The sequence below is a fragment of the Perca fluviatilis genome, chromosome 11 (assembly GCF_010015445.1).
Source record: "Perca fluviatilis chromosome 11, GENO_Pfluv_1.0, whole genome shotgun sequence".
Lineage (NCBI taxonomy): Eukaryota > Metazoa > Chordata > Actinopteri > Perciformes > Percidae > Perca > Perca fluviatilis.
The window spans coordinates 21,600,965-21,664,846 of record NC_053122.1 but is presented as its reverse complement, the minus strand read 5'-3'; the positions used below and the strand labels follow the sequence as shown (position 1 = coordinate 21,664,846).

The window sequence follows — 63,882 nt, the reverse complement described above, 5'->3', positions numbered from 1 at the left end:
AAGCTGACACAGAAATACTAGCCGAGTGTCGGGGGGTGTGGTCTCACAGGGCCCGGCCCATGGGCCCGGCCTAGCAGTTTGTGAACAGTTCAATGCAATGTGCTAAATAATGATGTCATTGTTGGTTACCTACCTCCAAGCGTTATGTCGGCGTAGGTAGCCTATAGGTTGCATCTACCTTAATTAATCACTGGTTTAATCATAGACTGTAATATACAGTTTATGGGTTTAATGCAACACCCCGGCGAGCATTTAAGTGACGCAAATCAAACAAACCCATGTGTTGCGTCACCAACAGGTGCACGTTTTATCTGGCTAATAGTGGCTAAATGCTCAAATGTCCATGATGGATCCTCCGGGAGCTTTCCTAAATTTAAATGTACTCAGGAACTTTGACCATGAGGTGTGTGCGACCTTTCTGCTGTTTGAGACTGTTGATAGGCCTACCTATGGCTGATAGTGATACCATGTCTCAGTTGTGTTGATGTTTTGAAAACTTTAAGGAGCGCAATGAGAAGGAGAGGCTGAGTGGACTGGTTATATTCTGCATGAAGAATGAACGAGCAGAGAAGTTGTGCAAGACTTCGAACAGGTGAGTACAATAACACTCGTGATGGTTTCTCCAGCGGAGGACATCAACGTTGCTAGGCAACATAGCGCGGTGTACGTGCGTGTGTGCACTAGCTACACGTTGTGTTAACTGTGCAGCTTTTTTTTGCTTATAAATGTGTGTTTGTGGCTGCTGTCGCTGTGGAGGTTATGTTGTTGATACATGTTTCTGTTGTCTGCTTTGTTGATGTTTTATTCTGCTGTAATTATATATGAAGTGTCAGGTTATGGAATTTATGTGGCTTAATATTGCTTTTTACACCCGCCGCGGTGTTCGGCCTACTCTCTTTGTGGTTGTCATGTTTATCTGAGTTTTGTCCTCTGTGCTGCTATGATAATCAGTTGTGTGCACATCATGCTGCAAAGTGCTGCTGTGGACAGGGCTGGGTACCGAATTCAATACTTTAAAAAAAAGTATTTTTAATGGATAAAAAGTCGCGTTCAGGAACCGGCATCAAAGTCACGATATTGGTATCAGTACCGGTATCAAAATTATTGCAACCATATATGGGATATGGGACATAGGCCTATTGTTGATTTGGACAGAGGGGCTTTGTGGTGTGATGTGTATATAGCATTATGCACTCTATTTTGTAGCTAAAATAAGTTTATTTTTTAATTTTTGTTTAATAGGTCTATTTGATATAACATTATATAGGCTATGTTTTACTTGAGTAAAATGTTTTTGGCTGTTCTATACTCTTTCCATTTCAATATATTGTACCCTACTATACATTTTCTACCCTACTAATCTAATCGTTAATACCATTCACTGGATAATATAATAAATAATACTTAACACAAAAATTGCACCAAATCTAAAAATGGCCGGGTGTCGTCGGGGTTCTTAGCCTGGGTTTAAGATTTAAATCCAATGCATCCAATGAAAGATGTATTATAAGAATAGTAGTCTATATCCACGTTGTTCCACCTCTGGGATTGCTCGGTTGCCGCCAGAAATTCCGCCAGATTTCACTCTTAGCCCCGGATGTCCGTTACCTTCCGCTTTCTTGGTGTTGGAATTCTAAACTCTGGTCGATTTATGAGGACTATAGTTAACTGCTCCTCAGATCTCTGCAGGGTAAATCCAGACAGCTATCTAGACTATCTGTCCAATCTGAGTTTTCTGTTGATGACTAAAACAACTTTTGAATGTACACGTTCTACCAAAACAAGTTCCTTTCCGAGGCTATTTTACAGCGGCACCGTGGCTCTGCCCGGTGCTTAATACCGCCCATGACGATTGTGCTTGGTTTAAAGAAATGGCAATAAACCATAGCACTTTTTTCTCCCATCCCAGAATGCTGTGTGGACTAGCCAGACCCTTCTTTGCAGCACTGTGGAGGAAGGTCTGGCAAAGCGAGACTATAAGAATAGCAGGATCAGCAGCATGTTACCTCTGTGTTTCGTGCAGTCAAAGGAAGGGATGTTCAGTCAGACAGCAAGTATACTTTAAATTTGTAATGCATAGTATTGGGTTTTATGTGCAGATTAGGGCCTGTTTACTTGTTTTCCATGATGTGAGGAAACGTGGGAACTCTTTTTGTGTTATCAATTAAATGTAGCAGTGACAAAAACGGATCATCAAAAGCTTGCCAAGGATGCCAGATTGGCACATTGACTAGTGTTCTAGTATGCTTCCTATGTGCTTGCAATGAAGACTCATTTGACTCCTTGTCCACACCTTGACACACTAGGGGAAGAAAACCTCTAAATCTAACAAATAAAAAGAGCAGTTACAATGATTAGAAGAGGCATAATGTGATTGTGACCTTTTATTTTTTGCCAAACATTTACAGAGAAACACATTTTTAAAATTAACTGCACACACTATAAAATCAACCTAGGCCTGAAAAACAGTAACAGAACTGTTTTGTCTCTTAACAAATTAGCTTAATATAAAAGCATAGAACGGATTAGGGCTTAGTCTTTACTGGGTGCCATTTTTGTAGTCGAATCTCGTCCACATTAAACGGAATCGCAGCAGTCCCATTCACTTTGGTGCAAGGCGTGACCTGAGTGTCGAGGTTGTAGGTCCCCTGCTTTCAATACTTAATGTGCTCTCTAATTACATTTTAGATAATGGTATATAAACTGTTGCATGCCTGTAATTGGTCATGAGAATTTTAATGGATACAACGTAAATCAAATGGGACTATGTTGTTATTGGTAATTATAAGCTGAGAAATGAATCCATTATTGCTTATTTGCAAAGCTTTCCGATGAATGTAAAAAAAAAAAAAAAAAAAAAACTTACGGAAAATAAATGTCACCTCTTCACACAAAAAACTACTAATAGAATAATCACTCCCGTTTTCAAACCAAATATTTTTCATTACACTGGAACAAAATGAAGACCTATAGCACTAATCTTATCTATTTAACAGACAGCAGTGGAGTTTTGATCTACAGAATTCCCAGTGTCAAGATACAGTACAGCAAGAGGGTGCTACAACAAATCAAATGCAAATTAAACTGTATGCAGAATTATAACAATACATACATATCACTTTTATATTGAATATAATTATATCAACAACATTCAACTCAGCTTTTGGAATACTAAATGATGCATTCAAAGTAAGATGAACAAAATCTCCAAAGTCTGTGACCGTAAAGCATGAAGAAAAAGTGTGACATCTATCAGTGATGTGCTGTTTTCTTTTCTTTTTTTCCACCGTGGAATGATTTTTGTAGAAATATACCATCGCTTGGGTAAATTTATTGTGCCAGAAAAACTCACAGAAGTCCTAATGTGATGGGGTATGTTGGCACTTAAAAGCCACCACTATCAGGCAAGTTCTGCAAGCAAATTGTACTTTTGATTAAAGAGGATTTACATTACAACATGTCCAGTCCACAATACAAATTGATTTTTTGAGGACTGCAGACGAAGGTGCTTTGTTGGACACTTCTACAGTCCAGGATATAAAAGGCTTTAAAATCCAAAGCGATTCTATTTTTCATTTGTATAAAAAATGCATTACTATTTGAGATTTGTCTCAAGGCCATTAAAATTATAAATATTCTTAAAATCCTTATTTTTTTTCTCCTTTTGTCAAAACATTTTCAGACTTGATCACTTGGGACATCAACTCCAGTGACCAAGCATAAGATGTGAAGTAAAGTCAGGAACACCCAGCACATATACAGTATATTCATGCATTATTGACATCTCCCCTTTACCAGTCCCCTCTAAAACAAAGCTGAAAATGTGAACCACCACTGAACACCCGTAATCAGTTATATCATTATTCCAAACCTCTGATATAATTAAACTAATAATTCTATTTGCATCAACAATAGGGGGGAAACCATGGAGATGGTCTACAACATCTTATATCAAGTAGGATGTCAAGTATGCTATTCATATGCAAACTGAGGAAACACATTACCACCCTGTAGAAAAAGTTACATCAAAAAGGTGCCCTGTAGAAAAAAATGAACCAATCTAGTCTCTCAATGATTTCTTGTAATAGGAAGGTACAAAACACACTGACCGAAAACAAAATATCAAGAAGAGTAATGACGTAATTTATGATTATGCAAGGATGTCTCTTTAACTCAAAATGGGAGGACATCTGGCCTTATTTGTCTTTTGCTTCTTTTCTGGTGATCACTAAATCTCCAGACGCTGATAGTAAGTTAAAGCTTCTTAAAAAAAAAAGAAAAAAAAAAAAGTTTTCATCTTTGAATGATCATATTTTAACAAAAAAAGAACTTTGTTTATTTTTTTTTTTTTTTTTATCTGCACATTTCTGCAGAAGTCCTGAAATTGTGAAATCTGAATCTCAAAATGGGCTTCTGAAACTATGTCCTTTAGGTATACTTTTTACATTTTATTTAATTTTTTTATTTATTTTTTTACATACAACTCAAAAGAAAATTGTCGACAAAAACTAACAACTCGTGACAATCATAACATTATTATCCAATATTATCTGACGTATCTTTCCATTACAGTTTTGCCATCAAGATTTAATGGAAATAATGCTACATTTGTACAGAAAAGAGGAAAAAGCATTTCAGCAGGCCCTGCACCCATTAAGAGTGGACATCGAGTTCATCAGTCATTTCTCTCTGTAATACAGCAAAAATGCTTTAAGTGACTCAGGCAGCGGTAAAGCCATTATTTGGTCTCTCAACACGCTCACTTGCTTGAGGATTTCAATGTCGCCAAGGTCTCTTTCCTCCTCTTCCTCCTCCTCCACTTCCTTGTGTTCTTCCTCAGCGTGCTCCTCCTCCTCGCTCTCCACCATTTGAGGGATCAGCTGGTTGCCTACAAAAACGTAGGTGTTGATGCGTCGCCGTCGGCAGCGCCTGCGTTTGCGCTTCTGGGGAACTCTTTGCACCATCCCCTTCCCTTGACTATCCTCATTGGCCAGGTTTCTGAGAGTGCGGCGTATGTAGATCCGAGACAGATCCTGAAGGCTGCGGACAGTCACTGGGGCTGAGGACAAAGAGAGATGACACAGTCCTTCAGGGCAATGCGCCACGAAAATAAGAATAATCCATAAAACTGCACCAGTCTTTCAACTAGGTCGGCATTCACAAGTGAGGCCGTCAAAGAGAGAACCGTGTCTCAGTATTTCAAGGAAAGGGAACAACTGGCTCTATAGAGCAGCTGCAGGGCGGGCTTTATATGTCAAAGCAAATATTGCTGACGGAATCGTCTCGTCACATCACTTTGAATGTACTGTCTGACTTTGAAATATTTCCTGCTTTAAACTTCAAGACCAGTTAGGCATAATAAAACACAAAGAGTTGTTTCCTTTTGTTTAGTTGAGGCTGGAGAACTTACGCAGCTGGACAGCGTCAGGCTTCTCTCCATCAGCTCTGCTCTGCTGGACCAAGGGGGCAAAGGACACCGCCAAGATGTTTTTACTCTCCCATGTGCACTGACCAGTCCTGGTTATCTGGGTCAGCTGCATGAAGAGACGAAACCTGAACTCAACACTTATAAAATATGAAATACTGTGTGACACTCGGGAGCAAGAATTGAGGGCCTATACCGGCAGTTCCTTCAAAATATAATTACGTCTTGCTTATTGTGCATTTAGTAAATTTGCCACCTGAATACAGAGGATTCTTATGGGGACATGGTTGGTTTGCTTCTCTGTATAAATACGGTGTTTGCTTATTTAATAACAATCGCATCTAATGATCTTACTCCAATTCAAAGTGTTCATTATGGTTGGCAAATGTACATACACTGTGTGACCAAAGATAAACCTTGCCAGTGGAGATGGAAAAAAAGCCCCTTTTACGTTTGCATACTTGATGCTACATCAAATAGGTGCATGAAAAATGACACACTTGCTTTGTATGTGACCAAATTACTGCCAACAGGCTTAAAGAACTATCTAACAGACTGAGAAAGGTCTGAGCATCAACAAGACAGTGTGGTAGCTTTTTAAAGGAAACAATCTCAAAAAGGTGTACAAATGAATGGACCAGACGCTAAGGGTGAGCGATATAGATAAAATAATAATAAAGGTTTTAAGTTTATATCGTAACACAGATGTATGAATTTATTTTTCAGAAAATCAATTGAGAAATTGTTACTGGATAAACAGATTTAAATACCTGACAAATTAAAATTCTTTATTATAATAATGCAAAAATCATAAAAAATAAATATATAACCTTAATCTTTAATCTAAAAAATAGGCCCAAAATGAATTAAGTATGTATATGTATGTATATATATATATATATATATATATATATATATATATATATATAATATATATATATAGTAGCAAATTCTGACACAGCTGGAGCCGTCAAATGTGTCGTTGCAGTTATGGTGTATATCATCATCATCATATGACCCACCCTATCGGCCACATCATCAAAATGTCTGCTGGTATGAGAAGTTAGATATGTGAGGCATGGCCCTAAGTTGCTCAGGCCATAACAAGTAATTACCAGTCCACAGGCAATAATCAAAACACAATTTAACCACATGAGGCTATGGACTCATCATGCATGATAATAAAGTGAGTGCATATCTTGGTAGGGAGTGGTGAAATGGTTTCGGGGGAGCATTCAAGTGGCACAAAACAGGTCTATTAATACCAGCAGACACTGAAGATGCCTTAAAGGCAAATGTATGGTTCATGCATCCATAGCCATCATGTTTAATGTACTTCATTCAACACAAAAATGCTCACTGTCAGAATGCAAGGTCTCAATTGTGATTGCTTATTTTTCTTTTAAAATAGCCACAATACAGATTACATTTATATTGCATCTGTTTAAGCTGGGCAGGTTTAAAATTGTGTTTTATTTAAGGGTCGTAAATGACCGATGCTAACAGTAATTCCTGAGCGTTTGCATTGAAATCCTTTTTATGTTTTTGAGAGTGCCTACCAACACAAAGCACAGAACATACACATGTGATTCATTACTATATATAATATACAAGATGAGTTCAAAGCTTGTTCCTTAAAGTTGCTTCTTCACATAGCACTCTACCCAGCCAAATCTTTGAAGATACTCAATCATACAGTAGCGCCCCAGCATTTTCAAAAATCTTTGCCCTCCTCATGCTAAATGTTTCATATTTGTCCACTCTGTAGAGTGATAATAAAAAGCAAGAAAAACAATATGTTTGAAAAAGTAGTCACACTAGTGTGGACATGGCCTGAGTGGGTATGATTTGAAGCGCTTTGATGCTGTTTAGATTTTACATCTCTGTAGATCTGTAAATCTCTGTGGATTTTAGATCTCTGATCAAAATTATGCGAATTTCTCCATTAATTATAAGTGCACACAGGACGTTTTTGTTCTTACTAAAGCCTTCTACCTTCTTTAAAAACACAGCAAAACATCTGATTGTTTTCTTCTCTGAACTCATTTCAGAGTGCACTGACAACCTAATCCAAATATCCAATCTTAGTCAGGCTTTGCTTCTTTTTCCTTTTTAAAATTCCTTGACCATTAATTTGTCGATAATTACCCTCCTTACTGGAAAAAGTTCCTGCCAACCATTTTCTCCAACACCTTCCCAAAAAATTCTAAATGCCCTCTAACATGCCCCACAGTCTGTCCACACTCAAACATCCAACGTTCTAAATAAAACCTGTATTTATACAGCCCTGTTTGGGCTCCTTAGGCAGCTTCTCAAATCCAGGGGCAGTTGTGGCTCAATAATGCATGTGAAAGTTGCATAACCAGTCTTGTAGGTCAAAGCTATTTTACCGTTTTCCCCCATGTTAGCATTTTGAATAGCAATCATGATGTGTTGATTATGTATCATTCTGATAGCTTGAAGCACTTACCTGATCCTCTATAGGCATCACCAGAATGCCTCCAATTTTGAGCAGTACTTTCATGTAATTTTCATGGTCTTTCTGCACTCCTGCGCCACAATAGATGCGATCGTATTGGTGACTGTCTGCTGAGATTTCAAGGCAATTCCCCACCACAAAGACGGGTTCACAGAACTCAAACCTGTGAAAAAAGTATAGTGAATAAAATCCAACAACGGAAAAGTTATTTTTTGGGTTTTTTTCAGGCTCATTTCATTTGTGAGCTTTGCCACAATTATGCAGATTAGATGAGTAGACCTAGAGAGACTTAAATATATTTAATTTGCAAGACAAAGTCTTATATGTTCCACAATAGAACCACTAAAAAAGGTAAAACTGCTACTAGTGCCTGTGATTTGAACACATACAGTTTTTGTTAAAAGGAATAAGCTAATCTAAAGATCACTAATTGACATGTTCTATCTTTTTAACACGGAATAAACAAATGAGATATTATCTAACATGAGCTTAGCTCATTAGGGCTTTAGCCTTATAATTTCCAGACGGATTTGAGAGTGGTGTTGACCTTTCCATCACACTCTCGGCAAGAAAGCAAATTAGCATATTTGCCTAAATGAAATATTACTTTTAAAGCATGTACTTACTTATCAAAGCTGTCACTATTCTTTATGAAATCATCCAGTTTCTCTCTGGCATATTCAACTACGTCCTTATGGAGCTCAACTCCATGGTTCACACCAAATGGCCCTTGGAAAGAAAAAAACAGGAACAATATTTTCTTTAAAAACAATCCCATCATAGCATTACATACTATTGTACTTTCATGGAGAGCGGAAACAATTCATTGTTGTATTGATTGACAAGAGATTAATCTGCACCTATTTTGAAAATCGATAATCATTTTAATAATTTTCCTAGCAAAAATGCCAAATTTGCTGATTTATGAGTTTTTGATTGTTGACAAAACAAGCAATCTGTAGACGTAGTGTCTTGTTTTTTTTTTTGTTTTTTTTACATTTTACAGACCACACAATTATTCCACAAAACAGAAAAATAATCGTCACAATAATCGAAAATTTAAATCCTAACAGTCCTATTATCACTGATGGTGATTTGTGACTTTTGTATAGTAAATTTGTTTAGCCTAGATTTTACAGAACACCTGAGCACTTCCCACACATGATAAACACAGCTGGGTACACTATGCTTACCTATGATAAGGGCAACCATTGTGCTCAGGTAACCAGTTCCACTGCCCAGATTGAGGAAAGAAAGTCCAGGCTGCAGTTTGAGGGCCTCCATCACCTCAGAGTATATACACGGAGCAGACAGGTGGATGTTTCCATGCTTCCACGCCAAGTCTTTGTAGGCACTGTCCCTGTAGCCGTCCAGATAGTAGTCACCACGGTCTATGGCTCGGAAAGCCTGTTCCACTTTTTCTGTGCGAATATACTGGGCCTCCTTCAGATTATCAATGAGGTCGTCATTGTCCTCCCCAGCGCTCACGGCTCCCCCCATGGTGAAAAGAGAAGAGGAAACAAGGGCCAAACACGTACTCAGGATGAGTGATTCCTCCTCAGAGTGGCATGGAGATGAACGGCTGACCTAAAGGATGCTGCCGCTGTGACTCCTCGAGGGTCAGAGTTTAGACTTCGGTCATGTCCAGGCAGCAAGTGACCTGAGAAACAATATATAAACACGTTAGGGCAACATGCCTGCTGGGGAACACAGTGTCTGCTTAAATCAAGTATATGCAGATTTAAGATGCTGATAAAAGTATAGATGTATTAATCTTCTTCTTCTTAATGAACCAATGAAATAACTGTAGCTGTATCCATTTGAATATTTATTACAAACCATACACTCACCAAAAGGTCATGTTTGAAAACAATCCAATAATACAACATTAAAGCCTCTGTAAACCCACAAAGATGATTTCAGTTATTCTGGCTGATTAGACTCTGATCAGGTTAAAGAGGGGCTGGAGCTTTGATGGGAACTTATTACGTCACAAATTTCATCTACCAATAAGGATGATAAACCTGTCATTTGTCCTGCCCTAACGGATGCAACAAAGCTAAAAAGGAGGCTCAGGAAGATGTTACACCCCCACACAGTCCTGGGAAAAGGTCTAATCCGCCAGGTTAACTAAAAACACCTGTGTGAATTGATCATATAATTTGATAACCTTCAGATTACTATTTTGTATATGACATTGCCTCCACTTCACAGAGATTAACGTCTTCCCTTACACCAGTTTACCCGTATTCAGTGTATATAGGCCTTCTTCACAACAGACAGTCTTCATGATGGCTCCATTCAATTTAGGTTTACAGTCCCTGGTATAATACATGCTGGCTCACTAGCAGAGCTTTAGGGAACAGAGCCATTGTTAATGTAATTTGTTACACCTGAGATTTTCCTGCATATACATTATAAAATATCTGTTGTGAAAAAAGCTCTATTCGTCATGCTATGTACTACGTGCACAGTGTAATGTGCTGTATACTGAATATATTGTTTTTAGAGCTGAAACGATTAGTTTAATTGATTAGTCAAATGCCAATAATTCACTGCTTCACTCAATTGGGTCAATTAAAACTGTTCTTTGCTGATCTGAAAGTTACTTACATTGTGAGTACTGAGCTACTGGCTTCACTATGTAATACTATTAAGTACCACATCGTAGCAATAAAGAGGAAATTCCTACCACATGCTGGTTTTTAAACATTTTATAGATGCTTTGATGACTAAAATACCCCACACACTGGCAGAGTGAAAGCGTATAGCTGGAGATGCAGCTGAGGGAGACAGGTCTTGGATTGCCTCTCTGCCTTCTCAGCATCTCCACATCTGACTCAGCTAATAAAGATTAAATTCAGGGGTGACTTTGTAGTAGAGGCCTGGTAAGGGTAATTTTCCATTGGCTCTTTCTCACAGGCAAAAAGAATCATTGATTCACTCACCATCACCGATTGTACAGAAGTGCATTTTTTTCCCTAGTTTTTCCCCTCTACCCCCTCTGTATTGCATAGTCCTTTTGAGTTGCCTGCAGTTTAAAGAAAATCCAGAAAAACGGGTCAGGCGAGGTATACTACAAGCAAATTGCTTTTGGGCACTGCTGTACAGTCTTACAATGATAATCCAGAGTATTGTAACAGGGGTCATTATTTACCCACTCGTTTCAAATCAAAAAGGACCAGCTATGTAATAACATTTGTTGCTATAGTGAAGCTATTTCTGTACAGAAAAGAAAACCCTCTTTGTAAATAGGAATTCACTGCTGAAGAAACTGGATGTCCTGGGTTTAGCCCTGGTGTGAATGGAAAGTGCATTGACGCCATGTCAGGTCATGACTTGCTGCTATGACCCCGCTAGAGACAACTCGCTGAACCACGCAGGATGACGAAACATGTAACCGATCCTCTGGCTACACAAGATCAACTCTAGTGCTGTAACTAAACACCAAAGGCCTGTTTAGGCAGCACCCTGGCATGTACACACTGCTGATCAGCAGACCTGTGCGAGGTACACCGATGATCCTCATGATTACCAGAGTTTATAGTGTAAAGTTAGACATTTTATCAGCTAATATGCAGGTCTGTCAGCAAAAGAAATTACGTCAATGTGGCAAAATGCCAGAGCAATATAATTCTTATTAGTAGAAAACAATCATGTGTATCAATAAATCTACAGTCACAAGTCTCACATTTGCATTTGTGATGTTGTAACAACAGCACATTTTTTTTGTAATGATTTGTGCTTAAAGCTACAACAGACATAAAAAATATGTTTTCGTACACATTCAAATCCTGCCTGTGAATTTACATTTCTTGACTCCGGTGAGTGAATGCTTTGTCCTATATCCTTAGCAGCAGAAATGTGAGCATGTTAAGTTCACATTGAAGGATAAACATCGAAGGATAAATTGAGAAGGTGTAATTAATGAGATCTAGCTGTATGGAAAATAAATTCAGTGAGATTTTTCTCTGCAATGTCAAACTTATTAATTTTATTATTAATACATGTGAGCCAATATGCTCTACAAATACAAATGTAAATTCCATAGAAGCACTCATTTGTTTTGCTCCAAAAAGAAGGTATTCAAAATAAATGTTATTGAAATCATACACCAGAATATTCCTCTGTGCAAAGAAGCAACTATAAATGACCTGTGTTGTGTTTCTCTTTAAAGTGAGTGAGATGAAAAACACCTGTACATTGTATTGTAATTCAAAACATCATACCGGTAATAAATATTACCCTTTACTCAAAAACAAATGACCCAATTCCCATTAAATCTGCTGTGGATATCAATGGCATGCACTACATAAATCATAATGATTTTGGTCACCCCATGACCTTTTTTTCTAGCACCACTGTTTCATTAAAATTTTACATACTATACCTCAAAATGTGAACAGAGGAATATGGTGATGTTTGCTGAATACGTTTCAATAACCTACAGTACTGACCTCCCCTCTATTGTCAAACCCAGGGGAAACCCTTCACACATAACGTCTCATTGCATATTCCAGGGCAGATAGTTGCTGTCGCAAGTTGATGCTTTAATTCAATTTTTTGACCCCCATGACCATAGGCCATTCCTCTAATTCTATAAAAGGCCACATGGATCTTCTTTTTGACAAACTGGTACAAATGGGTGTCTATCCAGGAATAACCTACCTACCTACCTACCTACCAACCAGATAGATAGATAGATACACAGATAGATAGATAGATAGATAGATAAGATAGATAGATAGATAGATAGATAGATAGATAGATAGATAGATAGATAGATAGATAGATAGATAGATAGATAGATAGATAGATAGATAGATAGATAGATAGATAGATAGATAGATAGATACACAGATATACATACACACTTTAAAAAAATCCATTACAGTGGTATGTCTTCCTCTCTAGTTATAAAGTTTTTGGCAATGTTTGTGGTAGCATAAGATCAAGACTTTCATTCCCACAACTACACAAGATGTCCCATATTCTATCAAGTCGCTCACCATAATGAGCCCTTCCTTTAGTATCGTCCTCAGACTGGAATATAAGGGACTGGCATGAAAACCTCTGAAGATTTTTATGCTCAGCAGTGGTTGTGGATAAATCCTTTTAATTTAGGTAACAATGTGACTTTCCTCTGACTCCATCCCCATACTAGTGGTAAAGACCTTATGGTGCAGTCTTTATTTATGCAACTTTGACCACTGGACTCTTGAGTTAATTAGCCACAAACAGCCAGATGATGCGACAGTAGAAACTTTTGTTGTACCAGGTGACAGGAACCGAGTGAGTGTGAAACGGAAACAACTAAAATTTTCTAAATTTACCAGGACTTCAGTTGTTTCTTATTCTCCTCTGGACCCTCTCACATTTGCTCCTATTGACAATGCATATTAATATTTTAAAAAAAGCAGTCATACAGTTTTGGAATAAAGGTTTTAACTCAAGCAGATGTCTTTCCCTCAATTTGTGGCACCTGGATGAACCTGCAACTCGGTCTTGCATTGCATACATTTTATCTATCTGTTTTTTGTTTTTCTAATGTGTGATGAGAATGATTGCATCACAAGGATGCCAGCAAGGCCATGCACTTTAAGTATCTTAAATTGCTGCCAACACTGTGTCACAGAAGTGTTCATTTAACAGGAGCTAAAGGTTATAGTGGATTAATTGATTAGTAGATTGACAGACAATTACTGTTATTGGCAACAATTTTGATAACTTTAATTAATCCTTCATCTTTTTAAAAAAAGAGAAAACTGGCAAACTAATTGGTTCCACCTCCTGAAATGTGAAGATGTCCTTTTTATATTAAACTGAATATATTTGGGTTTTGGAAAGATGATGGGATGAAAAAGACTGCTTGGGCACATTTTATACACAAAACTATAACTTGACCAAAAGATAATATGTTAATTGCAGCCCTAGTCATTAGGATTTGTGTAGAGGATTCAGTTGTGAGGATCTGCTGCTTTTCTTTCTTATGTGACAGTTAACTGAATCTTTAAATTGTGACGAGCATTTTTCATAATTTTTACATAAAGACCAAACAAGAATCTAAATCGGCAGATTAATGGATATTGACAATAATCAGCACCAGCTGTGCGTAAGTTCAAACTTAGCCATACATGATTACTAATTAACTAATACCTATTATTATTATTATTATTATTAATAATTATAATTATTAAGTTGTGAATTATGCATTACTAAAATAAAAGTGGTTGCACCATGGAGATCAGTTACAATATAACTAAGTAACAAATAGTTACATTAGTTACACAATGTCACAGAAACTGCAGGTTTTTTTACACACAGCATCATCTTTCCATTAATTGCATGCCGTTTTGAACACTAATAGTAGAGTCCTAATTTATTTAAGTTTAATAACCGGTCTAGCTTTCTACAATGTGCTACAATGCCATGTGGCTTATGCCAGCCAAAAAGCTAATGCAAACGGTAACCATGACAGGGAGCTCTATCTTTGATCTTGATTGGTCACTTTCCTTAGTTATGAAACAGGTGTACCACTGCAACACTAATCTAGTGTTGACTTTGCACCCTAACTTATATTAAATATAATTTACACATAGCTGGTGCAACCCAGCCTTAGTTGCACCCCTAGGGCGCACGAGCAGATCATATAATACTATTTCACATTGTAATATTTTTTTATTTTTAATGTTTTGCTGCACACACAAACATGACTACGTGTCCCTGTGTGTGTAACAAGCATAGTGTGCGCTTGCTGTTCACGAGCATATAGGCGCATTTTACTAATGCACATTTTACTAATGTGCTGTTAAAATAACAATGAAATGCTGCGTTATTGACTTTAGACCAGGTTTTTGTTGGTCAATGGCGCGATCACTTTCCGCTACTTCAAGATAGCACTACGCCAAGAATGCACCTGAACACACCTCCCTGTAAAACCAAGCACATCCATGGGCGCACAGATGGGCGAGGGATATTGCTTCACGTCACACAGATGTTGCTATATTCCCACAACTGACACCTGATGAAGCCAATCAGCTCTCTACCTGGTCACGTGCTGCAGTTGCCACACAGACAGCGGCGCGTCAGCCAATCAGCGGCCTGGACACTTTCTGCACTGCGTGTGACGACGGAGCAAAACAACAACAGCGTCTTCATGAAATGTTGTCAAGCGATATTAATTACGGCTGTTTTCTTAAATCCTGCCCGACCACATCTGTGAGAAATACATGGCGAGTGAGGCATGCATTACACGAGCTGACAAACACTAAACAGAGACTGTGTGCTTGTGAAAAAAGCTGGATGCATACATCCAGCTTTTGTTCCTACTTGTCGACCATAAACGCTGCTGGCCAGCTCTCTGCAGTGCGAGTAACCTCAATCTTTTAGCAGCGACTAGCTAAGTGTGTTATATAAAAAAAGAGGCTGAAATATCCCTGCATGTTTGATTTGAACTGCTGGAGGAAAATCCCACGAAAACAAACAAATAACATTGATTCCTCGGAGCTTCTTCCGCCTCATAAGCTCGAGCCCGCACACACATCAAAATGAAAGAAGCAAAAAATGTCAGTTTTGCAGACGTTGGTAAAAATGGGTTTACATGTAAGTGTTTTAAGTTAACATACAGTGTAGGGACAACGCCATCGGAGTTGCCAATAAATCTGGCTTACGTTCGCTTATGTGGGCCTGAGTGCGCCATCATCAAAAAAAAGAGTCAAAGCAGGTTAGGTAAGCTCGCGTCTTTATCCTGCCAGCTAGCAAACACAGAGTGTGGAGTGTCACGTTTAATAAAGCTAACACAATTATTTTGCTGCCAACTATACAAACCAGCTAGCTAACGTACACACACAAACAATAGTTATTTTTTTGAAATAAATAAATACAAATACTCACAACAATGCCGTGTCGCATTTACTTACTCCTTGTAACTGGATGCTCTGTGCAATGCGACGGTCAGTGACTTTCAGACGTTAGCAGCCTCCTTTTTAAAGGCAAACTGCTAGTAAACTGTGCTAAGCTGGTTCGGATGTAAAGGTAGCTAAACTAATAACGGCGAGCCGTTGTGTCGAAGTGAAGAAGAAGAAGACCGAAGCAGCTGAGAGGATGTAAACACACATCACGTGGTTTAACATGTCGCTAGAGGGAGGCACTGTTGCTCACATCCATCTACAATATGTATCTTTCTATTGAACCGTATATATTTTTCTACATGCACTTTTTGGAGTGTTTTTAGTCAAATCATTTTACTACAGAGAAATTTGCAGATATTAGTTGTGTCAATCAATCAATCATAATCGATCAGTCTGTTCAGGAAAGCATTTATTTTACAATAATTCTCTAGGCCTATAGGTTTTTACAATTTCAAAGGCTCTTTTACCTGTAGCTTTTAGTGTATGTATGTATGTATATATATATATATATATATATATATATATATATATATATACACACAGTATATAGACTGCACTACAGACAACAGTTGATCCATTGCAGAGAGGCAGCAAATGTTGGAAGGTAGGTAGATAGATAGATGGATGGATGGATGGATGGATGGATGGATGGATGGATAGATAGATGGTTTTTATCTATCTATCTTCGATACAGGTTGACTAAAAACAACAGTAAGAAATTCAGGAATAGGCTAATATACTGGAGCTGGCCCCGCTGTGACAAGCCTGTTCATTATGATTTCCTTTCAAGGTCCCATGGCATGAAAATTTCGCTTGATGAGGTTTTTTAACATTAATATGCATTCCCCCAGCCTGCCTATGGTCCCCAATTGGCTTGAAATGGTGATAGATGTAAACCGAGCCCTGGGTATCCTACTCTGCCTTTGAGAAAATGAAAGCTCAGATGAGCCGTTCTGGAATCTTGCTTGTTATGAGGTCATAACAAGCAAGGTTACCTCCCCTTTCTCTGCTTTGCCTGCCCAGAGAATTTGGCCAACCCATGGGAGAGAGACATCATAGCTTTCAAACGAGAAAAGTGGCAGTTGGTCAAGGCCACACCCCCACCCTCCACCTTGCCACTCCCACTCTCCTCCTCAATAGCTAGAGACACAAAAATGGCACATCCTAAGGAAAGCTCATTGTGGGACTGGCTCTAGTGGCTGTAATTCTGCACCAAGGCTGAATTTCGGGAAAGCGACTTCAGATATAGTATTAGGGGACCACTAAGGTCTATATACAGTGCCTTGCGAAAGTATTCGCCCCTTGAACGTTTCGACCTTTGCCACATTTCAGGCCTCAAACATAAAGATATAAAACTGTATTTTTTGTGAAGAATCAACAACAAGTGGGTCCCAATTATGAAGTGGAACGAAATTCATTGGCTATTTCAAACTTTTTAACAAATAAAAACTGAAAAAGTGGGCGCGGCAAAATTATTCAGCCCCTTTACTTTCAGTGCAGCAAACTCTCTCCAGAAGTTCAGTGAGAATCTCTGAATGATCCAATGTTGACCTAAATGACTAATGATGATAAATAGAATCCAGCTGTGTGTAATCAAGTCTCCGTTATAAATGCACCTGCTCTGTGATAGTCTCAGAGGTCCGTTTAAAGCGCAGAGAGCATCATGAAGAACAAGGAACACACCAGGCAGGTCCGAGATACTGTTGTGGAGAAGTTTAAAGCCGGATTTGGATACAAAAAGATTTCCCAAGCTTTAAACATCCCAAGGAGCACTGTGCAAGCGATAATATTGAAATGGAAGGAGTATCAGACCACTACAAATCTACGAAGACCCGGCGTCGCCTCTAAACTTTCAGCTCATACAATGAGAAGACTGATCAGAGATGCAGCCAAGAGGCCCATGATCACTCTGGATGAACTGCAGAGATCTACAGCTGAGGTGGGAGACTCTGTCCATAGGACAACAATCAGTCGTATACTGCACAAATCTGGCCTTTATGGAAGAGTGGCACGAAGAAAGCCATTTCTTAAAGATATCCATAAAAAGTGTCGTTTAAAGTTTGCCAAAAGCCACCTGGGAGACACACCAAACATGTGGAAGAAGGTGCTGTGGTCAGATGAAACCAAAATCTAACTTTTGGCAACAATGCAAAACGTTATGTTTGGCGTAAAAGCAACACAGCTCATCACCCTGAACACACCATCCCCACTGTCAAACATGGTGGTGGCAGCATCATGGTTTGGGCCTGCTTTTCTTCAGCAGGGACAGGGAAGATGGTTAAAATTGATGGGAAGATGGATGGAGCCAAATACAGGACCATTCTGAAGAAGAAACCTGATGGAGTCTGCAAAAGACCTGAGACTGGGACTGAGATTTGTCTTCCAACAAGACAATGATCCAAAACATAAAGCAAAATCTACAATGAAATGGTTCACAAATAAACATATCCAGGTGTTAGAATGGCCAAGTCAAAGTCCAGACCTGAATCCAATCGAGAATCTGTGGAAAGAACTGAAAACTGCTGTTCACAAACGCTCTCCATCCAACCTCACTGAGCTCGAGCTGTTTTGCAAGGAGGAATGGGCAAAAATGTCAGTCTCTCGATGTGCAAAACTGATAGAGACATACCCCGCGACTTACAGCTGTAATCGCAGCAAAAGGTGGCGCTACAAAGTATTAACTTAAGGGGGCTGAATAATTTTGCACGCCCAAATTTCAGTTTTTTATTTGTTTAAAAGGTTTGAAATATCCAATAAATTTCGTTCCACTTCATGATTGTGTCCCACTTGTTGTTGATTCTTCACAAAAAATTACAGTTTTATATCTTTATGTTTGAGGCCTGAAATGTGGCAAAAGGTCGAAAAGTTCAAGGGGCCGAATACTTTCGCAAGGCACTGTAAAAGCATCCAAAGAAGACCATGTCATGGGACCTTTAAAAGAAGAGTACATCATTGGACATTTCCTGGAAAGTTTCACCCACCTTGTAACCTCACAGTTCCCCAGAGGAAAGGTTTAAATTTAGCGTGCAGCTGGTTTTCTGGAAGTCTGGGAATGGACGATCCCCAGCAGACAGGCCAGGTTTCAGTGACCTCGCTTCACCTCATCTTTTGATAATACTAAATACTATAGGTTACTTGTTTTTAAGAGGAAGGTTTTGTGTGCAAGATATGCAGGCGGTTCAAGAAAATTAACTTTCAATCCAAGCCGCATTTTTTCTGATTTCAGTGTCTTTCTTTAGACAGCTGAAGCCCGAATGTCTGTCTATACGTTTCTACATCAATAGCAAGGATAGTAAACTAGTATTTTATACGGAATATCAAAAGGCAATTCTCTGGTTTTCCATCCCAAATTGTTTTTAGATAACAAAACATTTTGGTTGATAAGTTGCCAAAGTTGTCTTGTAGAGCTCTGACGCTTTGGTGTTCTCTGGGAGTGATGAATTTGTTGACTTCCTCAGTCGGTGGTTTCATTGCATAATACAGACATATTGAGCTTTACTTACATGACCACAAATGTATACGAGGTTGCAGTCAGTTTAATCTGGGTTCATTCAAGTTTTTCAGTAATGAAATACAGGATCATTAAGTGTGTCACTCAGGCCATACTTGGAGTGGAGATGCTGATTAGTCAGACCTGTTATGGCCCTGTTTGTAGTATCATAAATAGTATGTGATACCTGAAATCAGAGCCAGGATTTTAGAAATACTGAGGTCAGGATACTCAACAACACTAAGTGAGTTTTGACTAACCACTGAAAAAATCTTTCTAATTTGAATTAAATTGAATTAAAGTTTTTTTGTCTAAAAATAGTAACATTTAAAGGTGTATATATATATATATATATATATATATATGTATATGTGTATATATGTATATATGTGTGTATATATATATGTGTGTGTGTGTGTGTGTGTGTATATATATATGTGTGTGTGTGTTGTATATATATATATATATATATATATATATATATATATATATATATATATATATATATATATATATATATATATAGGACATGACTTCAGTGTCCTCAATAGTAGCTAAGGCCTTCATGAAATATTACTTTTAAAAAAAAAACACCACATAAAAGAAAGATCCTGGATTTTGTCACACTTGCTTCTAATATTATTTCCTTGAAACCAAATATTTTGTAGCCATCTGTATTATTAGACGAATGTAAACAGACATTGTTGAGGGTTAGCTGGGGTCAGAGTATGTATGTGGCCATCAAGCTTCTTAATATATCTGCACCGACGCTCTCACAGTTTATACACACAGCATATACATTACAGGAAGATGGGGCAACAAGTGCCAGGACGGAAACTGTTTGTGGTGGTGTTGAATGTGAGCCAACAGCCTCATATTTTGAATGTTGTGTTGTTACTACACCACAAATGAAACTTATCTGGGTGAAATGCTGCCTTTGTTTCAATGGCACCTTGCATATCCTGACTCTTATTTCTCACTCGAATGAAGGTCAATAAGTGCATGAAAGATACAGAGACTTAAATATGTATTGGAAGACATTTTTTTTGTGTGTAATGCTCACCAGTATCTCTGAACCATCCATGATGGCAATCATTGCATGGTAGGGTAACAACATTACTGATGCTGATCGAAAAAGGATTAAGAAGTTAAATAAAAAAGGCTGCTTCTACAACTGACTCATTAATTAGAAACGGTTTCAGAGTTCAAACCATACTTCAGTTAGAAAGGCTATCCCCTTTTTTGGTGGTTTAGAGTAAGTGTAAGTGTGTTGAGGTTCAAGATTGTTTTTAAAACTTAAATTAGTTTCACAGCTGTGGGTGTTACAAGCTTGTTTCCTGAGATATGGTTTTTGGTATTGTATACTTTTACGATGTTAATGTTCAAGGTTTCATTTAATATTTATTGCTTTTATTGGTCTCGTTTTCTGTTATTGTTTCACCTGAGCTACGCTAATATCCTCTTTGAGTATCTATAAGTGGTAGTGTTACTACTGTTGTGGCAGTGCGTTTTTCATATGTTGTCTGACTTGTGTTTCTTGTTAACCTGTTGCTGTACATGGGAAACCAAACCAGTTTACCCTTTAATAAAACAATCTAAGTTGAAGTTAAAAATGGAACAATTAGCCTAGTCGTTTGACAGAAATTTCATCAGCCACAGTTTTGATAATTGATTGAGGTTTAGTTTATGTATTTAAAAAAAAAAAAATTACCCAATATTTGTTCTGAATTGTAAGGACTTGCTGCCTTTCTTTGTCTTATGTGATATTTAACTAAATATCTTCGGGTTTTGGACTGTTGGTCAGACAAAACAAGCAATGGGAAGATGTCACATTGGGCTTCAGGAAATTGTAATCTACATTTTTATAGACCTAGCAATTAATCAATTAATTGAGAACATAATTGGGAGATTAAGTGATAGTAAAAATAATCATTATTTGCAGCCCTAAACTGCATACATTGAAGGTGATTGTAGTGTGCCTTATATTTTGAATGATTTAATGCATTTTTGGTCAGTGTAAAGATATAAAATGAAGGTGAGGCAGGGGATAACATGCACCGGGACGTTACAGTTACATGGTCAGCATCTTTAACCTTTTTATTTTAATTTCTCATCCTAGCAGCTCTTAGTATCTTGGCCACATCATTGACCACTTCCTGTTACTTTAGGTGTAATACCATGTTTTCACCACAAGGTGGTGCTAATGCCTTAGGAAATGTGATACCTAACTGGATCCTTCTGGGGTAACTGGGTTTACGTTTGACTGACGGTGGACTTCAGAAGCTTTGAGACAACAGACAACCATTTGAAAAGTTTATTTCTACCATACACAAACTGTACAACACAGCGCATATCTGTTTATTATGAAATAGTAAAAGTAATAGGAAGTTTCAATTTACAAACTACTTCAACTGAAAAAAAGCATTACATTTTAATGTAAAAGAAAATACAATACAATTTCATATCATACTAATATCGTTCCACAAAAAAAGCATTTCACATTACAAAACATCAAATACTAACAGGGAAAAAAATAAATATTATTCACAAAACTTCCTGAGCAAACAATGTGTGGTATAGGAATTAAATATAAGAAATTATAAATAAAGGATTGTTAGGTTTAAAGAATTTGATTCAAATTTTTTAAAAGATTAAAATTCTTTAAAACATTGAGTGTATATATATGGATAAAATAGGGTCTTATTTTTCTGTAATTTGGCTCTTTTGCTGTTACATTTTTTTTCTCTTCAAAATGCCCTAGGCTACATGTCCTTGACTTCTTTTTGCAGAAATGAAAAATGTATTGCTCAAATGAATTACTGTCATTTTTCTTGTGGGATTAACTTCATGTAGAATTGAGACATTGTACAGTATTGTACTGTGATGTGAGCGTCCCATTTCCCTTTTTCTTGTTGAAGTCCAGGGCAGTGTGGTGAACTAAAAACACAAAATAATTGAAAATACAAAAGTGCAATTGATGCAAACTAACAACTGATTAGCCAACAACTACAATTTGTCTATGTTTTAGTTATTTTTTTTCTTCTTCTTTTTTTGTTGTTGCATTTAATGATTGAAACCAAAATGCATGTTTTAGTGGTAGTCAGCTCGGTTTTTGAAATGGCTACTATTCAAATCTGCCCCAAGCATTACAGGAATATTCAAACTGTAAGACTGGTTGAAATGTTAAGGCTTGCAAGCAGTTTAAGATAAAACAGGAATAGATGTTTTTTTTTTTTAATTCACTCCTTCCGTTTCCCCCCTCTCCATGCTAGCAAAAGTTAAAATAAACACCAGACTTTTCAATCTCAGTCGAGCTATTTCAAAACCTGACTCTGAGATTACAGCTACGGAGACAGTGGTATTTAAACAGTCATCAGGAACGTTTCCTCCTATGAAAATAATTGTACTGTATAATAAATTAGACACCATCCACATAATACTGTCCTACCACAAAACATAGTACTTGTATACTTTTATGGATTCATATACATTTAGGCACATACTATATGCACACTCCAAAAGTGTGTGCAGAGAAGGCAGTTTAATATCTATATTTTAAAAAAAGACATCTTGACAAAGTGGATTTTTGATTTTTGTTGCACTCTTCTTGTAGCACGCTATGCAAAGCAGAATCTGTCATTCAGTTCAGCGAATGATGTTGCATTTTTGCTCAGTGTCACTTCCTGGTTGCATTCAGCTGTTATTGGTTAAGAAGAAAAAGGTACAGTACAGTTGCATTGCATTTTTTTTATATCAGTGTTCACTTTGTCTTACCATACATTCAGTTTCCAATAAAGAAAGCAAAAGCAATGCTTAAAAATATTGATGCTTAGTCGTTTTGGTAGGTTTTTACCTCTAAGGGAGATCCAACTTATGGTTTAATAATAATATTAATAAAGTTTTTCAACATTAGATGGCGAAAGTATGCCATGAAATTGGAATGTGCTTCTATTTAAATTTACAATGTGCTGAAAGTCCAACAGATTTCTCAAATATTAAGCATTTACAATTCAAGAAAGAAATACAAATTAAGGAAATAAATACACTGATGAACAAATATAATAATAAATAGCGATAATATAACAATGACATGAACACATACAGAATAAAATCAAGCAAACCATACAAAATAATTAAGTGCAAGGGGGGTAAAAATCTCACCAGGATAAACATATCAAGTGAATGCAGAAACAGTAAAAGCATTACAAATCTGGCTGGTCATTTTCTCAGTGCAGTGTATTTACCAGGAAATGCCAACACATTTCCAAAAACCTTGTCTTATACATGCAGCCAAGCCAGCACTCTTCAGTCAAACAGAGCTATCTAGTGCCATTATCCCAAGTCAAAGAAACCTCTTGGTGCCTCTACAGCTTAGACATGGATGCCCTTAATAGCCTGTTTGATATTATCCAAGAGGGCCTTGCACTCTGGAGAGTATTCGTGCTCCGAGTTGTTGTACATGTCAGTTAATGTGTTCACATAGGCTTCAAAATTATGCTCGCTGATGGGTCCCTGCAACAAAAACATGTTTGACTATTAGTGACAACAGCACAGCAGAAAATGACAATTGATAGAAAATGAGATTTCTTCCAGGACAGGTTAGATACTAGGAGTTGTAGTCATGTGTTGTCAAGGCTTACTGTACCATTTGAGGCAGCTGAATGTCTGTTAGACTGTTAATGAGAGCTTGGCTAAGGCGAGCGAGCTCCTTCAGAAGGCTGTCGTTGTGCTGTTCGATCATCTTGTTCTCCTCTTCAATTGTCCTCAGGTTACATTCCATAGACGATATCTGCTTTCGGGTACAAAAAGAAAAGAAATAAGACATTCGTCAAATTGAGCGAGCAAAGATCTCAAACCTTTTGTCCTTTTTTTATTTTTATTTTTTATTTTTTTTAAATAAACTTGTAAGAGTAGATATTTACCTGGGTTTGAAGTTGCATCATATCTGCTTCTATTTTCATGTTGGATTCATTCAGTTCCTTAATTTCATGATCCAAATGTTGAATATCTTCTTTGTTTTCAACACCTGAGTCGGAGCATACAATCTAATTTATCATGTCAAACTGAAAACATTGGTATTTTCTATGTCAAGATATATGTAACTGCAGAAACACAACACAGCATGCCCGAGGAGCTTACCACTGCTGGCTTTCAGTTTGATGGTCATCATCTCTTCTTCGGAGTGCTTTTTCTTGATACTCTGTGCGTTCAGTGGGCAACCCGACAAGCTAGTTCAGTAGGACATAAATTAGATTTTTTTTTATCTATCACAAAACTTTAGCATAGAGATTGTGGATGAGAGTTAAGAATGCAACATGTCGACCAGCAGTATTGTTTAGAGATAAAATGGAGGACAGTCGACCTCACCTTCTGTGTGTGGCAAACACATTATTGGCATGTCCAAGGCCATTGCAGCCAGGCAAGGGACAATGGGGCAGTTCCTGTTTATTGGCCTTCCAGGCAAAGGGCAGCCCGTTGATGGACGACTCCTTCTGCCTTTTGGCAGCAAGTGGACAACTGCCTGCGCTGCGATGGGATGTGTATTTTCCCGATATATGGCCCTGTCCGTCACATCCCATTACTGGACACCTACCAGAGAAACACACAGAGAGTCGTACATGTTGTAAACACTCCGGGCTCACACAGGGAAAATGTAACTAACTTGCATTTAGTCACATTTTCATGCTACAGAGAAAACAAAGACATTTGACGGTTCGTAAAATAACAACCACATCATTAAAAAAAAATCTCTCTTTCAATAACTAGACCGGAAGATTTGTTAACCATTAAGTTGATTAATCCAGCCAAATGCTGATTAAAGTTTTCATTTATTAATGAATAATAAAAAATAATCGCATTAACTATAACTTACTAATCCACTAAAACTTGAGTTAGAGCGAACGCTCTGTTCAGTGCGTATACGTTTGAAGGTTGCTGATATTTTTGCTTGGAAACATAAGCACAAGTCACACTGCATATCATTAAGAGTTTGTCAGTTGCATTTTCAGCCCTGTTTTCTGCAGGTCAGTAATGGAGTGACATGAATTACAGATAATTGTCATGTATACCCTCATGCGAAAGAATGTAATTTGGAGGTGGCTAACCCTTTCCCTTATTGATAAAGTTGAAAGGTCACCTGAGATGATACAAATGGCACACATCCTGTAGAGTGCTGCTGCAAAAAGCCTGTTTCAGCATTTTTTTACTCAACAGCAGCAGCACTTAGAGGACAAAACAACATCAGTCCCATTACTTACATCTACTACAGGTAGGTAGTTTGATGCAAGGCATGAGGACAATGGAGAAATGCCATATGGCCCACTATTTACAATAATCTAGGGACATTTGCTACCCTCCCCCGTTCTCTCCCTTTCTCTCTTTATGTGTATGAGATCTATTCCAGTCTAATTCCTAAGCTCATGCCCTTGCATTAGTAATTAAAAAGAAAAAATCTGTGTCCAGATGTATAAGTAAACAAGGGCGCACATATCTGACTTTGGATTTAAACTGCAAATCAATTACATTAGTTTTTTTTTCCAATAACACTCTCACAGACAATGATTAAGCTGCATATGAGTGCAATGCCATCAGAGCGGGCAATTGGACATTTTCTTAGTATACTATAATTATAAAGAAAGCACTCCGTGAAGAGTAATAAGCCCTATATGCCATTCAGAAAATAGGAAAAACACAAAACCCTGAAAAATCCCACAAAACCACGCTGCTAATCCTTCGAAAATAATTCACTAATGTGATGACAAGAGAAGTATTATTTTCTTTGTTTAACTTAATGGCCTCCAGGTATAATGCCCCGGGCACAAAAGCATGAAGCATTTTCACAATTTGTTTCTTGGTTTATTTTTTTTAACAAAAAAACATGACAGCATGAGATGAGGAAAAAAAAATCTCTTACTTAAGCTCTTGCTCATCTTTGTCATCCTTGTTTGGTGTGAGCTTCAAACCTCCCTTTCTGGCACGTGGACATCCTGACAAGCTAAAAATGATCGGCGACAGTATGGGTTAACATGAAGGAAATCTATTTAAAAGTAAAAATGAAAAGCTAAATTGTTATAAGGGTCTCTTGAGTTTGAATTGCACAAGCAAAATCTAAATCTATAAATCTACATAAATAAATGTTTAATCACTGAAGAAGTTGGCAGCCAAGTAAATCAATAAGAAAAAAACGAGAATTCAAAAAGGGCAGCATAAAGTGAGACTTTCACCATCTGTTTGAATGTCATGCATCTGACAAATGTATTTCATGCTCAGTTGCGATGATTTTTCTCTGCTACCTTCTGTGCGAAGCATAGTTCCCAGTCACATGTCCAGATCCATCACAACCAGGTGTTGGGCACCTGCAGGTTGAGAGATACAGAGACCAGGTGTTTTTTTTGTTTTGTTTTTTTTACAGCAAAGGACTGCGAGCAGAGCAGTGGATTCATGCTAATATGCAGAAAGGTGGCACAAATACCAAACAACTTCATGTGGAGTACATAGAAATCACGCATAATGTGTACTTGAAGGGAAAGAAAAGGAAAACATTGACCCAAGCTGAGGCAAAAACAAGCTGCCTAGTTTAATGTGCAAAATCCTTTAGTAACAAAACACATACTTTAGTTCCTGAGAGTTGGCTGCCATCAGTGATTTGAGTGTTTTGTCAGCCAGGGGACATCCAGACACACTAGAGAGGATAAAGAGCTAACAGTCACTTTAATGCACTCTTTGATCACAGCTGAATTAAATAATCTTAATACAATGTCTCAAAGCATATTTATACAAGATCCTCCGAAAAACACAATTCCACCTCCTCTTTATGTGAAAGCTTTTTCATGTCATGTTTTTTTGTTTTCAAATGACTTTAGAATTTAAAATCTAACTCTACAAGCCATGATTCAACTGTATCAACATAATTAAACAATCAGCACTGTTTCCCTTGTCTACTGTATGTATCTGCTAACTGGTGCTAATGAGAGTGTAATTATTTACAGTACCTTCGATGTGATGCATAATTCCCCGTCACATGGCCACTGCCGTCACAGCCTGGGGTCGGACAGCTGCAGGAGAACACAAAGCGTTTTAAATACACAGATTACCCTGGTTCCCACAGCTTGAACTGAATCTTTATTTTACACTGAGGACCTTTTCATGGACATTAAACAGAAAAAAAGAGTTAGTACAGCGGGAAGTTTAGTAGAAGAATTATTATTATATTGCTTAACATTCAGTTTAATAATGTCTCTGAATGTCACTGAGAGGGTGGGGGGGGATGCTGTGCTGCAGAAACTAGAGGATCCTACTTTTTCTTGTGATGTGATTCTCAAGAGAGACCCAGCAGAGCATGCACTCTAACTACAAGAGTCAAGAGTTGTAAGCTTGTACGGGATATACAGGGAGAAAACTCACTTTTAAATAGATACATTTCTGCTCCACATGAACCTGCAGACATACCAGTTACAATGATATGTAACACGGTGAGTTTCGGTGTGTTTTGACTCACTTTAAACAAACTGTCCTATTTAAACAAAGTTATGGTTTGTCGTTAATACTGACCATCTGCCAGCTAAAAGGGAAGCTCACATTATACACGGTCGACTGAATGAAGATGCTTCGAGATGTTTCATTCTTTAACGCAACGCACCTCAAAAGCTCTTTCTTTGCATCTCGTAATAGCAACTTGGCTTTAGGGCTCATCATGCTGCCGTCTCCTTGGTAGTGTTGATCCTCCAAGGAGACATGATCGTAATCCTCCTGGTGAGACAGAAAAAGTAAAAAAAACGTGGCCTTTACGGTCTGAAATATCAAACCTGACCTGATCTGCAATGCCCTAAAAGTGAATAATCAATGGAAAGTATAATACTCTTAAAACACAAGCCCTGGGGGTTAGAGTGTGATTATGCTTAAGGATACTTATACTGTAGTAAACCATACATCCATTTAAGTCCTACTTAATCCACATAGTATTTGAGGTATAGCCATGATGTATGGATTTCAGTTGTTTTTCTACAGACAAGATTGTGCAGACACTGATTGTGCAAAACTTTTTTTTTTAAAGCAGGTCAAATGTGGTTACTCCTTATAACAACTACGAATGCATGTGTACCACATGTGAAATGAAGGAAAGAAAACCTTTAAAACCAAGATTAACATTCATTCAGGTACTTCAGTGATATTTGGACACCAGATTAGAGACCAGTCTTTAGTGTAAAAATATTTAATATATTTTATAGATTTAAATCTATGACTGGAGAAGATGCTGCTTCTGTGTGTTAGAAAATGTTAGAAAATATCAAATTTGGGGATTTTAGCAACCTGGAAAGAATGTATATTCTACACTTAAGAAATGTTTTAGGCGGTTTCAAGTATTTTTAGACAAACCTTTATTTGAGTATTACTATTATTAACTACTTTGAAAAAACTTTTAGACTACATTTGAGAACATTTAGGTCAACTAAATAAATAAACAAAGCCAGCCCAGGAGAGGGTTTTGAAACAGCATTTAGAACCTTCAAGTTTGGAAATGAAATGTCAAAAGTAAAAAGTAAATTTCAAAAATAAAATCCATAGTAAATTTCCTGAAAAGAACTAATCTGGTAACAATATAGGGATAAGAAAGAGTTTTGAGAAAGTTATTTTAGTTAGTTGTGTTGTGTTTACTTCAGAGGAAACTTGCAGAAAATATATGTAACTGAATAAATAGAAAATAAAAAAAATGATTTAAACATTTTAGAGATCTTTAGAGGGGGGTGTGTGTTGGGGGACTCCAACTCATGACCTTAGTATTTATAAACTGCTGCTTACAAGGAAAACTGTGAACCTTATTCTCCATCGTGTGTCTCTTAGTCTTTTACTTTTATTGCTGCTCAATCTCATTGTTTCATTTGCACTTTGTATAAAGTAAATGTCTTTTGTTTGGTGACATGATAACTCTCATTCTTCACCATTCACATTTGTCATGCACTTAATGCATATCTTACATTTTTAGATTACAACCAAAGTGTCAGTGGTTGTGTTTTTCTACCTCTGCGTCCTGTAAAACGTGTGCTTTGCTGAAGTTGACAGGGATGGGGCTCTCCCAGCTGTCTCTGTCACACAGCGGCTGGTAGAAGGTGGGGCTGACAAGCACGCTCCCGCCTTTGGCCACAGCGGACTCTGAAGGGGACAGTGAGTCTTCCAAAGGTGTTTTTGTCGAGGCTTTTACATTTTCCTTGCACTTCTTCATACTCAAGTCCAGGGTGCCATTTTCATCCACCTCTATGAGCATGTCCTAAAGGAAAAGAAGTTTAATCCTCGACATTTAATCTATTAATACATGTAACAACGTGTTGTAGAAGGGTACAAAAAATAAAGTATGCCTTACATATCATTGCAGTGCGTGCCAACATATGAAAACAAATGAATCAGAGGATAAAAATAGAACCTATTTTCTAATTACACTAAAAGGGAATGTAAATAAAACAGTACAATGTCTTATTAATATGACAGCAGCGATATGGTAAACTTGACAACAACAACATTTCTCTGTAAACATGAAAAATGATTTCAAATGCAGAGCAAACAAACATATTTAAATAATACATACAGTGGTTATCTCACACCAGACAAAGTACCAAACTAAGCCAGCGTTAATTCTGCTGAACACAAAAAATAATAATCACTGGTGTGTAGTTTTTCAGTGACAGCTGTGTCATCTGTTTTCTAGGACACAACCATGATGGCAGCTGGGGGGTTGCTGGTTTTAGGTCATCATTATTATAGCAAAAATTAAAAAGCTTAATGTGGCATAAGTTTCCCCGCTGACAGATGTGTTTGTCGTTTTTGTGCTGAAACGCAATAGCATTATGACTTATGGCTGTTTTATGGTATTAAAAGTTTTACCTCATTAAATGCTGAAATCCTTTTTCCATAAACGAAACCAATTATTCAACGCATATGTTTCATTAAACCATATACATCATTATTTGTTTTTGGAACAAAAGGGAGCTTTTCAAATTAATTAAAAGGAATGATTTACATGAACATTGGATAGAGCTGTCCACTTCAATTATCCATCCATTTGATGATGTGAACACCAGTGTAAAACGAAATACTTTTTTATTTATTAAGATTTTAATGTTTTTAGCTGCAACTAATAACTACAACTCTTTTCTTGCTTTTATTGATTAATTAATGATGACATTTAAGCGTTTCACATTTTTAAATAAGTACAATTAGCTTGTATTCACACTTTAAAGGCCAGCTGTTGTGCTTTTTGTGTGCGATATCTCAACACATAATATACATATGCAGATAAGTTAAAGCATCCGACGACATATAACACTCTAAATATGGCCGCTTTTTTTTTTAGACTCGAAAGCTGTTCTTTTTCTTTTTGTCCGTCTCTCTAAGACAACTAAGCTGTAAATGAGAACAGATGATTAACTTGCTAACACTGTTTTATTCATTCAGTGGGCTGGTACCTGGTACAGGGCCACATTCTCAGCTCAACAAGCTGGGAGACAAGGATCTGTGCTGTGTAGGTGTGGAAACCTTGAATCATCCACAGTACAGTGTGCACGTATGTAACTAACAGAATGTGATCAATATTAATCATGGAGTTTGGAAAAAGCCGAACACAATGGAGATAATGACAGCAGAAGCAATTTTGGATCTGCCCACATTTCCAAGAAGAGTTTGGATTTTGTGTGAATTAAACTTTTCAGATGTTAACTCCTTTAGCTGATTGGCTTAATCCATTAAGTGCTTTTAAATACTATCTGGTGTAGACACACAGCCTATCCTGGATCATATAACTAAGCAAAATATCCTCTGCCATCTGCAGCGGGCAAGATGCAGTTTCAGACAACAGTTCAGGGTTTTTACATGCCAGCTGATGTCGAAACAAAATACAGTACCACATGTTTTATTAAAAAAATAGACGAGTAGCTGTAATTGGGAAAGAAGGCTGATTGTATTTCTTCTTTTTGATGTGATTACACACATTTTCATTTGTGTACATTAAAGCTTTATGGAGAGAAAACCTTGTTTTTTTGCCACCAGAGCGCCAAGCTCCCTTTGCCAAATTTTGTCTTTTGATGTCTTCCCTTTTTATATACAAATCAGAGTTCCTTTAAAATGACCACATTAAATACCTTTCCAAGTGGTCTAATTTGATTACCTTTGTGGAGGTTGCCAAGGGCCGGCCGGCGACAGCCTCCATGTTCTTCCGGTAGCGAGTGGAGAGGTTGAGGATGGCGGCTGTTGCTGCTGCGGCTTGGAGACCGTCTTCTTTTCTGAATTGACTCGGTGGGCTGTGATGACCAGAGGTGGGCAAGCGGCCACCTGGAGCACCAAGGAAGCCAGGATACTGCTGAGGTGCTAAAGGGGAAATAATTACCAAATAATATATAGTTACTGAGACACCAGGTGCTAATACCCAAACTTGATAGTACATTTAAAACAAGTTGGAGGTTGATATATAAACACAATTGATACAAAACGATAAATGCAATCCTCAAAATGTGTGCAAGTAGATCTGTGATTGTTGTGAACGAATATTAATTTTGTGGCCGATCCATACCTAAATCATGTAACATAAAAATACCAATGTTAACAAATTTTTTTTGCCGTCAAATAAAATGTATGAAACTTACAATCAGGGAAATGTGACATTTCCTGGTCCTGGTTGGTCCCCATCAGAGGCTGTTTGCCGAAGACCTGTGCATCAAAGCTGGCATAATCAAAGCGGATTCTGCTGTACTTGTCCATGTCTTTTGTGAAGCTCGTTTGCAGGGCTGCTACTGGATGGGAGAGCCTGTAGTTCAGCTGGTTCATCTCAAACTTCTTTATCAAGCCGATGGCTCTACAAGAACACAAATTGAAAAGAAAACAACTTAATTTTATTGCGCAAACCACGTGAAATAACAAGTGCCCAACAAGCTCATACTGTATTAAGCAGTTAAGTATAGATGTTGTTTTGAACCATTCAGGGATGCCAGTGCTTTAGTACACATAGAGTCTGGAATCTGATGTGTGTTGTAGATCCACAGCCAGGTTGCCAGACTAATTAATATACTAGGAGTGGGCATCCTGCCCATGATATATCCACAGGGAACAAAGAGTTCTGCTCTTTTATCATCTTTAATAGAGAGGACCAGCAACCATTGCTTATGTCTGCTTGGAAAGCTGGAAATAGACTGCATTCTGCTGGGATCAGTGAATAAAAATACCCCACACTCTCCTTAACAATAATAAAGTTTATCACTTTTTTGCATAACCTCAGTTATGCTTTTACAACTTCAGTCCAGAGCTGAATATGATTTCTGTATGCTTCTTGTAATTATTTTCCAGCACATGTGACCACATTGATAGCAATGAAAATCCCCCAGCGATATCTGTCTGTGCACTGTACCTTGGTGAGCGGTCAGGTGTTTGTCTGCATTTCAGGCTCTCGTCCTGAGGTTTGGAGACTTTCACTGCAGCAGCGATGGGGCAGCCTGAGAGACTGGTTGGGGAGGAAATCAAACACATTAGCCTAATACTGTAAGTAATCTATGAACAGGGTGCAGATTTCTAATGGCTTTCTCCTGTGGACGTACCTCCGGTGGGTGCTGCGGTTGCTGTTGACATGGCCTCTTCCTGTGCACCCGGGTGTAGGGCACTTGAGGACGTTCTCATGCATGGCCAGGACTGAGGGGATGTGGACAGAGGGAGCAGATAAGCTCAGAAAAGAGTCTAAAATAATTCAACATGTAAGACATAATCAAGCTGAAAGATTATAATATGCTGAATATGTCTATATACAGAGCATTTTGGAAATAAAACAAATACATTTTCATACATCAAATGATGATTTATGTAACTGGTTGGTACATTGGTGCCTATAGAGCAAAGATCCTTCAGAGACAGAAACAAGAGAAAAAAACAAAAGGCTTTCTCATTGTGAGGAACACTGTAATGTGCCTTAAATGTAAATAGCTTAGTGCAAAGAGGAGCGTACCAAGACAGCTGATTATATTCTTCAAAACAACCGCGTCGTTAAAGGTCTGCTCTGTATCCTCAGAAACTTCTTTTCTGTATATATTCTCCAATTAGTTTGTTGGAGTTGTCTATTTATTTTTGAATGCTGCGTTAGCTAGCCCTTTGATTTGCAAATACTGCCTCCAGTCTAAGAGCATGCGCTTTTTTGAAAAAGTTAATTACTTTTTCTGTTCCTTTTGTAACATTACTGTTTAATGTTGAATGTTTGTTGAGTTATAGTGAAAAGACTTAACAATCGCCAATGTGAGGAAGGTGGGGGGGGGGGATTCAATATTCACACATTACAGCAGAGAGAGAGAGAGAGAGAGAGAGAGAGAGAGAGAGAGAGAGAGAGAGAGAGAGAGAGAGAGAGAGAGAGAGAGAGAGAGAGAGAGAGAGAGAGAGAGAGAGAGAGAGAGAGAGACCTTTAAATTTATTTGAAAAGTTTCATGCACATCTTTGAATTAAACTAAATGCATAAGCAGGTCTTTCTTGTCTTTGGGTCTGTGCTAAGAGGATTTCAATTACTGTGACTGATTATAAATCCCACAACTGGCAGTTTTTATATAAATCATGCATTATACAGTATATGTACACAGAACAGCTTGTGTGACTTACTCTCTGGAGGAACTCTGACTTTATGAGGACACCCAGACAAACTCCTGTGGTGAGGGTACAGGCCGGTGACATGACCAGTGCCATCGCAGCCAGGAGTTGGACACTTTATGTCCTTTTTATCTGTACGTGGAGAATCTGCAGACACAGTAAAACAAGATTTCACAATAAACAAATATAATACAACCACTGTACTGCTGCCTTAACATACCAAATAACTTATGTCTTATATTGTGTTCTGTCAAGAATTTAGAATTACATGAAATATATATATATAATGCACTATTATGTATACACAGGTCAACATTGAAATATCATGCAAAGCTAGATACTTTTTTTCACAGAATGCATCTATTAATCTGTCATTTTAGTTAAGGCAGCAGTTCAACATTCACTTCTTAATGCCCATCCATCGAAAGATTACATCTAGGATTACACGTTTAGCTGCAGTCATTTGAAGAATCAGAGGAAAACATTAGAGGTACTTTAGGAGGATTTACGACTTATGGTCATGGTTAAATATCCAGTTGATTCCAATATTCTGAGTAGTAGCAATTCCATCAGAAAATTTTGTTCTTCTTTATTTTAGTCTGTTTTATTTATTACTTCACTTGTGCCAAAATGTTTTTAGTACTTAAGAGGATTTCCTCCCTCTGGTTGCCCCCCCCCCAGCGTATACTTCTTTTATTCCTCTTAATGTTTTTTTTTTTTTTTTTGAGCGCCCTCATCCAAATCACAAGTGGTCTATCTGATTTACGCTGGATTAAGGTACATTTGTGAAAACTGATCGTTCTCCCATAATTATCACTTTTGATTCTTAAGACTTAAGCATCGTATTACATCTTTCCCTCCATATTGTTACCTTTTCCTCCATGATAGTTGAGTCTGCTGTCCATGTCCATCATCCTATGGTGCCTTCTCTCATTGGTCATCTGCTCCATGAGGAACCGGTCCATTTCCCTGTAGGCATGGTGCAGGACCTGTCTTTGCTCTGTCTGCAGAGCTATGGCCTGCTCCAACAGGCTGAGGTTCACCCTCCCTCGGCCCATTTCCAGGCCTCTTTCGTGGAGGCCCAGAGCCCAGGCGTCCAGCTGAGGTGGCCTCTCCACTTCCGCCTCCCCATCACTGTCCTCTGTGGGGAGCAGCCTGTATCTTAGAGCCTCGCCCTGAAAAATACTCGCCCTACCCATCGGACCACCTAATTCTAAGTGAGGTTCTTCTTTCATGTGGCCGTTTCTGCCTGAAAGGTCTTCCGAGGCTCTGGAGGGACTGAGGTTGGAGCCGTTCACCTTGGCAGACAGAGACAGAGGCTCCCATTCCGCCTCTCTCATGTCTTTGTATGGACTCTGTGGCGATGATGTACCGCTCATTCTGTCTTGACTTTGGTCATCTCTTTCATTATTAAGGAGCTCCTCATCATCTTCATCTATCAGAGGTTCAGATGTGTCTGGCTCACACTGTGGAGAGTCATCAGATGTAACTTCTGACCATCCGAGAGAATCACTGGACTTTGCTGTTGCATCGTGGTAGCCATTGTTGTAGCTGACTCCATTGATTGTACTTAAGTTCCCATCTAAAACAACAAGAAAACGTGTATTATTTTATGTGTTTTGCAGACTTAACAGACAAAACCGATTGTATGTCCTCGATAATCTTCTCCAAATCCTGTTAAAGGTTTTAGATTTTGTTTTACTTTTCTACAAATATCTTGAGAAAAACATGTTTTTATAACCTAGAGGATTTAGAAGAACACATGCTGCAATATAAATAATAATCATAAGGTTGCAAGATTTCTAAGCAATTCCTCAAGTATATTTAAGATAACATATATGACCCTTCTGTCTGATAGTTGAACATGAAACCTGGTGATGAGAAACACAATTGTTTTCTTCTTCCTGTGTCTCCAATCGGCGCAACAACCCAATATAGATTTATAACCACATTATGGAGGGATTTACTGTGCGGTGGACAGTGAACATCAGTTTTTAATTAATTATGTGTATTTTTAAGTGTAAACTAAGCAGCAACATGTTGTCATCTGCACGGAAAACTGATTCAAAAATTGTTGTTTCTGGAGATGTGAACAGGGGAAGTGAAGAGGATTCCTGAAAACACAGATGGAGGCAACCACAAACATGCAGATAAAAGAGAGAAATCTCAGTTAGCCGCTGCTGTCTGTGTGGCAGAACATAGTTTAGGAGAAGCCAACCTCAATTAAAAAAACTGACAATAAATTTGGTCACAAAAAAGCCTTAAAGGCACAACAGCATACAGTGCCCACAGAAATGAGTGGCTTGCTTAGTGAACATGAAAAACACAAGTGATAAGATACATTTTCATAAGAATGTGTATCTTTTACTCTTTATCTGCAGTTTCTTATAAGAAAATAGTTATGAGCATCTTGAAAAAACGTTAAAGTTTTTTAATGTTTAAAAGAGGTTTTTCATTCTATTATAAATTATTCTAAAGTAAATAGTTATGTGGGTCTTGCTCAGTTAATTGATTAAGCACATAGCCTATTATTTTCATAATAGACCATTACATTGCAAGATGCTGCAGGAAAAGATTGGTAGCTAATTTAATTGAATGTTTTATCACATTAGAGAGTTAGAAGAGCTTGTCTAATGTCATGTATTTATTTTGGAAGATGACTCATTAACTTATTAACTTCCTGGAGTTTTGAGTTTTTAAACCCTTGTGGGTGGGATAAGATACCATATATATGATACATGTAGCACCATTATTGCAGATTAATAAATATATACAGTATGCATTTCTTCTTAGATTTCGCACTAATTTCATATAACCTCTTTTCTCTGGCTTATTTTGCGGAGTGCTCTCAATGATTTAATTTGCATTGACCTTTTGCCGTCTCTCTTTTAGCATAAATCCAGAAATCCCGGTCACATGTACAGAAAGCCACAAGATTGCACGAAGCCTCACACACTGAGAGTCTGATCAGTGGCACAGACAAAGAGGGTTAGGGTTATCCTAAGTGCATCTGAAACAACACTTTATTAACACCACTGATTATATTAAGTCATGGTCAGTGATTAACAATGGGAAGCTTTCATCGGGATTGATTCAACGAAATCTCCGTTGATCCTTCAAAACCATTCAAACTTATGCTTGATTTAGGCTCTTTGGACTGTGAGGGTTTTTACTTTGAGTAGGCTGTGGGCCCATATCCTCTTAAGTGGCTAGACATCAGATATTCAATAGGTAGAAAAGATAGATAGATAGATAGAGATGGATTGTGAGAATCAGATCACACACTGTTGAGGATGATACAGATACAGGCATTATTATTAATGGGAGCATCACAAAAACCTAATCCCTGACCAAAAGAGCTTTAACATAAAATATGTGACACTAATAAAAAGACTGTTTTTGTAAATATATGATTTTGTACTATTTTAAGTGCAGTGGAACTTGGCATGTCTGCTTTTATACGCATTTTGCAACATGACAATGTGTTAATATCAGTTCCCTGCTGTAAAGAAATATTTGAAAAGAGGAGTCTAAAAACAAACCCTGTTGAAAGACAAATTAAAACCAGTTACACGTATTTACATGTATGAGGCGAGCAACAAGGGTTTTGTTTTTCATCCAGATGGACTCCACGCCTGACACAGCCGCATACAGTCAGACAAGCACACAGACGTATACACACACACACATACATACAAACACAGAGACACAGAAGTGCAGTGAAAAAAGGAAAGAGATGGAGGAAAAAAACTTGGATCCCTCCGGTGGTTTGTGTTTTGGAACAGGTGAACAGTTTGTACTCCAGAATAGCCATTACCAGCACTCTGCAGCAGGGCTGCAGTTGGCTGGAGTTGAACGCAGCGTGGCTCGACCAAACGAGAGGCTTATTTTTCTCCCTTTTTGTTATAATGCAGATATGACCAGCTTCCCACAGCAAATATTCTTACTGCATCCAGTCTACTTTTCCAATTTTAGTTTTTCTACAGAAAATAGCCCCCAAATCAGACAATAACAGCAAAATATATTCTGAATCAATACCTGTGTCCATTTGACACTCTTCAGACTTTTGTTTTTTATTCTTGCAGTAATGTGTTTTATTTTAAAAGCTAGTCCGCTGAATATCAGGTTCAAATAAGGACAATATACAGCTGTCAATCAACATTAGATGATACAAAGAAAAGAATATCACAAATATACAACAAAAGCAAAAAGTGATGATGAACAGTGAATTTCTTAGATAATTGAAATGTAATATGGAAAGAAATACATTTAATTTCCAATGAATCCACACAATTCAGTGAGCTACTCTCCTGGTCCATTTAACTACACACATGTGTACTATAATAAGCTGTAGACATTATGCCTAATTATGTATTAGACTGTGTTAGAGGGCCTAACAAAAGCTTTTGAAAGGGACAATTACGTTTGTTGCTTAGTTACATCGTTAAAAGTATACCAAATCAGTGCAGATTATAGTGGGCGAGAATGCACATGTACACCACGAGCATTGTTGCCAAAATGCACAAAATTCAATTCATTAGGAAAAAAGAAAACATTTTCATGTGAAAGTACACAATTGTGAACGGTTGTTGATGAAATTTTGTGGTTCAGTATAAATAGAAAAACGTAAAACATTAGAACGAACGCCAAGCAGTGTTGACGCCTCATTTGTTTTTCACAAAAGGCAACTTCCATGTTAATTCAGTTTAAAGAATGGAGGAAGTTTAATTTAAATCAAAGTGAACTGGTGCACTCCCCCATTCAGTGTTTCATTCTATAGATTCAATGGGTTTTGGACTGGCTATTGAAAAAGGGACAGATGAGGGGTCTGAAATCTGGCCTCATCAGAAGAGGGTAAAGCCACGCCAAAAATATCATGGCAGATCAGCTGTCAAAACTTCAATTTGTGGACGTGAGACACAACTAATGTGGACCCAGCAGTGTTGTCTTTCACTTCCACTGCACAATGACTGCGGCTGCTGGCTGATGGCAGAGGGAGGGAAATATGAATGCAACAGATGGGATTTTAAAATTCAGCGTCAATTGTTCATCAAAACAGACAAAACAACAGGACATCTGTTTACCTGCTGGAGTGTCAATGTTCCTCAGCTCTTCTTTGTCCTGTGGCGGTGCCAGGTCCTCACTCTCCTCTTCACATGCCTCGCTGGGGCTGTAGTGGCGGGGCTTCATCAGCAGGGACTTTCTCTTGTTGACGGGGGCGCCCTGCACCCCTTCCTGAGCACTCCTCTTCCTTGCCATGGACCCATATGGGCTGGAGGGAAGAGGGGAACGGACAAAAGGCACAGCAGGGTCAACAGAGTCCTCAGTTGGCTCATTTCAAAGGTCCACCTAATAAAATTTGAGACTCTTTTATGTTAAAAAGTTAAAAAACACTCTCAATGAATCACATCAATGTTTTGGAAAGAAAGACAATATCTCCTTTTTTAGCATGAACATAAAAAAGATGAGCAAGTTCACATCATAAAATTTCACCTGTGAATCTCAGAGGTGCAGTCGGCCAGTCCTGTGAAATAAAGGCCAAAACAGAACAGATAAAACATGTCATGTTTACATTTCCACTACGGTAGCACAGCATCTGTCGACATATTCTTCATCAAAGGTTCAACCGACTCACTACTTTTGGGCGATTGCTAATGAAATTTTTTACAATGTTCTGTAAATATTTGTTTTGTAGATAATGATTTAGGGATGATACCACCTGGGTTAATACTGATTTATGCAGCCTTTAGCCATAGATTTTATTCTTTTTTACAATGCCATCGGGTGTAATCAGCACAAGGATGGAGAAGTGGTCTCGTCATTGATCTGAAAAGCTTTTCAGTCTGCTCATTCTCTGGGAGACCAACGGTAGTTCATCCTTTGACAATGTTGACAACATGATCTAAAAGGGTAAATCAATTTTCCCAGGGGCCTGCATGACTCTCATTCACAAGTCCAACCCCTACTCCCATGAAGCACAACCAATAATAACACTTTTCATGAATTTCCCCAGATGTAGTAATAGCTCCAGCGTGAGCAGGCGGGCCTCAGAGGCCCTGAACACTTTCATATTGACATATCCAGTCTAGAGGTTTTTTTCAATCGCACAATATATACACACTCCTTAACTAATTTGAGCCAGTGTTCCAATTTAATGAAGTTATTCCCCTCTGAATAATGAAATGGCAGTACAGTGCTCTTCAGACCGGTAAGATAATATATAAAATTGACTGTTATAAAGTTGGATTGTTGAACCGATACCCCTAGCCCATGGCGATAAGTGGTTGGTGTGTGTGTGTGTGTGTGTGTGTGTGTGTGTGTGTGTGTGTGTGTGTGTGTGTGTGTGTGTGTGTGTGTGTGTGTGTGTGTGTGTGTGTGTGTGTGTGTGTGTGTGTGTGTGTGTGTGTGTGTGTGTTTAGTTAAAAGCAAACTACAACTGAAAGCTGCACTCACCTGTACTACTGTTACATGTGTTCACGGTTTGCTCCTCACCTTCAGAATCCATCTGTAAAAAAAAAATTGCAATATACAGATGAGCCAATGTAATGTATTTAATTTGTAGTTCTTGTTCTGTTTTTTATCAGAAATGGAAAAAAGACTTTTAACACGTTATAGATTATTGGGTGATTTTTGCCAGCCAGTGAGCATTAAAATCAATTTGTGTGCACAACAACATCACAAAGAGCTCCTAAAACATCATAATTATGCAAACACATAAAGTATAATGTTAGGGGAAAAAAAGTTTCAAAGGTGAGTAAAAATGTAATGACACTAAATAATGACACTAAAGTACAGACAGCACCTCACTGTGTGTGTTTAGACAAAAATAGTTGCTAAAATCCATCCACTCTCGCTGGCTGTTGCTTGTGGGTCCCAAATAAAACCTATTAAACATAATTATTCCAGGCTGATGGTGGCTTATAGTGGTCACAGGCCAGTGAAATCTGTGAGTCATAGGATATGCTGTTACTTTTCCCTGGTAATGGGAAACATGACTCCTCTCTCTCGTTTGCTGTTGTGATTGAAGGCACTGACCTGTCATACATTTATAATAGGGGAGCAGGTGTGGCAGTGATGGACCTTAATTTCCTTTAATAAACCTTTTATGTGCCACACTCTTAATGCCACGCCGGGCCCTCAGAGGTCCTGCTCATAATAGGTTCATTACTTTTGATTACTACAGCCTATTGAGACAAACAACTCCCAAACACTATAGATTACATTCTGTAAAAACGAATGTACCTCATTAGTTTGTAACACTTTTCCACAGACATGCTTCAACATTTTGTATAGATTTGTTGTTTCGAAGGCAAAATGTGTTGCTCTTACATCCTGCAACCTGAGATTGTAACATGGACAATAATCAAAGTTCAAATGATGTTATCAGTGTACCGAAATATCTCCACTGACTCACACACATTTATTGCGAGGGTGTTATTTTTCTTTGTTTGACATTTTAGAAGTGCCCTTCTTGTGCAAATGTATAACAACTGTATTTAAATGTTATATTTAAAACAATTTTTTTTAATTTAATTAAGAAAATTTTTTGAATGAGTTATTTAATAAAAAGAAACCTTAATGCTACAGTAATAACCTAATGATGAGCATTCTAAAACCTCAGTTTATAGTCAGTCCTATGCCTGTCCAACCAATAAAACATAATTACGCTGTAATGTATGTCTGACTATAGCTAAACATATTTTTACCGCGAGCTGCGTATCCAGTTTCACATATTGTGTAAGTCTGACAAGCAAATTGCAACCTTTCTTTCATTCGCACTGCTTCACGTGTGCCTTTCTGACATAATTATGAAACCTACAGGCAGATTTTGACAAAGCAGAGTCTTATGTATATCTAATTCACATAACCAGAAGTGACAAGTAACAAGAGAACAAGGAAAGCCTCCGTAGATGCTCTGGTGAACTCAGAGGTAGTCCTGGCATGGCAACAACATGGACAAACATGACGTTGAGTGTTTACAAAAGCAGAACAAATATTCAGAGTCAAATAAGGGCTTTTATTTGACCTTCCCTACACAATCGGGCTGAGGACTTTATATCATTCACCTTTTCATTATTATGACTTTGCTCAATATATTATTTTCTTTTTTTGCAGAGTGCGATATCGTGCAGGTTAATGAAATCAGAATTTGGTCCTGGACGTGTGAAAGTTGAATGATAAAGCTTCACTTTAACCCCCTTAGCCTTTATAAGCAGTATACTGTGCACACATTTAATACATGGCTTATAAAACATAATGTAGTTGTAAACTGATAAAAGTGTTTATCAATGTATTTGTTAACTATAATGCCTCATGTGGGCACCCACGAGTGGAGGCTGGTGTATAAACAGAAAAGAAGTGACAATATTCAGTTGTAATAATGTAAAGTGTTTTTTTATGAGAGACGTTATAACTGTTGACAATCACAGTACATTTATAAACACTTAAAATGCCCTACTACATGATAATGTGATTTATGAAATATTTACATATATATACCGGCTAGAAATGCTAAATATGGGGGTTAAAGAAAATAGTCACCAGTGGAATTACATTTTTTTTACAGTTACTTAAAAAATCTTATTCCAGTGTAATAACTGATATAATAACCATGCAATTACAGAACAATATTTTTTTTTTTAGAAACTCCCTAAGAGTATTGAACTTAAAGTGTTTTTCAGTGATTTTGTTTTTCATTTTCTTACCTTAAAATTATGTAAGTGTAAAAACAATGTGTGTTTCAATCTAAATGTTGTTTCCTCAGCTCTCTTGGTTTGTTCTATCACATTTTGAGTAGTTGCCATTTACTCATGAAAATTGTTGTGACAATTGGGATTGTTTACTTTTCCAAATAGTCATCATACAGTAATAAGGCTACCAAGTACAAAGTTTAAGGTTGACAGCAGTGTTTAAGCATGGTTTACTACACAACATGTTCATTAGACATCACTGCGAAGCATTTCCCAAAGCATAGGGTCTTATATCTAGTCTTATATTTGATCTTGGGAATTCTCTATCCCTCTAGGCAGAGTGTATTATACTAGTGCTCCTATTGTGTACTATTAAAACACTGGTAAGGTTTTTTCCTTTTTAAACCTAAAGACCTTGTAGCAGATCTTTATAAACTTTCTGTTATGGTTTCAAAGTACGTTTTTCATCAGGTACAAATCCAGCCGAGACAACCGGACTATCAACCATCACTTTAGAATACTCAGCAATACTTTAAAAAGAGTATATTATCTGGCAGCCACCCACAGCTCTGCATACAAAAAACTATCTGTGTCTATCTTTTTGTGATTACAGGGGTCAAAAGAGCAGTGACACTCCAACACTTAGCATTCTACTTATCCAAAACACTGTTACGCAATCATTTGGAGACCTTTTGTCCCCGACAAAAGTTATTTTTGTTAGTTTGTACTATTTAAGCTCTGTAGTTGTCCGATTATTTACCTTTGATTGTAGTTTTCCGAGCTCTCTGTAGGATAAGATGCCAGATCCGCACTGTCCACCCTGGTTAATGCTTTCCCCTTTGTTATCTCTCAGGAGGTGATCATGTAATTCATTATCTATAACAGGAAGGAAAAAACACCAGATACATATATACAAATCTGCAATTTTTTTTGCTTTTGTAGCGTATATTAAAATCAATATGTCTCTAAACCATCTTTCTGGAGGTTTTCATCATTACATTTTCCTAACCAAGAGGCATGGATGTGTACATGTAGTCAAAAAAAAGGTGGAAAAAGCATATTAATACCTAACAAGAAATAAGGAACATAATGCAAATTGATTGCTTGACAGATCAAATTGCTTACTTCTAATTAATACAAAACATCCAAGAGGGAAAACAAGGATGAACACAATGAGTACATTAAGCCTCTTCACTTCACAGATCTTATTATGGAATTATTTATTTCTGTTAGCTTTGAAAAAAAAAAAAATCTTCTTAATTATAGCTCACAGAGTGCTTCCCCAGAAAAACAAAACTGGGGGGGAAAGAGAAGAGGGGACGAGTGAGGGAGGGTTATTCACTCAGTTTCATTAGCATATAAAAAAAGACTCTCTACTATTTGAGCTGGTTCGTCATCTGCTGAATCATATTTATGCACCCCCCACCTCATACACACACCCCAAATCCAACACAAATAATGCTTCTCAGAGGACTGTTTCTCTGCGTCTAGGGCAGATTTCTCAGGGGGAAAAGAGGCAGCCTGATGCTGAGGGTCTATGAGATTTTCTATGTGTTAATCTGGCTGCTTGCTGTCCTTGAGCCCAGCCCATTCCCCCCTAACCCCATCTGCTAGCATTCCCACCACAGAGGAGAGAATGGGCTGTGACTGGGGGTAGAGAAAAAGAGAGACCTTCCCAGTCCAGCAATCATGAATAACCATTGCCTCGCACCATTATCAGAAAGGCTGGATCCAAGCTGAGATAGTGGAGAGGAAATATCTGTAAAACACCCCAGTGCTCCTGTCATTACTCTAACCACACTTTCGCATTTTGTTGTAAGTGATGCTATTATTATTATTTTCATATAATGCATTATTAATACCGTGCAGCTGCTGTGGATATTCATCACTGACCTTGAGTCTTTGTGTCCCCTTGTTCCCAGCTTATCCGCGCACTTGGGACGCTCTCATGTAATTAACACAAGACATTATTGGGATGGAGTAAAAAACTCAGTGGTACTGTGCTGATACCTCATCTTGAAACCAATAAAGCAAGCCAAAGTAGCAAAGTAAGATTCTGGAGACCATAAAATTAATTACATTATTTACATTTCCTTTAGATAGTCGGGTACAGGCGAGATGATATTAGCAATTGGCAAATGAGATTACACAAAATAAGATTTCAAAATGTCAGTGCTGCACACTCAACCGACCAACTGTTATGATTAGATTACTCTTTTAATATAATTACTGTCTAAGGCTGTGTGTGGAAACAATGCATACATAAAAACAGGAGCCGCATCTTAACTGATTCCCATCCTTTCCTCCACGAGCCTTTTTCTCTCAACCTTTCTTCAACAGTATCATTTTGAATTATAGGGAACGGATGGGTGCTCTGTGCAAGGTCACTGTCTGGTGTGTCTCACCCCCCCTACCCCCCCCCCTCCTTGTTTTTGTTTCCTCTTCCAGAAGCACACTGAGTGAAGGGTTAAAACTGGAATGGATTTAATTATGGAATGAATGGAATTATAATGCGCCTGCAGCAAGTTTTCCTCCTTATTTATTAAAGCAGCTGATGGGCCAGGTTTGATGAGCCACTTCTGGCATAATTGAGTCATCACACAAAGAGGGTTCCTCGCATTCAGAGTGGTTTTATCAGCAGCAAACAGACCTGATTACTGGCAATTACACTCTGATCTAGGGGAAGGAGAAAAAAAGGGTAAATGTGCGGGGTAACTTCTGTGTTTATAGTTTACCCCGGGAATAATTTTCACATTAATTTTACATGCTAAGTGTTTTCTGTTTATGTATAATAAAGAGCAAACGGCAAGGAGATAGCACCCTTTACTTTCATATTTCCTTGTAATGAATGTCTTAGGATATATTGAACAGATCATGATTTATATTTACCCTATAGGAGGTTTGAGGTGTGCAGAGAAGCAGCTAAACATGAAGTCTAGATGAAGCAAAAGGTGAACTGGCAGGAGTATACCTGCTCATGCTCACATCCATTCTGTGGAAAGCAGGTAAAATTGTATACAGCAATACAATTGCTTTTGCCATTTTTCATTGAGATGCAAATGAATTTGCGGTGAGTAAATTAAGCTCTGCTCAGAAATTAAAATCAACTTCTGTTCAGAGAGTATTTAGATAAACTACTTTTCTTTTTTGTCTTTTTTTGTGAGGTGGCCAGGGAGCCATCAGACGCCCTGTGCCTAAATACCAGCTGGACATTAGAATAATTGCTGAGATATATTTTAGGAGGGGGAGGGGACAAAAGAGGTCTAGGATGTCTAATTTATGTCTAAAACTTGGCATAAATCTTTTTTTACAATGTTTAATAATGGTGACCTACATGGTAAAATCGACCTACACTGGAAAGTTTGCTGTGTTTATAAGAAAATAAAATGTTTTGCAATTGAATCAAGGGACATAAGATACTGAACAGTGTTTATAAATGTACTCCCTTATACTCCCCTTTAAAAAATTAAGATGTTCGTTTAGTATAATCTCAAATTCAGCAGAAAGAAAAATAGGCTTTTATTTGTGCTGTGTATGTTTATGCCCTTTCAAATAAAAGAAGAAAAAAAATACTGTATCTGAAAGAAAATTGTTCTACCCACAATTTATGAGCATTCCTTCGTCTGATCAAGGTTTCTGGAATTATGAAGACACAGTCAAAAATCTTGAAGTCAACTGCGATTTCAGATATAACAGCCTCACAGCTACCCTGACGGCCAAGCAAAGTGTTTGTGCCTTTTGCCAAAGAGTACTTTTATAGAGGAGCGTATTGGCATCTTATCACTTCTCCAAGACAGAGATGCTTCAATAAAAGAACACAGCTCACAGAATTCTTAACAGACAATTAGGAGCCTGGCTAGCCGCTATCGCTTCAATGATTTGTTATGATGGCATAACTACAGGGGAAACTTGTTATTGGACGGAGTTAGCAAGAGTCCCATAAAAGAGTCAGATGGTGACACCTTTGCCGAGGTGATTTATGAATCTTGTAATCGCTTTCCAAAGTCATCCCAAAGCCTTCCCTCTAAATTGAGTTCATCTGGAGCCGGACCACACAAAGGCACCAAGTCCAGATTGTTTCTTCTGACATCAAAGAGCCAATTTCTGTTTTTGACCAAATTTCTGGTGCTTTTAGTTCCCTTATCGTATGAAAGGCGCCTAGATGATATGCTATTTTATTTGTGAATTTCAATCCAATTAAGAACACCAAAATATTGAGACAAATAAAATTTGTATCTTCTTGACATTTATTATGCATCAATAGCATAATAAATGGAGTGGCAGAAATTCCATCCATTGGCAAGTCTCCAGTCTGCCTAACCACTCTCATGTTAGTTTGAATCTTTGAATTCTGTCATGAACATGTTTTTTCAAACCTGTCTAATTTGGGGACAGGTGTTTGGGGAAAAAGAAGTTCCAGCCCCGGTGTAACAATGAGCAGAGTAATCCCGTTCATTGTTCCTGCCCAAGGAGGCCCTTTCATGGAGGAGGTTGCATGAATGCTACCAGGTGGTCTGCAATTTGGAGAAACGTAGTAACAGTTCCAGCTAATCCCCCGTCACAAAAGGCAGGTCTCCAGTGCTCCGGGGCTCTCCGGGGCAAAGGGAAAAGTTTACCTCGAACACACAGTGTCTGAAAGGAGTCAGGGACTCGAGCAGTGATTCCTAATCAGATTGCGCTGAAGTGAACAGCTCGCATGGCAGCTGTAGTTTTCCCAGGGTTAATTACCTTTCACTGCTCTCTCTAAATGAGTCAGCTGTTCCTGTCATTAAACAACTCCACTCTATCTCTGCTCCTCTGTCCTCCACACACATGTGCACACGGGTGTGCGTGTTCACACACACACACACACACACACACACACACACACACACACACACACAAACCCATGCACATATAGAGACGCACCTTTTGTATTTCTTCGGGTATTTTTTTATGTATTGGATATGGTCATCAAGCAAAAGACTATTAACACATTGATTATTTGAATATTATAGCAACTTTGATCCTTTTGCCAATCAGTCAGAGGTCACTGAAATGGAAGATGCTGCCTTTTTATTCATGCTACTGATGTTTATGCAGATAGAAGGCAGTATTCCCAATACACCTCCCCTACCCTGTTGAAGCAAAATAATACCAATCTGTCAAGGTCTTATTCTAAAGAGCCCATTTAGTACTAATTTAGTATATATAGGAAGCAAACATGTTCACATATGTGCACACACACAAACATGGGCATACACACAAACACACGGCTACACACACACACACACACACACACACACACACACACACACACACACACACACACACACACACACAGAGTCCAGCTCTGATATAGTTGTGCTGTCATCAATTCTGAACAATCTGTCTGCTTACTGAGCTCAGTGGCTTAGGATGTTGGGGGAGTTTTAAGTGATTTTTGCCACTGTATGGTAAAATCCCTTGGCCACCTGGATTACAAACTCTAGTCCTTTAACTCATGCCAGTATAAATCCATGTTAACTCGGATTTACCTCTGGCATATGAATTCTCAATCTGCGTAAGCTTTGTTTGGAATGAGTCGAACATAAGTATTTCATGCAGTAAGGATTTCCAATGGTGAATTCCTATTTCTGTGAAACGCACACTGGAAGATAGTTCAGGACTAAATCAGTTATCAGAATAACTAGAATAGCCTTAAGCAGTGTTTCATTACACTCAAGAGGTAAGGCCCGTATAGCCGTTCACAACCAGGTGGAAGTGTGCAATGCTGCACTGTGAAATCCATGTAACCATGGCAACGGATATAAACTCAGAGCTGTACGCTGTGGTCAAGAGTTTAATCAGATTCTTCATACCAAGATTTTGCTTTGCTCATTGTTAGACAAACATTATTTGGTCAGTGGTTCAAACACAAGCCCTGGTCTGCTACCAAAAGCGATCATGATAAAATAAAATATGGCATGAGCAGCATGGAGGATCTAAATTAAGTATTATCCATTATCCATACAATCTCTCACACTCTCACATACACACACACACACACACACACACACACACACACACACACACACACACACACACACACACACACACTTCTGGGATAGCAGAGTTAAGCCAGACTATTTTGTACTTAAAAGGTTAGCAGGGCTGTTTTGTGAGTTTGATCCATGCTTGCCAAATCAGCAGATGGTCCATGAATATCATTATATGCATCAATAAAAGGAGTAATCTTTAACAAAATGTAAATTTGACTTAAGTCCAGGGTTTAATATACGCAACGGACTTTAACCCAGTTTCCACCCTGACAGTGGAGCATGATAAGCTAATGCACTTAAATGTTTGTGTTACAGCAATCACTTCTGATGCTCCAGTGCTACTATAGAGATCAGAAGGAGGGGTCCGATACAAGATATCTGCACAGTGTTTAAAATGTACATGTTTGTCTCAAAACGACATCTATTTGTTTTTGAGTGAGTGACTAAACCGCTCAGCAATCGATACAAACTGAGTCTGGATGCTTGACAAGACACTCTTTTGTGCTGTCATGCCTTTCTCTATTATGCCTTCCAGTGCTTTTTTAGATAAATCATTGGACAACACTGTGTCAAGCTTTAGGATAAAGGATAAACAAGGATAAACAACAATAAACTATGTCTCAGTAACCAGCACCATTAACAAATACAGGCACAGAGGCAACAAATACATATTTTTCCTTTTTAAAACATAAAGTTCAAGTGCAATTGGCTCACAGAATGAAAAGTTTTAGCAGCAATTGAGAAGAATGTGGTGATCTGATTCGGAGTCACATAAAACAGCATCACTGTTACTGACCCTTCAATGAATCTACTTATCTGAGCCTGAGGCTTACACAGCACAGCACATCCTCACACAGACAAACAGAATCACTTGTCTCCTGCATCTAAATGAGCCCATGTTAACATGTCCGACAGGGAAGAATCACGAGCTCGACTTACCATGCCCCCTTTAGCCTTTGTTTTGCATCTCATAGTGACATCGGGTAGGAGACGGAGCAGAAGGATATCGAGGTGGGGTACAGGGTAGTCCAGAGTCTCGCTGCTGAGAGTGTGTGTGTGTGTGTGTGTGTGTGTGTGTGTGTGTGTGTGTGTGTGTGTGTGTGTGTGTGTGTGTGTGTGTGTGTGTGTGTGTGTGTGTGTGTGTGCGCGTGCGTGTGTGCGTGCGTGCGGACACAGTGATATTCACCCGAAACGCTAAGCTTTTTTTTAGCCTTTGTGTCATTCACTTAACAACCAATCTCATTAGCTGCTGGGCTACAACAAGCAGAACTATTTTCTGTGTAAATACACCACATGGTGATCCTCAAGGTAAGACCTCTGAAGGTCTTTGTAATCACATAAGAAATAGATTCACCCCTGAAAAAAATTATCAATGGATAAGACCCTAAAAATGAATTGAATAAAAGGGTAATTTAGAGTAATTCTAATTGAGAAATTAGTTATATTCTTCGGGGTCTGTAGTAAAGAGAGTATAAATGTCGAATTATGAGACTGTAATGAATTAATATAGCATGGTGATGTATGTACGTATACATGTAGCCTTGACTTGATCATGATACTCTGAGCACATATGTAATGGGTGATATAAGAAAGGATGATCGATGGATGCTCAGAACTGCTCCTACTCAGCTTTTTAAAAAAACTTTGCTTAAAAATTGTGTACATAATAAGCTTTTTTAACAAATCTCTTGCTGCAGTGTTTGTTGGTGCTGAACCATGTATTTGTGTAAAATGTAACTATTGTAAGTACTTGAAGTCATGACAGCTGTCTATAAGCATCAGGGACATGTCTATTGGCCAACTTGACCCTTGTTAGAAAACAAAACAAATACAAAAAGAGAATACTGCAGCCTGGGACTGCCGAGCCGGGTCACTGGAGATTTTCCAGACAAACGCCGCACAGGGGAGGGGAGGGGAGGAAGAATAAAAAGGACAGGCTCAGAATCTCATTTTAACAGACCGCACACAATCTGGGCTCCCACAGAACTATCTCTGCCTGACCGCTTTCTATTTATCCCTTATCAGTGTTTACCAACCGCTAGTTTTCTTTCATTCACACTGGGAGGCAGTTCTCTTACTATCAGTCAACAGCTGACACCGTGGAACAGCCTCAAAGGCAAGAGGAAGGGATCAAAACTAAACCAAAGCTGTTTAAACAATACAACAGAGGAAATAAATTCATAAATCCTAATTCTTCCCAACCCACAAGGGTATAAGCAGATCCTTTATAGTTAGGCCAACAAACAAAACCGCAGCCAATGAGGTACATTACAATCAAGGTAAATTCTGAAATATATTTTTAAAACAAGAAAGGCGGAATAAAATCCCATGTAATATTAATTGGGAACATTTCATAGTCTTGCCCTGTCAAGCAAATGTAACTATTCACTAAAAGGTTTTTTTGTGTTGTGATTTTATTATCTTTTTTAGGAAAATCCCACCTGTTTTAACATGGTAAACATTTTTAGATCATTTTGCTATAAAGTAGAACCAACCTAAAAATAAAATATGAATGCCATTATACACTAACACTAACATTTTATTCAGATTTTCATATGATTTATACAATAATCATTAAATCCTTTTGGATCAGTCCATTTCTAAAGGAACAGCCAGGAGAAGAAAAAACTACATTAGTTATTTCAGTGTAAGCCTATATCATGTATATCATCAGGGTTACTTTCATCTAGAATTCTATACACTTAATTATATATTATGCTATTTAATGTATTATCTGCTGAAGTTTAATTTATGCAATATTTATAATATTTCAAAAGCCTTTTATTGCCATTGTAACAAATTCCTGAAAGATATATGGATTATACATTTACACCCATTTTAAACAATATCAGAGGCTACCTGGAAAGACTAAGAACAAAAGTGAAAAGAATACATTTGAAAGGTATGTATCACACTGTTGCTTTACATTTTTTTCCTAGTAGGACACGCAAACAGCACTGTTTTTCTGGAATACTGTTCAAAAGTTAAGTAATTAATTACATTTATCCTTCCACCAGCTGCTCAACAGCAGATGGATCATTTCTGAGACCTTGTTGAATTAAATCCACATAATTCATTTCCCTGGATTAACTAACTGAAGTTTGAGCGGTGCAAAAACAGGTACACAATATTTAACAGACTAATATTATGCTGAGCTTTTTCGTGCGATTTTGTCGTTTACATTGTGGGCACCTGACGGCAAGTGACTTATAATTAAAACAAGCTATTAGAAATCAAAAGCCTGAATAACTTTTATATTTTTATTTCTTTGAAAGATTGATGTAAATAGATGTAAATATATTTTTCCACCACAGAAGTTTAGTGTGCATTGCAGCTATGTGAATAAGTTTGTGAATCCAGTTTTGTTTAGCAGCAGGTACCATGGACAGTTCCTGGAGGCGAACAGAGGTTGCAGTTATGTGTTGTGTAGCAACTAACATCCCTGTGCTTTGAAGCAGAGGGTGGAGAGCAGAGAGGAATAATGCCTCCTTACTTATCACTGCTTTACCACACATCCCTGCTATAGTCTGGGCTGCTTCTCTAATCAATAGAGGTGTAACTTTATAAACCCGCTCACAGGTCCTGTCTTCACAGGTTATCATCTTTGAATAACTTGCAAAACTTTTCAAAGGATAAACGAAAATGCGACACTGTTACACAATGCTGTGTTATCTAATGTCTTCTGTTGCTCTTTTTTTGTTTGTTGAGATGTGAGCTGACTGAAATAAGCTGATGGAGTTGTGATTAAATGGAGGCTAACAGGCAAAATGACAACTGGCATTTTGATTTATTTTGCCACTACTGAAATTCTCCAAACCTAAAGATGATTTAACACCTCAATCACAGAGTATACTGTCTCTGAAAGACATGGCATTCAGAAGTGATTGGCAGATATAGCAGATGTTGGTAGTTTACGTACCTATTCTCTCTCATAGACTCTAAACTGTTTATTTTCTGTTTTTCAAACAAATAAAGAACAAAATCTAAAAAGACATTGAAGTTGTGATAACATCAGGACAATTAGTTCAACCGAGGCCTAAAGTCTGCTCTCGCTTAAAAAAAAAATCCTACTGTTGTTTAACAATGATCAACTTAAAGTTGGGTCGTAAAGCAGGATCTGAGCCATTAGTGTTCCGCACGTTACTAGTAAATGATGAACTTTTCTAACCAGCATCCGTCCTCCTAAATCAATAGTCGCTCTGGAGACGGTTGAGTGCTTTGGCCCCTCTGAATTTAATCAAAGCTAAGACTTAACAACATATAACACAAAAGTTCACTTGTAGACTGTGTTACTATCACACTACATTTAGCTTTACCGGACCAGAACAGGATGCAATAAAATAATTCACTGACTGTTCAAATATGTTATTGGAACACAGAGTCAATGTTTAAGTGCATTAGGCTCAGTGGTCTTGTACAGTATGTACAGCTGTCACTGTCAAAGCCACAGGCAACCTGACAATGCTTTGTCTCTGCATACAATACGAACATGTGCTCTTCTAAGACAAGCTTATACTCCACACAAATGCTATGAATTTAATCTAGATAGACGGTATCTCATGCTATCTGGATGATCAAAAATAGGTCATGCCTCTCAAAAAACAGTTTGAGCCATTTAATCTCCTCTCAAACTGTCTGAAACCTGAACAGAAGCTGCGCTCGCTTTCCAGCAAAGATTTTTAAGAACACTGATTTGTATCAAGCAAACAATTGTTCATCACCAGTGCAATATTTTCTAAATACTCCCTGACACAGTTTAAAACAATTGCCAGCATAATACTATTTCACATAATCTTGTGAAAATACAGAGAACACAAGTGTAGCAGCTGATTGAATCTCAGTGTAAATCTAAGTAAGTTTCTAACACTCCTGTTTTCAGATGACAGCATTTAGGCTTGTCGTTCACAAATGCAATACAGAGTATCAGTGATGATAAATGCTGACCAAACTGACAGTATGTATTAAATAAAAAGAACTTTGACACCAACCTAGTGCTGTGATCCAAAAAGTTTGATTTTCTCCCAATCTCTTGATAGCTGAGCTGGTGCTGTGGCTTTGAAAGGTAGTCCCCAGGAATATGACATACTGTGCCTTTGACAGCCTCGAGATAAGCACCTGCGTTCGGGTCCCTTTTTACGTCACACCTCCCCATTCACAGCCCTTCAACATGATGCACATTTGCACATCAACAGCCACCAACCCCCCTCCTCGCTCTACTCCCACATCCGCAAAACACACAAACAGGCACACAAGAAGGCAGATGCGCGCACTAGCCTCTACTCATGCGCGCGTACACTCGCACAGACACCACAGATTTGTGTGCGCTTAGCGAAGATGCAACATACATGCAGACAAATACACATGTATATACACTCACAGGTGCTTTATTCCCTTATTGTAGCTCATTCTTCCAGCCTTATTCATATTTATATTTATATACTGATCCTTTATCTTGTGTTTAGAAAAAAGAAAAAAAAAAACTTTCTCTTGCTTTGTCATAAGACCAGGGCATATGCCCTCCCAAGCTCCTCATACATCACTCATCATGCAAATGAGAGGGAATGTCACTCCTCAGCAGCAGATGGCCAGGGATGATAACAATGGCTCAACAGACCAGTTTCAATGTCTGCGACTTTATCGCTACGGCAACAACAAAAATAGATGATATGAAATCCTTGTCTGTTAATTTGATTTCCCCCCTTTTTAATGTTTGTACCTGTCAGTCTGTTTCATTTCTCCTGGACCATTTGAATGTAAAAGCTTTGTCCAGGGTTTTCTGTGACAAGAAGTCTGGCTATCAGTAAAAGGCAGAGACCTGGAAATGATTTTTGGTGACTACGGAAGGCTGCCTAGCAGTTATTCAAGTAATTAGGTGTAATTCCTCCCTGTAGGCCATGTTACCCTCCTGAGTTAGCTCATGCGTTCGACAGGCCTGGATAGAGACAGGGAAGAATAAAAGAAAAACGGGGCCCCGAGACATCACAAATGCAGCTTTTCAAACACACCCCCCCCCCAAGCCAAAGTGATGTCACCCTGCGTCCTGCTGACTCCTGTTCATACAAGCCCCCATAGCAGAGAGTAAACAGTGGAAGCGTTTAGCAAACAGGGCCAGATTACAATGACAAAGGGAACCACACTTCTGGGTGGAGCCTGGGGCAAAGGGGGGCAAAAGAGGGGGGTGGGATGGTGTGGCTCAGGATTTAAAATAAGTGATACCCATAAGGGGGCCCACCCTTTAAGATCCAAGCATAGCCTTCCCCAGCTGATGGTAGGGGCCACCCAAACATGCTTATCTGTCGGTGAAGTCCCCCCCCTCTAGTCCCGGGGGACTGACGTGTGAACACAATATGTAATAATAATGTATTTTCAGTTCTTTTTTCTGTGATTTGTGCATTTGGTTATGCAAGGCCGGGGACTTGAGGATGGAGAATATCATTACTTAAGGTTTGGCAGTTGATCATCACCTTGTTTAATGCCTCATTTGAAAGTCTAATTTCTGACTGTCTTCAAGAGCCAATTCATGGTACACTGTGAAAGAGACATACAAAGAGAGTCGACCTGCTCTGTTTCCCCCTCTTTTCACCATTTGTGCCTGATAATCGGACAAACATATGAAAGTAAAGAATCCTCTATCTAAGCATCTTATCAAATAACATGTTCTTTGTTTGCTGATGCAGACAATCTCGCTGTGAGGATACAAGCTTGTTCTAGGGATGATTATTTCATGTCCTGAACTAGACATCAATATTGTTGGGAAAAAAACACAAAAATCAACTCATGTAAAGCAATCTTGACAAATTGTGAGACAGTAACATATTGAGGACTACACTGCATCACCATTACAAAATGTGACATTTTATTTTGGCCCTAACATCTGTTTAAATCTCTAAAAAAAAAAAAAAAAAAAGAGAGAGAGGGAGAGAGAGAGAAAGAGAGGGAGAGAGAGCTTATTTAGAGCAGGCATAGAACACAAACTAGTGTTTTGTCAAGCTATTTCGTCAACTAAAAATGTGGGCATAACTGGAGAGAGCTGATGGAGGAATGAAAGAGGAGTGGGTTGGACAAAATTACATGTCAAACAAGGGTTCACATTTAAAAAGTCCTGCTCATATTTGTAGAAAGTGTTTGATTGCATTTAGAAAGGTATTACAATGGGTCACATCTGTGTCTAAAAGCTTTTTGCATTCTGCTGCAAATTATGTAAGCAAAGTGAAGGGTCACAGCACCCTGTTGTTTCGAGCACTATACCTTCCTCCTGTGAAACCTACACAAATATGTTTAACTGAATTCTTCTAATGCACTGCAGGATCAAAATGTCAGCAGTAAAACTTCAACAAACCCCCTCACTCAACACCCCGCCCCGTAATTTTAACAAAGCAAAGCGACTAATTTCACATGGCAGCCCATACACCCAAACAACAATGCATATTCACACTGTGCCATTGAATATGATAGATGTGTCAAAATCTATATTAAACTGTGGTTAATTTCAGCTATAATGCTTTAAGCTTGGTCTAAAATGACACAAATGCTTCTTCTTGGTGGTACTGAACCCTCATTGTGCAACCACTTGATGCCGCTTGTTCATCACACAAAGTCACATAAAAGGACTGAATTAAAATTTAAAAAATTATTTGCATATGCAAATAGCAGCAACCAAACATAAGTACATGTTGTTGATATGGCTCCAGGATGTATAACTATCTTTATGTTAATGTCAGCAGACAGGGAATATTCTTTTGAAAATATAGTACATTTTTCATGGGGATCATTATCTACACTGCATGTCACTGTGTCTCAGTTAAAAGAAATGATTAGATTACTTCCCAGCAATCCCCTCTGGGGTGATTTGCGTGCGACCGTAGGCAACCTTACAATATGTTTATTCAGTGTCCTTTGAAGACACTTCAATAACATTTCAAATGTTTTATGGACAAATATAGGAGGTCTTCTATCTCTGCCTTGAACTAATGCCTTTTGGAACTAACTGGGTCTGTTTTATTTGAATTTGTTGTCCTAGCTCACTAAATCTTCCTCTCATGGGATGTGATATACTTGGGTAGTCCTCAAAAACTAATATAACAACTAAGTAGCCAAAGATACAGATTTACTAGATGTGATTGGTGACCAAACATGGACTTTTGTATGTACAAATCACAATTAGGCAGTATGTTGCGTGCATGGCAATAAATGCAATTCCTAGATCCACATGGTTCCAGAAAGATAGTTGATTTAAATGGTTGGCTTTCATAATTATACATATAATTGCAGGTCTAAATCATTTACCTTAATGAAAAGCACTAGTAGCCCCCAACTGGTTCCCTACATTTACTGCCCTTAAATGAGAGCATCTCATTGCAACAAACTGGCCAAAGATCAGTGACAAGTGACCAATTAAGGCTGTAAATTGTGTGCATGGAAATATACATTTACTCCTAAAACCATGTGGATCCAGAGAAATGTAGATTAACATGCTTAAATTTCATAACTATTTGGGCGCCTGGGTAGCTCACCTGGTAGAGCAGGCGCCCATATATAGAGGTTTACTCCTCGTTGCAGCGGCCGCCCTGTGGCCCTTTGCTGCATGTCATTTCCCCTCTCTCTCTCCCCTTTCATGTCTTCAGCTGTCCTATACAAATAAAGGCCTAAAATGCCCCAAAAAAATCTTAAAAAAAACAAAAACTTAACTATTTATATTAGTGCATGTTTAAATGATCCAATAACAACTAAAAGCATCAGTCATTGGTGGTCACTGCTGGTTCTTTAAATTTACTGACCTCATATGAGAACATCTGATTGCTTACATCTAAGAAATGAATGCATGAATGGTTAGTTAATTTCTGGCTTTTGTAGTTCATAGGCCGTGGACTCATTGTGTTGTGTCATTGAGAGGTTAGGTCCAGATCTGGGCGTCTCTCGGGGTCCCTGCCCATCTTTTCTACTCAGGCGGGCAGACAATGAAGCAGACACGCCTACAAATGGCCAGATAAGAGCTTGGATGTTCAGCCAAAAACGAGCATCTAAACAATGGTAACAGGTGTGTATAATGTGTGCTTTGATAATGACCTTGGTGGCCATAATAGTATGTCTAGACACAACTAACAGGAGGCATTTCAGTCTGGTCTCAGAAGTCCCGTGGGTGCTCAATTGCAAGATCCTAAGGCACAGATATTGGTTGGTTAGTCATTAAAACTAAAATAAAATCTTTTAGATGATGTAGCATACAGATTTTTTTTTTTACTGTGACAAAGCATGAGAAGCATCAGAAAAGTTAAATCTGCAACTCAATAGAATTTTTTTTCTTGTCTTTAAATATTTGTAGGGTAGTTTGCATAATAAGCTAAAATCATCTTGAGTATTCAGAGATATGCACTTGAATAAATAGAAAAAACTCCATTAATGTGGATGGCTTGCAATTTTTGATTGCACCAGACACAGGAAGCTTGCTGACATGAACTAAAATGCAAATGTCCTTTGAGCAAAACAAAGAAATTGATTATGAAGTTAGTTTCTTCAGCACAAGTAGCTGGCTTTGAGTGATTAATGGGGGTGGGTCATTGATTTCTTTTTGTTTGGATCTTGGTTAACTTTCTGGAGACACAATTATAATTTGTTTCTAAACAATAAATCCAATCTAGCTTGAGCAAATTAAATTTCCCTATGGCCTCTTCTGCGTCATTTTACATCTAAAATGGATTATTATCAAAGGCACTGCATGTAAATGTCTGCTTTTTTTGCTCATATTTGTTACATTTCTGATTAGATATTGTTTTTCTGAGTATATTATAAGGTGAGCAACTCCTAAGATTTAAAAAGAGCTGTTTACAGAGATCTGCGTGACTTGTCAGCCATGGTGCCAGGGGTTAATCTTACATTTCTTCCTTCGATAGCTGTATGTCATACACATCAACATTTCTGATGAGGCATATATCTACAGTATATGACAAATACTGTCTACATTGTCTGAAACATGCCAAAATATTGTGTATTTGTTGAATGAGCACATATTGTCTATCTTTACACTAGCTCTGCAAAAGGTTGGTGAAATGTTTTTGAGTTATCGGCACAATGTACTTTATATTTCTGCATATTTGCAAGTCAAATTGCAGTGTTACAGACTACTTTATTGAAAGGCTTTTGCCATATTCTTCAGCTTTGCAACTTTGGAAACTTCCACAGATCCAGACATTTATACTTCCTGATTTCTCGCATCATCTCTCCAAGATAGTGATAATACGATTTCTGTGTTTTTCGCTGTTGAGAAACAAACTGGATTATGAACAGATCACTACATAAACAGCTTTCTAAAAGGAGGCAGCTATTTTAAAAAAGGCTGAAGAAATGCAAAGAGGGATTTAAATTTTAATTTGAATTTATTCCAGCAAGTGAAAGGTTCTTTTGAGAGGGGATTTCAGCAAAGATGATGGTATTTAAAAGTGATAAACAAGCATCTAAACCTCCAGTGGAAAACAGTCATTTTGCTCCTTTCTAGTGTAAGGGAGGAATTGGGCTTGCTATGGTCACATCTAAAAAATAAGAATAAGTAATAGTAGTAATTAAAATGTAAATAAGCAAGATCCATGGAGATATTTCAACTGATTTCTGTCATAAATTGTGTAATTAACATTTAACATGTGTCTTGACACACCTTGTGACTCTGGATGTATAGCTATATGTCCTCAGGTGCAAATTCATGTTCTCTGTGTACTTGGCATAGCGTACTTTATACTGTATACGGATGCTTAAAAAAAATTGTTCACACTTATCACATGCAATTTAAATCCTGTGCCGCAACACTGGAGAGGAACATCAGGATAAGTTCAAAATTAAATGCCTTACAAATTAGGACTTGTGTTAATTAAGGACTGTTGTTGTGCAGTTTGAAACAATATCTGGAAGATCTAGTGAATTTAGTGGCTGAGTGATTCACTCTGGGTAGTCGAATGTCACATTTATGTGACAAAGGATGACTAACCAAGGCTGTCATCTATTGCATTTATAATATATGGATTATAATGATGTGACTGGATTTCAAATGTTTCTATTCCCTTTTTGGATGACCACTAAACTTAAGCAGAGAAACCTATGCCACACAAGAAAGACAAAGAGTTACATCATTTTGTTGAACAGTTAATCCGATCACGGACAATGTTTGTGCATTTGCTATCTTCGGAAAATGCCAGCAAAGGCGCTAAGTAAACCTATTTTACAAGACTCCCTCACAAGGATACAGTGCCAGTATCGGGATACAATTTCACACAGCGGCATGGCTCAGTCACATAACCTAAGCAGGCTTAGGAAAATGGAACACTACAAAGTATTGCACTTTCTTCCTGTATGTCTGTTGCGGCAAATAAAATGCTTGGATGACTGATGTGAGTTTGAGCATGAACGCCAAAGTGAACTAATGGCTGAATAGCATGTAGATACTGTTGTTAATGCTCTGAGTTGTTTAAAATGGTAGATTATGGAAGTGTGCACCTGGCATTCTGTGAGCTAGCCTGGCAACACTCCTCCCTTGTAATTATAATGAACAAACCGTAATTCAGGGTTGAGGCTGAAAAACGAATGATGTCCTCTGAGACAGCTTGTTTTAATGGTTATGCAGAAGAGTTCCTAGAAGTGCAGATGGCAGATGCAATGCCTTTTAAGCTATTTACAGATCGTACACTTCAAGGTATGGAAAGACTCATAGTGTGAGGCCATATTGCTCTTTAACGCTCCTGGATTATACATTAGGCTGGTTCATGAACTAATGAAAGATATATATTTTAGAGCATGTTTACCGCAATATTGATATCCTATTATACTTACAAGTTAGATAGCATTGCAATTGCACTATAAGGACTGCATGGCCTGTTTTATACCCCACTGTTCTTACTGTGTCCACATAGGGGTGCATTTGCTCAGGACTTGAGCCCTCATGTAGTCTTTTAATGCAGATTGTCAGAAGCCTTATTTCAGGTTTTTGGAAGGATAAAAATATATAACATACTGTAGTCCACATTATATACTATATGGAATATAATGGGCTGCAAATAAGATAAGAGCCAAATTCTACATGGACTAAATGTATCATAAAGAGTAGATAGCATATAGTACAAAGCATATTGCCTTGTTACATATACAGGCCTATTTCCACATAAACACTGAATCACCTCCTCCAGAAATCCATAGTGATGTCAATGTATATGCTTTTAATGTATAAAAACAACAACACAAACATGTCTCAGAATCATAATTTTAACACAAATAATGACAAGCTCTCTGTCATATTTGTAAAGCCAAATTTGTACCTGTTTGTACAGTGTAAAATCTTTCTTTACATACAGCACAGTTAATATATCTCTATCGCTGGCACAGTCCCAAGCCTATATGAAAGAGCATGGAGCCTTTGAATAAGCCCACTACTGTGATACAAGAGTAGGTATTGAAACAACAAAAATGTTAACTCCAAGAAAAGTTTTGCCGCATTAAAGTCACATAGGAGCCACATTAGCATGTGAAAAGAATAAACAGAGGCATTCTCAGTTACACACTCCACCTGGCTGCTAACCAACGTCCTTGTCAGAAGTCCACCCACCGCACTGGCTAACACTGAAAGACCTCCTGGGGACCGCAGTGACCATTTACTCGGTTCTCTCTTTTTCCCATGCACCTGTGACTGTTTTTGTGTTTGCTATTTTTTGCTTTGTCTTTTTCTGGCAACACTGTATCATCGGAGACACACTTTGCCTCAAAAGGAATTCTCCTGCCCAACAATGTGGTTTGTTTGTTCACCGGATATGGCAGGCCAGAGAGTCAAATGAAAAAAATCACCACAGTAATAATTAAAATTGCCACAAGAAAAATAAGCTGTGAGACACAGCAGTGTGAATGGACTAGAAATAAGAAAATAAGGTAGTTTTACCAACTGGTTTCTTGCCGAGTTGGGGGGCTTCACAGGTGCAGTTGGAAAGGCTCTTCTCCTTACTCTCCTCGGACAGCTCATCCGGCTTCTCCATGGTCCTGGACCTTAGAGAGCTGCTTTTCCATTTTCCAAAGGACTTTGCCACAATCGCTTTGTCCGCTCCTTTCATTGTTTTCTGTAAAACACATTTACAGCATGACTTCCCAGGTTTATCCCTCTTGTGAGCCATCTGCCCCCTTTTTTGGCTCTCAATAAACCTGGGCTCATCTTTCCCAAACCCAAAGTAAGAGAGAATTAGGGCATTGTGTGCATATGCATTCTCTTAAGCATTCCAGAAAATTTCCTGATTGCCCTGGCATCTTTTTTAGAGAACGTTTGGACATTGTTTTCCTCCTGACATTTTGCAATCCTGTGTGGAGAGAGTGGTACTGATTGAAACAGTATAAAACAATACTTTGCAAAGTACCCACACAGTAAACAGTAGAAACTGAAAAAATTTCACATTTAATCCAACTTAAAGGAAATAAAAATAGCACATTATGCCCTAATTGAGTGCTGTACAGTCCGCAAATACTATTACAAGGCCGATCAGGATTAGCAGTGGAACATACCTAGTTATCTATTTCTGAGTGCCAAGACTGCTAGCAGTGGGCAACTAAATTTCAAAAGCTGGCAAATCCAGTTGTCTCCTAAATACAGAAAGTACTTAAATCCGGAGCTAACAGAAGAAAAAGACGGATAAAGGGTGCTCTGCATATCACCGAAAAGCTTGTGCACTTTTCAGAATCACTGGCTAGGTTAAACAAATATGCTAAGTAGAGATCAAAACAATCCTTTGATCTGCAGCCTAGTTTCCAGAGGAATGGCTTGGCTGTTGTTGTAAATAACTTGTATAAATCTATATACAATTTGCCTTCAGGTAATATCAAAAGTGCCAGGGATTCACAGGCAAATACCTAGTGGTTAGGAAATAGATCAGATAAAAGCATATAAATATTTCAGCAACACTGCACTGTCATTTTGTGTACTGTATCTGAGTTGTTAACCCCATATGATCATTTTACTAGTTTATTTCTACAGTAGAAACATGAATCAGTAATATTTGATAGCAAAATTACATTCTACCCCTTTCTGTTTTGTAGTTGAGAAAAATGTTCCTACCTCCAGCATGCCATTCAGGTCAAACACAGTGTAAAACATTGTGCTAAACTTCATACAAAAGAGGCTTGAAGAATCAGAATGCAGAAGCTATGCAACTTGCTGACTAACTTTGCCCTCTGTTTTGATCGAGCACACAAAGAAAAACGCTGTCCATTCAAAACAGACAGCATAACTCTTTTCAGAGAGGGGGGACCGTGAACAAACGAGGCCATGTCCTGAGCTGCAGTCAGTTTCCCGTCAGGCCTGCACGGTGAGGGCCACAGGGACTGGGACTGGCTGACACCACACTCACGGGCAACAGAACAACTTTTGTGTACACTATCCTTCTCTGGAGCTTTTTTTTTTTTCTTCTCTCTACCCAAATTGGACGAGTGCACTTTTTGGTTTGCAGCTCGTTTTACCTCAACCCTTTTGGTCATACTTCATAAACACGTTGGCAAATTTGCCAAACTAATTTAATGGCAACATAATACTCTTTTAACATTAGTATTATCATTATCAAAATGCACATAATAAACATTCAAATTAGTCACTTGCATTGTGAAGATTTTGACAGAACATTCAACTTGTTATTCCAGCAAAGACCCACATATGACAAAGTAAGCACAATTAAAGATACAAATGTAGCTTTAGCAAAAAGTTGATGCCATTAAAGCTTATTTTGAATTTTGACATATTAGCTAGCTAACTAGCTTAATTTAACTTGAACTGAGCTCAAACCATACCAAATTGGTTAAATAAAGCCTTACAGACAGGAAGAGTGCCAATTAAACCTAACTAAAACTGCAGGTATCATGGATAAAACCACCAGCTACCGTTTAGCATCAAGTTAGCAGACAATGTTAAAAAAAAATTGAAAGTCCTTCTAACTGGTTGTTCAAGTATATACCAAACTTATGAAAGTGAGAATGTCATTAAGAAATACACATTTCAAGGGTTCTCCTTTATTTGCCATGTTGTTGCAAACAGGCTATAGCTACTAGCTAACTAAGCAGATAATCAAGGATAGAAATGCTTTAAGTGACCTAGACTGAACTTCATGTGGGCCCCTAATGGTTGTTCAAATGATTAAATTCGTAATAAAAAAATTCTTTTTTCAAGAATGCCATTATGTCGAAGGGTTTCCCAATTATGTAGCCTGCCTATTTGCTGTAGCATTGTGAATCTTGTGAACTTGTACTACCCAGCCTGGGTTT

General features: G+C 38.1%; 2 protein-coding genes across 7 annotated transcripts; both read right to left on the bottom strand.

Moving 5' to 3' along the window:
- Nucleotides 1-4,338: 4,338 nt before the first annotated feature.
- On the bottom strand, nt 4,339-16,029 carry pcmtd1 (protein-L-isoaspartate (D-aspartate) O-methyltransferase domain containing 1). 2 transcript variants are annotated; one of them, XM_039815402.1, is made up of 6 exons: nt 15,798-16,029; nt 9,098-9,564; nt 8,531-8,633; nt 7,896-8,067; nt 5,411-5,534; nt 4,339-5,059 (listed from the first exon to the last, which is right to left on the bottom strand). In XM_039815402.1, exons 2-6 carry the CDS (start codon nt 9,402-9,404, stop codon nt 4,680-4,682), a joined length of 1,086 nt encoding a protein of 361 aa, XP_039671336.1. In that variant the 5' UTR covers nt 9,405-9,564; nt 15,798-16,029; the 3' UTR covers nt 4,339-4,679. The 2 variants fall into 2 exon arrangements, with proteins under 2 accessions (XP_039671336.1, XP_039671337.1); XM_039815403.1 differs by having other exon boundaries at nt 15,824-16,029.
- Nucleotides 16,030-22,350: 6,321 nt separating this feature from the next.
- On the bottom strand, nt 22,351-62,795 carry st18 (ST18 C2H2C-type zinc finger transcription factor). 5 transcript variants are annotated; one of them, XM_039815396.1, is made up of 23 exons: nt 62,687-62,794; nt 61,526-61,700; nt 43,356-43,471; nt 40,359-40,410; nt 39,399-39,429; nt 38,990-39,177; nt 34,777-35,487; nt 33,918-34,052; nt 32,879-32,969; nt 32,692-32,784; nt 31,934-32,142; nt 31,459-31,658; nt 29,323-29,568; nt 27,943-28,052; nt 27,296-27,358; nt 26,917-26,985; nt 26,597-26,659; nt 26,218-26,298; nt 24,672-24,893; nt 24,444-24,532; nt 24,227-24,330; nt 23,950-24,096; nt 22,351-23,816 (listed from the first exon to the last, which is right to left on the bottom strand). In XM_039815396.1, the coding sequence occupies exons 1-23, from the start codon at nt 62,738-62,740 to the stop codon at nt 23,676-23,678; spliced, it is 3,390 nt and encodes a 1,129-aa protein (XP_039671330.1). In that variant the 5' UTR covers nt 62,741-62,794; the 3' UTR covers nt 22,351-23,675. The 5 variants fall into 5 exon arrangements, with proteins under 5 accessions (XP_039671330.1, XP_039671332.1, XP_039671333.1 ...); XM_039815398.1 differs by having other exon boundaries at nt 23,950-24,093; XM_039815399.1 differs by lacking the exon at nt 26,218-26,298 and having other exon boundaries at nt 62,687-62,795.
- Between the last annotated feature and the right edge of the window lie 1,087 nt (nt 62,796-63,882).

Excerpts from the sequence above, each read along its gene's own strand:
- pcmtd1 (XM_039815402.1), bottom strand. The coding sequence starts at position 9,404 with ATGGGGGGAGCCGTGAGCGCTGGGGAGGACAATGACGACCTCATTGAT. Across the intron at positions 8,634-9,097 it reads AATGGTTGCCCTTATCATAG|GGCCATTTGGTGTGAACCAT; the intron begins GTAAGCATAGTG and ends TTTCTTTCCAAG. Across the intron at positions 8,068-8,530 it reads AATAGTGACAGCTTTGATAA|GTTTGAGTTCTGTGAACCCG; the intron begins GTAAGTACATGC and ends CTTTTTTCACAG.
- st18 (XM_039815396.1), bottom strand. The coding sequence starts at position 62,740 with ATGAAGTTTAGCACAATGTTTTACACTGTGTTTGACCTGAATGGCATG. Across the intron at positions 39,430-40,358 it reads CACATGTAACAGTAGTACAG|GACTGGCCGACTGCACCTCT; the intron begins GTGAGTGCAGCT and ends TTTATTTCACAG. Across the intron at positions 26,660-26,916 it reads GCCAACTCTCAGGAACTAAA|GTGCCCAACACCTGGTTGTG; the intron begins GTATGTGTTTTG and ends CTCAACCTGCAG.